At 43.7% G+C, this 70,719-nt stretch overlaps 5 protein-coding genes across 8 annotated transcripts; 3 read left to right on the plus strand and 2 right to left on the minus strand.

The window, feature by feature from the left end:
* Positions 1-3,090: 3,090 nt before the first annotated feature.
* Positions 3,091-9,541, minus strand: OSGEP (O-sialoglycoprotein endopeptidase; the record flags this gene model as incomplete). The annotated part of the gene is made up of 11 exons (XM_079699815.1): positions 3,091-3,291; positions 3,446-3,544; positions 3,645-3,720; positions 3,959-4,049; positions 4,162-4,227; positions 4,886-4,964; positions 5,111-5,160; positions 5,297-5,392; positions 7,825-8,000; positions 8,182-8,301; positions 9,427-9,541. The coding sequence occupies 11 exons, from the start codon at positions 9,539-9,541 to the stop codon at positions 3,252-3,254; spliced, it is 1,008 nt and encodes a 335-aa protein (XP_079555941.1). The 3' UTR covers positions 3,091-3,251.
* A 525-nt stretch (positions 9,542-10,066) lies between these two features.
* Positions 10,067-13,295, plus strand: APEX1 (apurinic/apyrimidinic endodeoxyribonuclease 1). The gene is made up of 5 exons (XM_079699961.1): positions 10,067-10,148; positions 10,456-10,581; positions 10,793-10,980; positions 12,056-12,248; positions 12,609-13,295. Exons 2-5 carry the CDS (start codon positions 10,524-10,526, stop codon positions 13,124-13,126), a joined length of 957 nt encoding a protein of 318 aa, XP_079556087.1. The 5' UTR covers positions 10,067-10,148; positions 10,456-10,523; the 3' UTR covers positions 13,127-13,295.
* Positions 13,296-13,488: 193 nt separating this feature from the next.
* PIP4P1 (phosphatidylinositol-4,5-bisphosphate 4-phosphatase 1) lies at positions 13,489-16,955 on the minus strand (the record flags this gene model as incomplete). Of its 4 annotated transcripts, none has more annotated exons than XM_079700273.1 (7): positions 13,489-14,327; positions 14,809-14,899; positions 14,997-15,049; positions 15,254-15,359; positions 15,810-15,916; positions 16,283-16,473; positions 16,814-16,955. In XM_079700273.1, 7 exons carry the CDS (start codon positions 16,953-16,955, stop codon positions 14,184-14,186), a joined length of 834 nt encoding a protein of 277 aa, XP_079556399.1. In that variant the 3' UTR covers positions 13,489-14,183. The 4 variants fall into 4 exon arrangements, with proteins under 4 accessions (XP_079556399.1, XP_079556398.1, XP_079556401.1 ...); XM_079700272.1 differs by having other exon boundaries at positions 16,793-16,955; XM_079700275.1 differs by lacking the exon at positions 15,254-15,359.
* Positions 16,956-25,021: 8,066 nt separating this feature from the next.
* Positions 25,022-31,877, plus strand: PNP (purine nucleoside phosphorylase). Its single transcript, XM_079701290.1, has 6 exons — positions 25,022-25,143; positions 26,957-27,126; positions 29,893-29,996; positions 30,197-30,372; positions 30,486-30,676; positions 31,236-31,877. Exons 1-6 carry the CDS (start codon positions 25,133-25,135, stop codon positions 31,451-31,453), a joined length of 870 nt encoding a protein of 289 aa, XP_079557416.1. The 5' UTR covers positions 25,022-25,132; the 3' UTR covers positions 31,454-31,877.
* Positions 31,878-62,843: 30,966 nt separating this feature from the next.
* On the plus strand, positions 62,844-63,479 carry RNASE10 (ribonuclease A family member 10 (inactive); the record flags this gene model as incomplete). Its single annotated transcript, XM_079700143.1, has 1 exon — positions 62,844-63,479. One exon carries the CDS (start codon positions 62,844-62,846, stop codon positions 63,477-63,479), a length of 636 nt encoding a protein of 211 aa, XP_079556269.1.
* Between the last annotated feature and the right edge of the window lie 7,240 nt (positions 63,480-70,719).

Genomic DNA, 70,719 nt, shown 5'->3' on the forward strand with positions numbered 1-70,719 from the left:
CTTTTTGGCACCAGGGACCAGTTTCGTGGAAGGTAATTTTTCCAGGCTGTAATGCAAACGATGGTTCTAAGCTTTGCTCCCTCGCTCGCCCGCCCGCCACTGCTCACCTCCTGCTGTGCAGCCCGGTTCCTAACAGGCCGCTGACCGACCAATACCAGTCCATGGTCCGGGGGTTGGGGACCCCTGATCTTGGAGGCAGATAATTCTGGCTTGGGCTAGGATGGCAGCAGAGAAGTGACAAATTGGATTCTGGATGTATTCTGAAGGTAAAGTCAATGTGATTTGATGAATTGGAGGAGATGAAAAATAGGTGCCAAAGATAATACCAAGACACTTTAACATGAACAACTAGAAGGATGGAGTTGCCATTAACTGAAATAGGAAAGACTGCAGCAGTAAGCTGGGGAGAAAGTAAGTTCAGTTTTGTATATGTTAAACTTGAGATGCCTATTAAGCATCCAAGTCGAGATGCCAAGGGCAGCTAGATATTCAGGATAGAGTCCTGATTGGAGCTAAAAAAAATGGGGAGTCATCCACATTGAAATGGCTCTAATGTGCAACACTGGATGAAATCACTCCAGGTATGTATGTAAACAGAAAAGCAGTCCAAGGACTGAACTCTAGAGCGCTATGGAGATGAGAAACCAGCAGACTAAGAAAGAGTACTTGGTAAACTAAGAGGCAAACCAGAGAATATGTCCTAAGGTCAAGTAAAGACAATGTTTCAGAGAGGGGGTGTCAAATGCTACTGATAGCCCATGCAAGATAAAGCAGAAGATGCCATTATTTAGGTTTGTGAAAGTCGTTGGTGACCATGATGAGAACAGTCGTGGTGCAGTGGACTTAATAGGGAATTGGTAGAAAGTGGAAAAGACTCTTTTAAGATGTTCTGCTATAAAATAGAGCAGAATAAAGAAACTACAAGGATATATTGCACAGTACAGAGAATACAGTGAATATTTTATAACTTTAAGTGGAGTATAACCTATAAGAATACTTACTAAATCACTATGCTGTACATCTGAAACTAATATTGTAAGTCAACTATAATTCAACTTAAAAACTTAGTAATAAACAAAATGTTTTAAAAAAATTGAGTAGGAAAATTGGAAGCAACTGGAAGGGGAAATGGGGTCAAGAGAGGTTTATGTCTTTGTAAGATAAGAAAAATGATAGCATATTTGTGTGCCAACAGGATGCTCCAGGAGAGAAAGGGGAATACTGACGCTACAGAAAAGGAGGGAGAACTGTTGAGAGATGTCCTTGAAAGCCAGATGATGGGACTGGCTGGACAGGAGCCTAGACAGTTTGTTTAGAGCAGCATTTCTCAACCTTGACGCCAATGACATTTAAGCCCAGATAGTTCTGTTGTGGAAGGCTGTTAGGTGCATTGTAGGCTATTTTGCAGCATCCCTGGCCTCTACCCAGCAGCACCACCTCCCGGTTGTGATCAACCAAATGTCCTCTGGGAGCAAACTCAGTCCCAGTTGAGAATCACTGTTATACAGTAACAAGAGAGAAAGCAGAGCTTACAGGTATAAATGCTGGAAAGTATGCAGGTATAGTGGTAGGAGCTTGTGAACCTTTTCGGATTGTTTCTATTTTCTACCAAAGTAAAAGTGAGAATGAGGGATGTTGGAGATTTAAGGGATCAGAAGCGAGGGCAAGTGGGGAATTCCCTGGAGGTCCAGTGGTTAGGACTCCAATCCCGCAAGCCATGCAGCATGGCCAAAAAAAAGGAAGGGCAAGTAAAAGGACCAGGGGATATTGCTAGTAGCATAAAGGACTCACTCAAGTTTTATGGTAATGAATTTAAAGACAAGTCAACCTGACTGTTTCTTCCTAGCCCTTTCAACTGCATGGATCTAGGAAAGTTGGTGAAGAGTTGAGTGTGACAAAAGCCAGAGAGAAGCAAGGGAGGTAAGGCGTTTGTAACAAAGGGCTCATGACTGGAATTTAGTGGGAGGAGGGAAATGAAGCCATGTGGAATAAACTGGAAAGACAGGAAGTAATGGTGGGAGGGTGGGACGTTTGAGATTGAGATATGGAGTAGTGGTAGGTCTAGAATATGACCAAGGGAATGAGTAGCTGAAGTGGGGGTGGAGGACAAGATCACTGGAGGAGCAAAGAACTGAGACCAGAGTGTTAGAAAGATTATCTACATGGATATTTAAATCACCAAGATTTATGACAGGTACTGACTTGTGTTTCAAAGCTGAGGTATGTTAGAGATGAAAGAGAATAGTCTTAAAAATAGTATATGGAAGGGACTCCCCTGGCGGTCCAGTGGTTAATACTCCATGCTCCCAATGCAGGGGACCGGGGTTCGATCCCTCGTCAGGAAACTAGATCCCACATGCCGCAACTAAGAGTTCGCATGCCACAACTAAAGATCCTGCATGCCACAACGAAGACCCAGCACAGCCGAATCAATAAATATTAAAAAAAAAAAAATAGTATGAGAAGAAATGAGGACACTTGCACTGCCTCCAGGCCCAGTGGTACAATGGGTGTGAGAGAAACCACCACCACTACTAAAAGAAGCAGAGTCCTCAGGAGAAACCAGGGCTCAGAGCAGGACTATAAAAAAGGGAACATACAGAGAAGAGGTTGAGCATATGTGAGATTTTTGCTAATGACTGGCTGTTAATTTCAGAGAATGTGTATACCTGGGGCCCGCCCCCTCAAGCCTGCCAATGGAAATGTCTGTAGGCCTAAGTGTATGGAAGAGGGATGGTTTTACTTTTGAGTTATCAATTAGCATGAAATTACACCTGGCTTCAGGCTATTTTCAGGGAAATCCTGAGTACCTATACTTCAAAGAATTTAAATGAGATGATAAATGTAAAGCAATTAGCATAAGATCTGATGCTAAAACAGTATCAATGATAATAGCATTACTAAGAAGAGGTTAGAGTATCTAAGAGATTCCCCTCAATTTTAGCTCCAGAGCAGCAGCTCCAAGGCAACCTGCATAGTCAGCCAGGGTGCCGCTCTGACCCCTTGCCTCCTTACCCATCACCCCATCAACAAGAATTTATCCAGTGCTAACTGTGTATCCTTCCTGAACACAAGTTGATTATCAACGTATAAAAACAAAAATATTTTAATGCTGAGTCATCTTGAGGTTCAAATGATAGGAGAGGGGCATCCACAGCCTTGCCAGGATTCTTATGTCAGGATAAAGATTAAGGCCCAGGGTCCCTTGGTCTCCACTTAGGGCGCTATCTACTCCGATTCTGTTAACCTTGTTAGTCCCTCCATGTCACTTCTACTTCATCTGTCCGATACCTGTAAAAAAAAAAATAGGAAAAACTTGGTGGACAGTTACCCCTTAGCACCTTCCATTCTTCTCTGCCCTCACGATTCTGGATCCTCTTCCCTGCTGCTCATTTTTGCCTACCTCCCATTTAATCCTGTCTACCTCCTCCAAGGGGCTACTCACCTCTGTGTGACCCCAGATTCACTGAGAGGAGTCCTGTGTCCAGCCCGAAACATCTCCCAGCCAGCCTGGGCTATCATGGCTCCATTGTCAATGCAGAATCTGGAAAGGAAAAGAGGTATGAAATTCATGATCTAAGCGTGGAAAATCACAGTAATTGGAGGGGAAAAAAAAGAAATAAAAAAAGGGAAAGGGCCTTTACCTCTCATCTGTGGCAAAAAGCTGGGCTCCGCGCTCCTGGCACATCGTCTCCATCATTTCCTGTAACCTCATATTACCTACAAAGAGGTAGGGGTACAGTTAGCTTACTTTTAGCCATTTCTTCACAGTATGGCTGCACACCTCATGTGCACTGACTTAGGAAAATGAAGTAGGGATTCCAGGGGCAAGGAGTGGGAAGCACAGGACAAGAAATAAAACGAGTAATTTCCCCAAACCCTTAGAGATTTAGAGTATCAGGAGGAGGATACGCATGCCCCAAAATAGGAAAGAGAAGCACAGTTCAGTGATACATACACCCCACACCTCCCACGATGAGGGCTTCCTGGGAGCCACAATGTGCCATGGCTCGCTCTGTGATCTCTACCAGCATTGCAAACACAGTTTCCTATGCAAGGAAAACAAGGTGAAAACATCAAAGACAATCCCAGCTTAGTACTGTCTACTATATAAAAGCTCCTCCAGCTTCAACTTTCTCTCCCAGCTTTTTACTCCATTACCTGCAGGGAGAAACATAGATCCTCAGGAGTACACTCGCCCGTGGCCAGCATCCGCTGGGTTACATCCTATAGTTAAAGGGGAAAACATATAAAACAATGAATTGCAGTTTGGGGATGACATATGAGCAAAAAATTAGTGCACTTGGAGTATCACCATGTTTCACCACAATTCAATTTGCCAGTACATCCCATATGACACCTTGCCCTTCACTGGCACTGAGCTATAAAACCAGCAGCAGTCTTTCATGATTCAATAATTACGGGGGGAAAAAAAAAAAGAAAGGAAAGAAAGAAAATACTGTGATTAGCTTAAAAAAAAAAGACTCAGTAATTATGAATGTCTACCCTGGCACCCTTCATTCCCTACCCCAGTTAATTTTTCTCTAGAGCACTTGTCCCCATCTGACCCTTTTTATTTTATTATTTCCCCCCTTCTTTTTTTTTTTTTTTTTTTGGTTTCTTTTTCTGTCTCCCACCCCCACTGCATGAAAAGCAAGCTCCAAGTAGGCAGGGATTTTTGTTTTGCTCCATCTTGTATCACTATTGCCTTGAACAGCACCTGGCACACAAAAGATGTTCAATAAATATTTGCTAAATGAATTTATTCAGCATCTAACATGGGCCAGTACTATGCTATATGTAGAAAATACACTGGTGAGCAAAACACATATGCTTCATTAAAAAGCATGAGAAGTGCCCATCTCCTCACCTCTCCCACACTCACCTCAATGAAAGACAAGATCCCTGAGAATGAGACGTCCATCCCCTTTACAGTGTATGGCAGCTCAACTAGCTTCTTGCCTCTATGTGGGAGTGAGTATATGAGGCACTTAAGCCTGTAGTCAGCTGGCTGCTCACCCTCCAAAGCCCTCCCAAACCTCATTAACACATATACAGGGAAATCCCTGGCGCCCCACCAGTCAGCCTCCCTCCACCTTATTCCCCTTACCGCTTTGCCATCTGTTCAATGTTGTAGCCTGGACTTGGGTCATTGGAAATCTAGCAGAAGGAAAAAGAGGATGAAGTCAGGTATCCAGGAAGCATAAGAAGCTAATTTACTACTTTCCTCCTCCTTTTCCATGGCTCCCCCCAAATACATTCACATCTTATGTTCTCTGTAGCCTCAATGGCTTACCTTCAGCACTCGAGCAAAACGATCCAGACAATTACCCACAGCAATATCGATGGTTTCCCCAAAGATGCGGTAACGATGTTCTGAATACGCAATCACCTAAGGGTGATGAGGATGTCCATGAAACCTCAAGTCTGTAAAGAGGAGCATTTAGCTTTGGGGAAGAACGCAGCAGAGGATCAACATGGTCACTAGAGCTTCCAAAAAGCAATAAGCAATGGGAAAAACGACTTTCCCAAACCCTCAATGGGTACTTTTTAATAGCACTTATCTGAGAAGTCTATATATATCCCAAGGATTCCCAGAGCAGATTCCTAGTCTACAGAAGGTAGTCTAGGTCAGGGGAGAAGCAAATTATCACTTTGGATGCATTTTTCTTGCTTGGAGGTTCCTAATATTCCTTTAAAAGCAGTCTAGACAGTGTGTACTAGGGAAGGCTTTCCTTCTTGGAAGCAGGAAACCAGAGTTCTTCTAGGTTATCCCAGCAGGGTGGTGGTATTTGGAAACCACCAAGGTAGAGTTAAAAGAAACCCAAAAATCCCAGGGAATTCCCTAGCGGTCCAGTGGTTAGGACTCCGCTCTTTCACTGCTGAAGGTGCTCGTTCAACCCCTGGTTGGGGAACTAAGATCCCACAAGTCACGCAGTGCAGCAAACACAACAAGAACAAAACAAAACTGAAAACCCCATTCTGGGTCAGACTAATGGCCCATCCAACTCAGCACTGGCAACCAACTTATGTCCATTCTTCATACGTGACCAGCTTCTAGCACAGAGAGTATTTATCACCCACTGACACATATGCTCCATGCTGCTGACAGTGAGTACTTCCTAAGGACCATAAGTCCCTTTCCCTTTCTGGTGCTGCTAGGGATTTTCTTCCATTCTGATGTAGCTCTTACTCTACTGTCAAAAGCTGGCAACAAAAGAGGAAAGAAAAAATTCTGCCTTTCTACTTCTGTCATCTACACTTCCCTACCCAATCATCTTCTGTTTTTCACACCTAAGCAGGCTTCAAAAGGGAGGAGGAAAAGAAGAGAAAATTCCATCGCTGCTCATATCCATTAACTCTTGTAAGCTTCCACTGATACTTTCCACACCCCAAGTCCCTAACCTTGTATGATATCCTTCAGGCCTCAACCAGTTACTTGCTTTCTACCCATTAAAGTTGCCACATCATATTCACAGGAATGTGTGCTTCATCTTTAATAACTATTTCACAAGATGAAGTTTTAGAACATAACCCTTTCATAAGCTGCAGACAATGAGCATTCCTGACAATAATCCCATCAGGTGTTATGTGGGAAAGGAAGGCTGGAGTTCTCTAATACCAACCTAAAAAGGTCTTATAAGGTATCCCAAACAACTCTGGCTTCACCTGTAAGTTTAAAATACCTTCTGCCATTCGTAAAATGTTTTCTAAATTATTTATATTTTCATACTCTTAAAAACTTCTATATATTTATCACCAGTAACTAAAACAAAACATGCAATTGTTGTAAAGATACAAATGGGATAGTGCCCCTTAGTTTTAATTGCTAAGATTCATAGGAAAAATAAGCTTCAAGATAATGAAAATGAAAATCCTTTCATTATTTTGAATACTTCAATCCTTACCATTCTTTCCTTCCCTAAATTGGAAATTCCTTATCTCTGCAGCCACATATATAAAGGTCATCTAACGTTCTAATCATACGCCCAAACATACAATATCACAAACTCTGTTGTGGGTTTTCTAGTATATCACATTTTAGTTTCAGATGAGCCCAGCTTTGCTCTTGCAGTTCCCACCACTCGGGTGGAACATGAAAGTTGTTGGTACAGTGCCTTAGAAATTAAGAAGGAATGGTGGAGCTTTTCTGCCGTAGTCCTGAGTGGTTTCTGTCAAAATGGGCAAGTTCATGAAACCTGGGAAGGTGGTGCTGCTCCTGGTGGGTCATCATGAAGAACACTGATGATGGCATCCCACTATCCCTGCAAAGTGATGGCTACCACTGGCAAGAAGAAAATCGCCAGGAGGTCAGAGATCAAGTCTTTTGTGAAAGTTTATAACTATAATCACCTCATGCCCACAAGGTAGTCTGTGGATAACCCCTTGCAAAAAACTGTTGTCAGCAAGCATGTCTTCAGAGACCCTGCTCTTAAACACATGGCCCAACAAGAGGCCAAGGTTAGTCTGAAGAGAGACCAGCAAAAACAAATGGTTCTTCCAGAAGCTGTGGTTTTAGACCTGTTTTGTTTCAGTCATTAAAAATAACCAGGGCTTCCCTGGTGGCACAGTGGTTAAGAGTCCGCCTGCCGATGCAGGGGACACGGGTTCGTGCCCCGGTCCGGGAAGATCCCACGTGCCGTGGAGCGGCTGGGCCCGTGAGCCATGGCCACTGAGCCTGCGTGTCCGGAGCCTGTGTTCCTCAACCGGAGAGGCCACAACAGTAGGAGGCCCAAGTACCGCAAAAAAAAAAAAAATTAAAAAAATAACCAAAAATCTCTGAGGGGAAATAAAAAGAAGGAACAGTGTAGTACTGTTAAATACCTGTGTATTTCCTCCACTGACATATAGCACAGTTGGGCTGGTGGCTCCAGTGATGAGGCGGCCCATTTCAATGTGGCCTATGCAGTGGTTAACACCCAGCAATGGCTTATTCCACAACTGAGCCATAGTACGGGCTACAACAGCCACAGAAACCAGTGGGGCACCCATGCCAGGACCTACGGGGACAGAAATGGGAGTGAGAATCCTATAGACACTGAGAAAAACAGAGCCGGGGGAAGCAGGGGATGTGAAGGTTGGGTGGTGGTAGTGGTGGTAGCAGAGGTGAGCTGCAGGCTATTTTGACCTAGCCAGGCTCCAGGTATATTCTTCCATTGTCGCCCACTCTCCCAGCCATACCTTTGGTGTATGCAATGCAATCAATATCCTTGGAGGTTAATCCAGCCTCTGTTAGTGCCTCCTGCAGCAGGTCCAGGATAACAGCTCGGTGGTGCCTGGCAGTAGCACCTGGAAGGAATCCTAAGAGATGGACACAAGTCAGTGATCACAGAGTTTTTCTATAGAAAGGTAGGTAGAAGTCAAAACAAACGTTTTAGTGGGGTAGGAAGAGTCCCTTTCCCTTTCCTCAAGCATCCTGTCTTCTATGTCTTCAGATATAGTCTTTCCAGCCTGTTCAGCTAGGCTAAACAGCTCTCAGAAATGCCCTTCTTCATACCCAACTCATACTCAGGACTCAATTCAAGTGATACCTATCTCATACTTTTTGGTGATCTTCTGTGACCCTACAAACCGTGTGCATGAATTTAACACATCATTGAATTTAACATACTATATGTAACATATAATAACTATAGCATTATAATTATCCGTACTTTTCCCAGTTTAACCATGAACATCTCAAAGCACTGGCTATTTTATTTATCTTCACATTCTTGGTGCCCAAATGCCAAGGGTGAGTGCTAAACATATATATATTCCTAATGAGTAACCTGTCACAACATCGCCTGCTCAGGGAGGCTTTTCAGGTATATGCAAGTCAGTTGCCTTCTCCTACATAAGCAGATGTTTGCGGGGAGGGTAGACAAGTTACAATATAACTTACAAATAACATTTACTATTACTAAAAGTGATAACGTGTCTGGTACTTTAATTCTCAAGACCCAATGATGCAGGTATTACCATTCCCATTTTAAGAATACAGAAGTCCAAAAACAACTACTGAATATTGCAAAGCCAGCCAGTTCTGTCTACACCTAAGCTGGGAGTCTACACTCTCTCATTCTAGTGTATTTTGACTGCATCTACGTTATACTATTTATCACACTGTGATGTGAAGTTCTGTCTACATGTCCAGCTCCATAACAAGCTTATACATCTATTTTTGTAGCCAGCAGCCAGCTGACGATTAGCACGTAAAAGATGCTCAATAAAGGCTGAACGAGCTCAGAAGATCCAGGTTCAAGTGCCTGTGACTCTTCTATCCATCAGCCTTGTGATAACACTGTCACATAATCTCAGAGACTCAGATCAAAAACTATGAGGGGACAATGCGCTCCACACCTTTCTTCACTAATGTTTAGGAAGATGGCAAGTGATGCTGTGCGGAGAAGTGCGCCGCAAACTATAAGTTCCCTACTCCCGTACCTGTGCCAGGAGGCGTGACGTAAGTCCGCCGCGGGTTCGCCAGCACCACGCCATCCCGTACTACTCCCACGCCAATCTTGTTGGCGCTGCCTTCAAAACCCAAAACCGCCGGCATGGCTCCGAGCTACCACTGGGGCCGTGGAGCCCGCACCAGTCCGCGCTGGGACGCAGACTCTGAGTCGCTGAAGAAAACGAGTCGGTGGCTGCTAAGGAGCAGCACTCACCGGAACAGATACCAAAGAATTCCCGCTGGTAGCGCGCCGGCGCCAGCCCCAACCCCTGTCGTCACGGCGACCCATCAAGGCCCCTTCGAGGACCTGTTCTCTTAACTGCCAGGAACACAGAGTCGGCATCTGCTCCTTAAATTCCTATCCGTTCCTCTGCCTCTCTCCCATGGTCCAGCCCAGCCTTCTCCACTGATTTTGTTCTCTCTTAGACAGCTCTGGGATCTCCGGTCAAGGTGGCAGAAGGAGTCGTGATTCTGGCATAGCGATGAACAGCCCAAGAATGGAGGATTGGGGCCTTCAGTGCCCCGGAGTCACGGAGAAGGTTGGGAAGGCTGAGCTTTCCGTCACGTGGTACAAACAGACCAATCACCCGCATTCCTCCGCCACTGGCGGCGTATCTCAGATCACGTGACCACACCAGTTACCCACGTGGGGGCACATCGTGCTCCATTCTTTGTGCTGGGTTAAGGAGGAGTCAGGCTGCGACCCAAGCAGGTCAGTTACAGGGTTGTTGTTGTTTTGCCTATCGTAGGGGCTTCTCTGGACTTCTGATCGGCAAGCCTAAGTCGGAATTCTTAATTAAGTCCGTCGATTGGCTGGAGGGCCGATCTCGTGAGGAGGGTAGGAGGCACTATGAAATGATTTAGTCTTGAGGATGAGGGGCTGAAAGGCCGATGGTGCACTGAAGCGGGAAAAGAATTCAGAGATAATACGGTTTGAAAGGCGGGACTCGGTGCGGGGGCGCCCGAGGGGGGAGTCTTCCCTAGCCTTAGCTGGTTTCACTACTTCTTTGCGTCTGTAGGCAACGCGATAAATATACTGCTTCGGTGGGCGACGTGGAACTGGTGCAGAAGGGTGTTTGTTACAGTGATGCCGAAACGTGGGAAAAAGGGAGCGGTGGCAGAAGACGGGGAAGAGCCCAAGATTGGTAAGAGAATGAAATAGGCCCATCTCCTTAGAGGCTGCGATGGGGATGTCTATAATTCCCTTGATGAACGGTAGGTACGGACCGACTGTATACTCATTTTTGCAGTTTGCGAAGAAGTCGCGGCAACTGCAGGCTCTCGGTGGATCTATAGTTAACAGGATCAAAGTTGGATACCGCCAACTTATATCATTGTGTATTACTTATTTTATAGAACCAGAGGCCAAGAAGAGCAAGGCGGGAGCAAAAAAAAATGAAAAAGAGGCAACAGGAGAGGGGGCAGTCATGTATGAGGACCCCCCAGATCAGAAAACCTCAGCCGGTGGCAAATCAGCCACACTGAAGATCTGCTCCTGGAATGTGGATGGGCTTCGAGCCTGGATTAAGAAGAAAGGTTTAGATGTGAGTGGAATTAAGGGGAGGGGGGTACCGATCTTGGGGTTTAATCACCTTTTCCCATTTTAGTTCCTAGCGCTGTCGTTTTCTTGTGGCAGAGATACAAGGTTTTCACCAAGTCATACCACTTGTATGTCTTTTCTTTTTATAAATTTATTTTTGGCTGCGTTGGGTCTTCGTTGCTAAGCAGGGGTTTTCTCTAGTGGCGAGCGGGGGCTACCCTTCGTTGTGGTGCGTAGGCTTCTCATTGCGGTGGCTTTTCTTGTTGCGGAGCGCGGGCTCTAGAGCGCAGGCTCAGTAGTTGTGGCGCACGGGCTTAGTTGCTCCGCGGCATGTGGGATTTTTCCGACCAGGGCTCGAACCCGTGTTCCCTGCATTGGCAGGCGGATTCTTAACCACTGTGCCACCAGGGAAGCCCCCCACTTGTATTTCTTAAATGCCATTCCACCAGTTCCACTGCCATTGTTTTATTTAATGTCCTCTTTTTCCTAGCATGTCAGAAAAACCTTGTTACTGGACTTGCTCCATTTTATTTACTGCATATCCAACATTTAAATAACTAATTAAAAAATCTTAGCTGGCTATCTATCCACTGCCTATAGGGAAAAAACCAATCTTCTCAGTGTTGCATGAACACTCTTTCTTGTCTCCCTGCCACTTATGTAGTTTATAACTTCAAATACTGTGTTGCTAGACTTATACTCCTTCTGCAGAGACTGTGTCTTATTTATTTATTTATTTATGGCTGCATTGGGTCTTCGTTGCTGCGCGGGCTTTCTCTAGTTGCGGTGAGCAGGGGCTACTCTTTGTTGTGGTGCACGGGGTTTTCATTGCGGTGGCTTCTCTTGTTGCAGAGCACGGGCTCAGTAGTTGTGGCACACGGGCTTAGTAGCTCCGCGGCATGTGGGATCTTCCCGGACCAGGGATGAACCCATGTCCCCTGCATTGGCAGGTGGATTCTTAACCACTGTGCCACCAGGGAAGTCCCTCACCTGTGTATCTCTAGTACTTAGCACATAGATTCTTCAATAAATGTCTGCTGAATTGATAATACTTTTTCTACCTTTCATTTCGCTCACAGTGGGTAAAGGAGGAAGCCCCAGATATCCTGTGCCTCCAAGAGACCAAATGTTCTGAGAACAAACTACCAGCTGAACTTCAAGCACTCTCTGGACTATCCCATCAGTACTGGTCAGCTCCTTCAGACAAGGAAGGGTACAGTGGTGTGGGCCTACTCTCCCGCCAGTGCCCACTCAAAGTCTCCTATGGCATTGGTGAGACCCTGTTGATTCCTAAAGCCCGGCTCTTCCAAACCAATTGCTGATATCCCACTCCAGTCCCAATTCTTGATCCCTTTATTCTTTGCTTTCCCTTTTTTTTTTTTTTTTTGCGGTACGCGGGCCTCTCACTGTTGTGGCCTCTCCCGTTGTGGAGCACAGGCTCCAGACGCGCAGGCTCAGCGGCCATGGCTCACGGGCCTAGCCGCTCCACGGCATGTGGGATCCTCCTGGACTGGGGCACGAACCCGTGTCCCCTGCATCGGCAGGCAGACTCTCTACCACTGCGCCACCAGGGAAGCCCCTGCTTTCCCTTTCTTAAACTTCTTTTTGCTAATTGTTTCATCGTTTCTGTAGGTGAAGAGGAACATGATCAGGAAGGCAGAGTGATTGTGGCTGAATATGATGCATTTGTGCTGGTGACAGCCTATGTACCTAATGCAGGCCGAGGTCTGGTGCGCCTGGAGTACCGGCAGCGCTGGGATGAAGCCTTTCGCAAATTCCTGAAGGGTTTGGCTTCCCACAAGCCCCTTGTGCTATGTGGGGACCTCAATGTGGCTCATGAAGAAATTGATCTTCGCAACCCAAAGGGAAACAAAAAGAATGCTGGCTTCACTCCAGAAGAGCGTCAAGGCTTTGGGGAATTGCTGCAGGCAGTGCCACTGACTGACAGTTTCCGGCACCTCTACCCCAACACGGCCTATGCCTATACCTTTTGGACATACATGATGAATGCGCGATCCAAAAACGTTGGTTGGCGCCTTGATTATTTCTTATTGTCTCACTCTCTGTTGCCTGCTTTGTGTGACAGCAAGATCCGTTCCAAGGCTCTGGGCAGTGACCACTGTCCCATCACCCTATATCTAGCACTGTGACACCTCCCCCAAATCACTTTGAGCCTGGGAAATAAGCCCGCTAAACTAGCTTTAAACTTCTTACCCCCAAGCTTTAAAAACTGCTCTCTAGAGAAATCTGCATTGTTACTTCCCTTCTAAACTATGAATCCTTTAACCAGGCTTCTAGAAACAGACTTAAGTTCTCCACGATTTGTGGGGGGGGGGGGGGTTCTTTTTTTTTTTTTACATTAAACAAAAGCTACTGATGACTTCCTTTGAACTGTCCATGTGAAAATAAAGAGTCATAGTTTCAGCCTTGCTGTCTTTGTATTCTACCCCTTTGTGGGGCTATAAATTCCCCTCATCCTTTCATACACACAGATTTAACAACTGGAATAGAGTAGAGTCATGACCTTATTTATTTACAAGCACAGGATGAGTCCCTAACCTCCCCCATGACAGAGCAACCCTACCCAGCCCAGTTAAATACTGCAACTGGGGGGTAAGGTTGAAAAGGAGGAATTATAGGAAATACAGGACTAGGGGACCACACCCCACATTAAATAGTTATATATACATCAGTTCCTGTGGTTCTGTACAGAGCAGCGGCTGACCCCACCCCCAGAGGACGTGGAATGGGGGAGAGGAGACTGAGGGTGCTGAGACCAGAGCCAGCCCCTGATGAAGTGCAATAGCAGCAGCAAGGTCCTAATGGTGCACAAGAGGGAGGGAGACCCCCAGGGCTACCCACCCCCACCCTGCCCTGGAATGTGTAAGGGACAGGAATGGCTCTCGGGGAGCATATAGGAAGGACAAGGCTAGAACCGTCTTTTAGGACCCAGGTTTAGGGGAAACTTTCCGCCTACTTCACCCTAAACACAGCAACCACTGGAGGAAAGCAGATGGCCAGCAGTGGTTTTACTTATTCCTCCAAACCTAGGTGAGGGCCTGGTTCCTTCCTACCTCTCCGCAGGGAAAAGGAAGGCAGTTGCTTGGCTCCCCTTATAAAAGCCCAGGGAGCCTTTTACCATCACTCCCTTTATAGTGTCACTGTCCCCACCTGGACGGGGCCAGGCAGTCTGAGTCATCGTGGGGCTCAGGAGAAGTTCTGGACAGGGTGGCTGACCTTCATACAGGCCCAGTAGAGGGCCCGGCCCAAACACAGCACAGCCAACAGGATGACAAATGCCCAGGCTGCATAGATGCCTCCGTATCGTTGTGCATGCTTCCATGTGCCAAACTGATGAAGAAGAAAAAGGAAGATGAGGTTACTGTTGATCTCTCACCACTTTCTAGGAGCCCTAGTAACAGTAACATGGAACTCAAGCTTCAGTCTGTGTCCCCTATCCACATGCAGCCGCCTTCAGGAACCTTTTAAAAGGCCCAGCTGTCTAGCTCCCTCCACTGGGCAGGAACATACTCAAACAATCCCAGACATCTGTCAGTTTTTCTTCATGTCTGACAATTGAGCCAGGTTTCCTCATAGCAACTCAATCTAAGCCACTGCTCCATTGTTGTATCCTCTGCATAAAGAAGATAGCTGTTTTCTACTCTGATAGTAACAATGAAGACCATTTATCAGTCTCCTTCAACTTCAGTTCATCTACACATTAAAACAAGACAAACAAAAACACTGTTTCTTTCACTTCTTTTTAGGATAGCCATTTCCCCAATCTTAGACGAGGCTGCAGAATGAAAGGGGTTGGATCAAAGTTACTCACAGCAAGGCCAGTGGCAGTGACTGCCAAGAGTAAGCCAAGCAAGAAGCAGCAGATACATCTCTTTCGTGGATATCTGCGCCCAATAGATGACCTGTGGGGTGGCAAACAAAAATGGATACTTGCAATGGCCCTGTAGCTTTTACTCTATTCACTACCCAGCTCAACAATGCCGCTCTCTAATCACTCACACTTTCCTGCAGTGAGGGCAACGGGCCAAGGTTCGGTCTGTGAACTCTGTCCACTATGGAGATAGGAAAAGAGAAACCAATTAATAGTAGAAGCAGGGTCATCTTCAATGAGAGCCCTGGGGCAGTGGAGGCTGGGAAATGGGTCCTCATAAAACAGACCTTTTCAGGATTCATTATCATAACTCAGAAATATATTCATGACTACTTCTCTGCTGCCCACCCCCCGCCCCCCAGGGCTTCCCAATACCTCTCCTCACCAGAAAAGTATTCTTGCAATGTCCACAGATGACCCTGACACCCACAGGTTGTGGTTCTGGACTCAAAGGTCCCGGATGCACAGGCCCCAGGTTGATGATTCTTTTGCTGTACAGGAGAAAAAGACTATGTTTTAAAAGTTTTCAATCCTAAGGATCCCTACATTATTCCTCCTTTACATCCCCCACTCCCTGGCTCTCTAAGTCCCTCTACTTCTCTGTACATTTAAGATACTCTGGCCCCCCAGCCCTACCCCAGAGAATCCTTGAGGAAGAGCATCGCTTAAACTTCAGGCCTCTAATTTCCCTTTTACCTCAGGATAATTCACCCAGTCTCTGAGACTCTCCATCTTCCTAAAGGACACCACTTTTCTCCCAATCTTTTTATTGAGAGATGAGAAAGATGGCTGTAACATTCTAGAGGCACAACAGTCCTTAGCTTTTTCTCTTTCTAAATAAACACCAAGCTCTCTCACCTTTACATTCTCGATAAACATTCACCCTTTTTCGGCCTTCCGATTTTCCCCACAAATGCCCTTCCCCAAATTATCCCTCTCACCAGTATGGCCGAGGGCAGGCAATCCGCTGGGAAGTCACTTTGCAGATAAGGAGACAGTTGCAGGGGCATCGAACATATTTTTTCCCTGGGGGTGCATTCTTGATTGGCTAGAGAATAATGGGGACATCGGTAAGCAAACCTCTAATCCCAATCCCTTCCAATTCCTCCAAAAACCTTCTGAGGAGAGATCAGAGATAAAATCTTAGCCAGGACAGAGAAATGAAAGGCATATAACATGAGATTTGCAAATGAAAACTAAGCTTAAGTATCCAAAGTAGGTATGAAGGTGAGGGATGGTAAATATTAGCTTTGGTGAGTGGCTTCTGGGGAAATGGCTGTGTGAGACTCCTGGAACTGAAACCTGGGTTTCATCAAAAGCACTTGGCTAATGCCTGAAGGTCCGGGTCTAGAATCAAGGGATCAGAAAGAGGACCTGGGAAACAGGGCCCATTTCACAGATTTGTATAACTCACAGTGGCTTCATTGCAGACGCCACATTTGACTACATGCTGATGCATCTTGCCTTCCACGTTGATGAGAGACTGGCAGACTCTGCAGGTGATCATGGGTGCACTCCCACTGTCCGGGCTGGTCAGGGGTGAATAGGGGGGTGGGTCCTCCCCAGGCAACACGGCTGGGTGTCCCTCGGGGAACGGGGGAAATGCTGGAGAGGAAGGTAAAAAGAAGGGCTGGCATCAGTTGCAGACACCCCCACTGAAGCTACACGGAGTAAGGCAACTCTTGCTGGTCCTCAAGCCTTCTGACAAGCTCAGCGGGATCTTATGATCAGTGCTTCGATCAGATTCCTCAGAACCCCCTTCCGCTCCGAAGCTCCGGTCGCGATTGCGGAGGGAAGGAAGCCTCCCCCGATCACAGGTGCAACAGCTCTGCACCTGGCGCTTGGGCCCCGCCCCCGCCCTCGGTCCCGCCCCCTGCTCCTCTCAGAGTACCCCCGGGAACACCTCGGACCCGCCCCGTCTTACCCTGGGGCGGGGCATGTTTACCGGCTCCGTACGGTGGTGCGGAGGGGGTCAGGCCTCCCCCGGGCCCAGCCCCACTCCCGCCCGGCCCCACTAATCCGTTGCCGCCGGCGCCACCGTCGATAGGCTCAGAGAGCAGCGGGGATCGCTCTCCATCTGCCGCCATGGCCTCCACCGCCGCCTCCCGCTTTGGCCAAGGATCCGGCTCTTCGCCGCTGCCGTCGCCGCAGCCACCGCCGCCGCTACCGGGTCCCCAGGGCGCCTGCGCGCCGCGCGGCCAGCTCGCCCGCAACCGGTAGCCTGCCCCGCCCCGTTTCGCCCACGGCACTTGATAGGCTATCCCCGCCCCCGTCGTGCTATTATTCGCGGAGACAAACCGATTTCTGGTCCTGTGAAGGCAGCTCCTATTTTCCATTGGGGAGCGTGGCGCCATCGTCAACTGTCACATGACTTTCAGGACGCCGCTGGGCCTGCAAAAACTGCACGTGACGAGAAGTTCTTCGAGCTATTGGAAGCGTGGCCCATCGCGCTACCTCCAGACCAGGAGGTGGGGCAGGGCTGCTTCAGCTCCCTGGTGTTTCAGGAAGCCGCCGGTCCTCTGTCAGTCGCCCAGAGCGGGCGCATAGTCATCGCTCCTCATTAGTCCAAAAACATCACTAAAAGATTTTTCTACTCTTTGAGGTTATAATTGGCCTCTCATTGGCTGGAGGCTTCCCTTCCCTGGTCCTGCGATCCTTGGGGCGCAACTTTATTGGCCCGAACTTAGAGCCAGAACCTGGGGGCGTGGCTCAATGAGCTGCAGTGAAAGCGTGAGGGAGTTTGGGCTGTTCTAAGCACCGGGAGTAGGAACGGTAGGCAATAGTTAGCCACTCTACTCAAAGGAATACCTGTAAAAAGTCAGAGTGAAGATGTGCCAGAAGGAAATGGATTAAAACGTTAAGATTTTCACCCCAGGCTTTCTCACTGAAGTCACTTCTGGAACAGGACACAAGACCGGCTTCTCCAGGAAGCTGCCTTGCAGACCCCACCCTCCCACCATCCCTGGTTAAATTATGAAAGCATCTTTGTATGAGTCTGTCTCTATCGCTACAAGGATGTCTCATCATTTTACTCAATTTTGTGACCCCCAATTATAAACATATATGTATGATAAGAGTTTTTTGACTGAGTTACCAATCAAGTTCAAAGAGATTTTAGTCGCCTTATATGGCATAAGAGAGAGTCTTTAGACTTGTCTCTGCTTTGCCCCCAGCCAGGAGACTGCTAATGGAGGTTATTCTGACAAGTATTAGAAAAGATCTTAAGCAGCTCAAACATTTAAACATACAACCAGGACTTCCCAGGTGGCGCAGTGGTTAAGAATCCGCCTGCCAATGCAGCGGACACGGGTTCAATCCCTGGTCCGGGAAGATTCCCACCTGCCGCGGAGCAACTAAGCCCGTGTGCCACAACTACCGAGCCCACGTGCCACAACTACTGAAGACTGTGCGCCTAGAGCCCGTGCTCCGTAACAAGAGAAGCCACTGCAGTGAGAAGCCTCCACACCACAACAAAGAGTAGCCTCTGCTCGCCGCGACTAGAGAAAGCCTGCGCGCAACAACGAAGACCCAAGGCAGCCAAAAACAAAATAATTTTTTTAATTTTAAAAAAACAATAAAAACAAAACATGAACATACTCCAAGCTACAAAAATCCCCAATATCCTCCTCCCTCGGCTAATATGAATATGACTGCTACTTCTTTACATATTAGAGCTTAGCCTCTATCTGGTCTTCTCTCCTTCTAAACAAAATGTATTAGATACCCAATCATAGAATTACTCTACTTCCTGACAGCATTCAATCCAGAGCAAAATCCCATTTCCTTAAACCCTTTCAAAATCTCTTAACACAAGCCCATTTCTATAATAAGTTCTTTCTAGCACCCTCTTACAGACAACACCTCAGTTTTTCATAGCTTGTGCTTTCCCCTCACTGCACCAAGTAATAACCAAAAAAAAAACAAAAAACAAAAAAGTCCAGAAAAGTCGAGGTCTTCTGACTTATGGTTCTTTTTTTTTTGGGGGGCCGCATTGTGCAGCATGTGGGATCTTAGCTCCCCAACCAGGGATTGAACCTGTGCTCCCTGCATTGGGAGTGTGGAGTCAACCACTGCACCCCCAGGGAAGTCTTTGACTTATGATTTAATGCTTTTCCACTCACATCATCTACTAGGCATATCGAAAAGGGCAGAAGTGCAGAGGTGGCAGAATGCATGGTATCTGGGATGGAGGCCTTTTGATGCTCAATACCTGGCACATAGAAGTTGCTTGATAAATGATTAATTAATTAATTAATTAATTACCTTAAACCCTATCTTGAGGGAAATTTGTGTACTGAGCAATACTGTCAGCTGTAGTCCCAGGCAGGGTGGATATTCAGCTGGGACACTCCAGTGTGGCTGGTATCACTTTATGGCTGGCATTTGTTCTGATTGGTTGGCTCCTGTACTATACAGGTAAATAATTTCAATGTTACCCCTGGTACCAGGTGTCTTACTTATGGGATGGGGGTTTCTCACATAGACTGAGAAAAATCAGGCTATAGAGGTGTATTTGTTTGCTAGGACTGCCATAATAAAATATCACAGACTGGGTGGCTTAAACAATAGAAATTTATTTTCTCACAGCTCTGGAGCCTTGAAGCCCAAGATCAAGGTGTCAGCAGGCCTCTGTCCTTGGTTTTCAGATAGCCACCTTCTCCACTGTGTCCTCACAGGTCCTCTTCCCTCTGAGCACACATCCCTGCTGTCTCTTCCTCTTCTTATAAGGAATTAGAGCCCCTTGTGACCTCATTTAACCTAATTGTCTCTTTAAAGGCCCTATCTCCAAACATAGTCACTTTGGGGTTAAGGGATTAGGGCTTCAACATATGAGTTTTGAGATAGTCCCTAAGAGTCCATAACAGGAGGATATAAAGAAAGACACTGCAAAGATTTGGAAGGTTTTTTTCTTCAGGCTTCCAACCAAGTGGTAACTATCACACTGTGTAGATGGCAGAGAATGGGGCTGGAGACATCTGCTGGGCTTCTGCCACCCAGGGTCCCAATTTGATTTCTCTTTCCACATACCCTATTTCTTCTTTACCCTTTCCTGAAGTGGTAGTTTGCCACCCCTGTGAAACCAACACAGTCCCTTACTCCATTTCCAGGGCAAAGAATGTTTTTGGTAATGTGCAGAGTGAATTAACCAAGATGAGGTGTAGTATGGGGGGTTGGATGGAGTGGGGTAGGGTGTGGTCTAGTTTTAAGGGATTATTTCTCTTTATCACTCTGCACCTTTGTTCCCTTCTGTTTTATGTCCTTTCTATGCCCCAGTGCTTTGCCCCTTCCTTTAGGGTGTAGTCAGCTTCTCTATCTGGGGATTGATCTGTTAGGTCAGTCTGTTTATCTTCACTCTGTTCCTGCACTGAATGAGGCACAAATAGGGATCTCACACAGAGATGAGAAATGAAAGTGATCCTTTTACGGGGGTGGGTGGTGGGTGGGCGGGAGGAACTAAACTAAAATAACATTTTAGTTTCAGGAATTGGAGAAAATGGAAGGTCAAAGATTCTTGGTGATGGTGGCGTAGGTATTTAAATAGGAGAACAACTATCTTGTGGTCTAGAGAGAGTGAGAAATTTCAGTTGAGAGGGCAGGAATAAAATAGATTTACTGCCTAAAAAATCCTGAGAGGCTGAGCCTCCTTCTATAAAAGTTGCAATTGGGAGTCACTATCTCGAGATATCTTCCCACTCCATAAGCCAATACTTAGTGACTTGGAAACTGCCACTTCCATTCTTCAGTTTCCTTGGTATTGAGCATGGAAGATGGGTGTGTTACTGCATGTGTGCCTGGACATGCGAGTACCTCAGAACTTCAAAGAGGGGTGAGAAGAAGATAGAAAAAGGGTAATAAGGCAGTAATGAGCTATAATCACCCTAAAGTTGATAATTGTTTGGTTCCTGACTACAGGAACCCTACAAGTACAGAATAAAACATAGTTCCAGCTTTGTAAAATGTGGAGACTGGGGAGCAGTGACTAGAAAAGGTAAGAATAGTATTGTGCACTATACTTTCTGTAATGATTGAAATGTTTCTACGCTTTGCAATGTAGTAGCCACTAGCCACATGTAGCTTTTGAGCAGTTTAAATGTGGTTAGTATAACTAAGAACTGAATTTTTTATTTTATTTTTTAATTTTATTAAATTGAAATAGCCATATTTGGCTAGTGGCTTCTGTTTTAAACAATGCAGGATTAAAGTTGCTGTTGATGGGCTGGGCATACCTCTAGTTTTTGTTCTGATCCAATTCATGGTTAGTTGGGTCTAGAGAAATCAAAAACAAAAAGAGACAAAGGGGAAAAATAATAATAGTCAATATTTACTGTGTACTTACTATAATTCCAGGAACTTATCTAAACATTTAACTGGCATTTTATATAATCCTTGCAACTTACTTGCAAGAGTAAGTACTATTATTATCACCATTTAACAGATGAGAAAACTGAGGCATTATGAGATTTTTTTTTTTTTTTTGCAGTACGCGGGCCTCTCACTGTTGTGGCCTCTCCCATTGCGGAGCCTGTGCTCTGGACGCGCAGGCTCAGCGGCCATGGCTCACGGGCCTAGCCGCTCCGCGGCATGTGGGATCTTCCTGGACCGGGGCACGAACCTGTGTCCCCTGCATCGGCAGGCGGACTCTCAACAACTGCACCACCAGGGAAGCCCGAGATTTTTTTTTTTTTTTTTTTTTTTTTTACTTGCTTTGGATCACACAGCTGGTAGGTAAGGGGTGGAGATGGAATTCATTCACAGGTAGTTTGATTATAGTCCACTCATTTACACTACACAGATTCAGGAATGAGGTGGCAAGGAGTACCTGGGGCCATAGTTCCCAAACTCTGTGCCAATGGGCAAATTCACAGGAGTACCGTGGGATATTTAAACTTTTTTAAGGGAAACACAGCAATATTTGACATCTCTTGTATACTATGCGAACTGCTAGCTCAAGGTAGTTCACAGTTTGAACATTAGGTTGTGCTACATTGGGACTTCCCTGGTGGCGCAGAGGACACGGGTTGGAGCCCTGCTCTGGGAAGACCCCACATGCTGCGGAGCAGCTAAGCCTGTGTGCCACAACTACTGAGCCTGCGCTCTAGAGCCCGCGAGCTACAACTACTGAGCCCACGTGCCACAACCACTGAAGCCCGAGCGCCTAGAGCCTGTGCTCCACAACGAGAGAAGCCACCGCAATGAGAAGCCCACGCACCTCAAGGAAGAGTAGCCCCAGCTCACTGCAACTAGAGAAAGCCCACGCGCAGCAACGAAGACCCAACGCTGCCAAAAATAAATAAATAAATTTATAAAAAATAAAAAAAGACTTGCTACATTCCTTTGATGAGAAAATATCTTTGCAAAGCTGGCTTTTAGGAGGTCGTCTGATTAAAAAGTAAGTACTGTGTGGAAATCAGCCCGGAACAGGAAATGAGGGTAGTAGTGCTGGACTCCAAGGTTTGAGAAGTTGGGCAGTGCCCAACAGGCACACACATTCCATTAGTAACTATGTTTATTTAAGAAAAAAAAATAATAACTTTTCTTTCAACTTGTCTGTATTATTTTTTTCAAATGGTTACTAAGTTGTTAGGTACCAGCTACCTAAAAAGCAAAACTCTTAGGTATTTCTTTTGCCCTAGGGGTGCTGTGAAAAAATTTCTGAGTTCCTAAGTGCCCTATAAACTAAGAAACTGGGAACCTCTGGACTGGGGTATTGCAAACAGATCAAGATGGACTATGGACACTTGGCTTGAGATGGCCTGAAGAGAAATAATAGACATTTAATAGACATTTCATATATATGACCATTAAGTATTTGCTGTATGCCAGTGTTCACAGTGCCCCAGATACACACACACACACCCCCATATACAGACACACACAGAACGCCTAAATCTGTATCCTTTAAAGGTAAAAATCCTGTAAGGAAAGCAATGAGAGATGCAAACAAACCAAGATTAGAGGTAGGATGGGACCCAAAGGCTTGACGCAATCTGGAACCTGGGCCCTTCTGTTGGATAGACCACTAAGATGTGTCCTGAGGAGGCCTGCTAGGCCTCATAGGGTAACTCACAGGGCCATTGGTGAATCCGAGATTATAAAGATTGGGGTTCCAAATGATTGTTCAGAAGCTTGGTTGCTGAACTTGAATTCAGAATAAAGTATATTGTGTGGTTCTGAAGGTTATGTGACCCTGGCCAAGGTGCAATCTGGTAAACTGTCCTTGCCTGTCATATAGCAGTACATTTCTTTGGTACCCAGAATGTTGATATATTCTGTAGGTTCCTCCCTACATGACATAGGAGAAACACTACAGAAGATTGAGTCTTGTCCCTCAGTTTTCCTTTTGTAGATATATTGAAGATCATTTACACTTACTTTAGACAGAGTCCATTAAAATTAATTAAGGGAATTCCCTGGTGGTCCAGTGGTTAGCACTTAGTGGTTTCACTGCCGAGGGTCAGGGAACTAGGATCCCACAAGCCTCCCCGCAAGGCCAAAAAAAAAAAAAAAAAAAAAATTAATTGATTAAGTTTGTGCTTTCTTAGATATAATTATGTACTACTCTAGTTTTTGTGTAAACTGGATTGGATTTGAGGTGTTTAAAAAGAAACTTTCAGTAATCAAATATTGATAGATATTACCCTTGGGCTGATTTTTACTTATGACTGAACTTACCCATCATGCTTTCAGTGTCTCAATTGTACAGAGTCACATTACTAAGGTGAAGCTTTACCTTTAGATCACCCTATTGTTACCTTTGCTAAAATTACTGGATGAATAAGGAGAATAATAATAATCCAATAATAACAGTAGAATAAACCGTTCATTTGGCACTGTGCTCGGTTCTTTATATATGTTATTTTTGTGTTTACATATATTGTCACTACTCTTGTGTCCCTAACACTAGAACAGTTCTGGTACATAGTTGATGCCCAGTAAGTATTTGTTACATGAATGAGATAGAAACGGAGCTGGGAAACAGTGGTTTGGGCCATGGTGTTGGCTAACACAGCAAGCAGGAAAGGTTAGAGCTCAGGAGGGTGGAAATAGGTGGAGGATTCCAATAGCTAAGCAAGGACAATTTGTGATTTGATGTGAATTTGGTTAAAATTGTAAAAGTGGAGGCAGAAAATAGCTAAATTCTTACAAAGACATTATGCTGCGTAGTTCTGTTACAGGAATTTTCATTTTGGGGAAGAATCCTTCTGTAATTATCTGAATTCCTTGGATCAAGTATCATGTAAATCAAGGGTCTGTCTGCATTTCCCCATCCCATCCCCACCCTATCCCCATCCTTTGTCTGTGTCAAGGATCCAGGAATTGTGTGTGTGTGTGTTTTCCAATAAAACTTTATTATAGGTTACAATTCTTTGTAAATACTACTGTTTCTTATTTATATAACAAATTTTTTTAGATATCCATAATAATGAGTAAAGAATGTATGGAAGTAAGTATTCTATGAATAACTTATAATTTGGGGAATACTGGGGAAATTCCTGGAAATTCCTATTTCTCATTCCCAAATCCCAAAGCTTAAAATCTATAGGGAATTTGGAAACACCTGGAGAAGGGGATTTGCTGCATCCTCCTGCGAGGATCCTGGGATTCTTACCTGCAGAAATTTGTCTTCTCCTCATCTGGGCCTGGATTCAGACCCCTTATATGTTCTCCCATATCCTGTAACCTCCAGAGCAGCATTATTGCTAGAGTCGACCCTTTTTCCTTTGCCCAGGAAGCAACTCAGACACAGGCTCACTTAATTTTATTCTGGGTTTGCACCACGTAAGGTTTAAATTTTTCTCTTTTCAAATCTCTCATGATTTGCTGTAGACACAACCAGGAATGGGGTTGCAGGTAGATGGTTCGGGGGCTCTCCTCCCGACTTCTACCCTCTTCCCTCATAGGATTCCGTGCCGGAAACTCCGGACCTGCAGTTAGAAATGGGTGCAGAGGCGAAATGCTGGATGCTCCTACCCCTCCCCCGCGGTGGGTAGGGTGAGTATAGAGAAAGGTACTGCAGCTGGGAAGACCTCAGATTAGGTTTACACCCTAGCCTTCGGCGATTGAGTCGGGCGTGTCACCATGGAGACGGGGCCAGCCGCGTACTCGCCTGCCATTGGCTGGGACTCCTGAGCTGGGGATATAAGCCAGCGCGGTGCAAACAATGCGCTGTGTGGATCGTACCCGGTGACGGGCGGTAGCTCCGCTCAGTGGAGTAGGTTTGAGCGGAGAAGGGCAAACTGATCGAGAGGGCGTCGGCGGGACCATGGACGACGGGTGAGGCGGGCACCAGGCCCAGGGAACCCCGTAGGCCCCTGGGGAGGGGAAATGGCTGTCATCGAGAACTGGAAACCCAGCACTTTGGGCCCCGAGGAGGCAAGGAGAAGGAACGAGTGCCCCGGGGATGCAGAGAGGCCTGGCTCCGAGCCCAGTATCAGGGGCAAGGCGGCAGAGCAGTGGGGCGGCCAGCGCTGGCAGGGGCGCGCGCGGGAATCGAGCAGGGGTGGCGCCACCAGAGCAGGAAGGGGACAGGTTAGTAGACTGTAGACTACTCGCAAAAGAAGCCGGTGTGTGTGTGTGTGCACGCACGCGTTGCGATGTGAGTGTAGAGGGAGCGTACTCCCCCACCCACATACAGAGAAGAGGTCTTTTCAACCCACGTGCTCGTCACAGATTCCCATTCTAGAGTCTAGGCAAAGCCGCGAGGTACTTTTGGAGCCCATATCTAGAGTTCCTCCTTCAGAGGAGAGATTGCTCACGTCCCTCGACAACGCCTCTCTTTCCTCCAAGGTGGAGGTTCAATTAAGTTGGGGATGTTGTTTCCAAGGAGAGAAGGAAATTCTTATTCACTGAACTGAGCAACAGATCCTGCCTACTCCCCCCACTTCACCTTTGAAAACCCTTATTTCGGCTTTGGTCCTTGAAATCCCAGCCCAAGTCTCCAGCAGTAGGGATCAAAGTGGCTTTTGGGTGCCCAGGGATTCAGCGCATTCTTGGGAGACTGCTGGCCAATGAGGAAGTCCTGTAAACTGTGGCTAGATGTGCTGGGTGGCCAGGGCTTCACACATATTTCATTTCCTTGGCACCTCTTGGGGATGCTATTTGATTAACTTTTACCATCTCACTGCTTCTCTCTTCATCATTCTATGACCCCGGTTCTATTGCCCCGACCCGCTCCCATACCCTGCTACTTCCCTGAGGGTAGCCCGGTGTATTGTAAAGGCAGCACTTTTGAAGAAAGAGGTTTCCTCTGGAGGCTTGGTTAGTTGTGTTCAGCTCTGTCACACCTCAGTCGTCGTTTCCTCCCCTGCCCCATCCCTTCTCCTTGTTTTTTCCAGATAGGTATGAGAGAATTGGACTGGAATTGTGAGAAAAATTCCCAGTTGATTCTTGGGGATGTCTGGGTTCTGCGTAAGTGTATGCCTTTAGGTCTCTGAAGGGCAAAGGACCTTGGACCTTGATGAAGAGAAGGAAAGATGGGAGAAGGCAGGGAGGAAAAACGGGCAGGGGGGAAAGTTGTAAAAGAGGTTCAAGTGCTGTGGACCTGAACCATGATTTATGGAGTCAAAGGTCTTTGGAGCTTGTTAGTAAATTTTTAATTCATTTTCAACCTGAGCTGATAAGATAGGTGAGGCCAATTACATTCCCTTGCTTTACATTAGAGGAAAGAATTTGAAACACAAGTTACTTGCCTAAAAAAGACAAAATTGGGACTAGAATCCCTGTTGAGTTCTGCTTCCTCAAGACCAGAATTCTGAAACCTGGTTTTTTAATCAGAATTACCTGAGGCACTTTTGTAAGAAATAGAGATTCTGGGGCCTCTCCCCATTCTGTAGGGGTGGGCTCCAGAGTCTATTTTTCACAAGCAGCTGCTGAGGAACTTATGCAGTCAGTTCTGCTCCAGCTGTTGACAACCAAAATTGTGGCCTGGGTTTGCTTTTTTGTGCAGTAGCTTGTCTAGCTCCTTGGCCAACTTCTCTGTCCCCTGTCACCTTGGTACCTCAGTCAGCCTTTCTACACTGAAGGTCATTAGTTTATGATACCCTTGGGATGGAAGTGAAACTCACCTTGGTTTTCCTTTTTTTCCTAGATTCAAGTATGAAGATTATCAGAACACTGCAAAATGGCTTTTGTCTCACACCAAACACCGACCTCAAGTGGCGGTGATCTGTGGTTCTGGGTTAGGAGGTCTGAGTGACAGATTAACTCAGGCCCAGATCTTTGACTACAGTGAAATACCGAACTTTCCCCAAAGTACAGGTGCTGGCAAGGGGGAGGGATAAGACTGAGGGATATTGATGGAATTCTGATGGGAGGGCAATGCTTCTACACCCTGGCTATCCTCTATAGCATTTGACTAGAGACAACTGTTGTAACAGGGAAAAACCCACCAAGAATCAGAATGACTTTAGAAGGAAATTCCCCCAGTAGAAATGTTTTAGTAGGGCATGTTTATGTCAATGGTACTGTATGATGACATATTTCCTGTGCGTTAATGACTCAGCTCCTTAAAGCTCTACAACGTTTCCCCTGCACACTCTTTCCCCACACACACCATGGTCACCACATCCTCACACACCTCTCTCATTTCTTTCAGTCTGTAGCCTAAGTGGAAAGAGCAGTGCCTGTAAGCTCCCAGACAAAGTCAGGCCTTCCCTGTCCCATGTGTTCCTGCCATTCCCAATCTCCCCAGCTCTAACTCCAGTCCTAGGGTAAGGCACACACTGGTGCACAGCAACAAATGAACACACAGACTGCCATGTTCTTGCAGACAAATACCCAGGTGAGGGCTTCCCTGGTGGCGCAGTGGTTGAGAGTCCGCCTGCCGATGCAGGAGACACGGGTTCGTGCCCCGGTCTGGGAGGATCCCACATGCCGCGGAGCGGCTGGGCCCGTGAGCCATGGCCGCTGAGCCTGTGCGTCCGGAGCCTGTGCTCCGCAATGGGAGAGGCCACAACAGTGAGAGGCCCGCGTACCGCTAAAAAAAAAAAAAAAAAAAAAAAAAATACCCAGGTGATACATGAATACACAAGACTTGATTCACACTGACCCTTTGGAGGGGGAAAGGGCCCCCTATGCACAGTGGAGTTCTGAGGACAGTGTATCCAGCATCCTAATAGCCAAAAGCTCTAAGGCTGGGCTTCTGTGGTGGTCCAGTGGCTAAGACTCCACACTTCCACTGCAAGGGCATGGGTTCAGTCCCTGGTCGGGGAAATTCCGCATGCTGAGGATGAGGCTTAGAGAAGGGCCAGGTGAAATAGGGCCAAGTAAAGGACAAGAGTAGTTTATTTGGTTTACTTATTAATTTCTCAGATAACTAACTTCTGTTGGTTTATTTATTAATTTTTCAGATTCTACTTTCCTTCCTCTTTTCCCTGGAGAGTTAAGAGTTTTAACAGATATTTTTCATGCCCTTTGGAGCAAGACTGGGAGACCAGAGCAGGGAGGTGGAGATGGGGTTGGAGAAGGAAATATTAAAAAGTGAGAGAAGGGAGTGCAAAGTTTTCTAAGAGAGATAGTAGTGACTGGCTCCACCTGCCACTCCTACCCGCAGTGAGAAGGGCACTGCACTAAGTAAGTGGATTAATTTTTTTAAACTTTATCAGTTTACTTTTTTTTTTTTTTTTTGCGGTACGCGGGCCTCTCACTGTTGTGGCCTCTCCCGTTGCGGAGCACAGGCTCCAGACGCGCAGGCTCAGCGGCCATGGCTCACAGGCCCAGCCGCTCCGCGGCATGTGGGAACTTCTCGGACCGGGGCACGAACCCGTGTCCCCTGTATCGGCAGGCGGACTCTCAACAACTGCACCACCAGGCAAACCCTATCAATTTACTTTTTATACTTTATTTGGGTTTCCCTAACTGTGTCACCTCTGCTCTACTACTGGTAACTTTTTTTAAAAAATAAATTTATTTTACTTATTTATTTATTGGCTGTGTCAGGTCTTTGTTGCTGCACGCGGGCTTCGTCGCGGTGTGCCGGCTTCTCATTGTGATGGCTTCTCTTGTTGCGGAGCACGGGCTCTAGGCGCGCGGGCTTCAGTAGTTGTGGCGCGTGGGCTTCAGTAGTTGTGGCACGCGGGCTCAGTAGTTGTGGCCCGTGGGCTCTAGAGCGCAGGCTCAGTAGCTGTGGTGCACGGGTTTAGCTGCTCCGTGGCATGTGGGATCTTCCCGGACCAGGGCTCGAACCCATGTCCCCTGCATTGGCAGGCGGATTCTTAACTACTGCGCCACCAGGGAGGCCCTGTAATTTTTTAATAAGCTCCTCAATCTCTGAGTATTCCTCAACTCTCCCTGTTTGTTTTGTTTTGGTCCCTCTCCCAGACCATCCATTCTCTAAGGGATAGGTTAGCCATGTCCATTAAAGGAGAAATGTTAGATGAGAGAAATGGTAATAATGGTTACTATGTCTGTGTGGAGAGTTATTTTTGCACTCCCATGCCCCTGCAGGCCCCATTCAGGGCACGTATTCCCAAAGGACTGTTTTGTGGCTCACAAAGGAGACTGGTATGGGTCCAACCTCAGCCCCTTTCCTTGTTCCTAGCCTCCTTAGGAAGCTAGAATATACCATGAGCTCCCTCTCAGGAGCGAGGAAGCATATAATTTAGTTAGGGTAATAAGGATACAGATTTTGAGAATTTTGGAAATTTTGGAAAAGAGGTCTATAATTACGACACTCACTGCATTCATTATTACTCACTTATTCTATTTTTTATTCTTTTATTCTCTTGCAGTATGACTTTCTCATTCTTTTGAAATTTCTTTAAAAAGAAACTGATGTGTGTTCACATTGAACATCCTCACCCCCATAGCTCTAATCTCAGGATGTACTTATATCTAAGTTTATGATTAATTTCTGTCACCCCCACCAGACTTAAACTTTCTGAGAGTGGAGATGATAATGTTTTCTTTTGATTAATTATACCCTCACCTGTTGAGCACAGTGAGTTGGCTCAGAGTAGGTACTCAGTGGATATGTGTTGTATGCAAGCATCTGTCCATGCATTTCCCTTTCTTTTTTGTATACAGTGCCAGGTCATGCTGGTCGACTGGTGTTTGGGATCTTGAATGGCAGAGGCTGTGTGATGATGCAGGGCAGGTTCCACATGTATGAAGGCTACCCGCTCTGGAAGGTAAATCAGGGACACAAACCCGATTGGGTCTGGACGAAGGGGGAGAGAGCTCTCCTATTTTATTACCTAACTACCCAGGCAAGGTAGATTTTTGGTCCCCTTCTTTCTTGTCTTTTACGCTGTATATCATGTTTCTCTGCATGGGTGGATTGGTGACATTTTAAAGAACACTCTCTGATCTTTTATCTTTTGCTTCTAAGGTGACATTCCCAGTGAGGGTTTTCCAGCTTCTGGGTGTGGACACCCTAGTGGTCACCAATGCAGCTGGAGGGCTGAACCCCAAGTTTGAGGTTGGAGATATCATGCTGATCCGCGATCACATCAATCTACCTGGTTTCTGCGGTGAGAACCCTCTCAGAGGGCCCAATGATGAAAGGTAGCTATCCTGCTCCTTTTTGTATAGATGGGTAGGCTCTAAGGACTTGTCTGGGAGTTGGGAGAGAGCTTACTCTATTCCATTAATCTGAGATAATCCAACCTGTGCCCTAGGTTTGGAGTTCGTTTCCCTGCCATGTCTGATGCCTACGACCGGGATATGAGACAGAAGGCTCACAGTACCTGGAAACAAATGGGAGAGCAGAGAGAGTTACAGGAAGGAACCTATGTGATGGTGGCAGGCCCCAGCTTTGAGACTGTGGCAGAGTGTCGTCTGCTGCAGAAGCTGGGGGCAGATGCTGTTGGTGAGGAGGGGAACTTGGCTGGAGGCTTGAAGAGGGAGGGTTCTGGTGAAATAAGATGGAAAAGAGAATAAGATTGTAGACCTAGATGATAAACTGAAAGAGGGCCTGACTTAAGGGAAGATTGAATTAAACTGACTTGAAAGGTGGTGGGAGGTTTGCATTGTAGCATCAGCTCACCACCCACCACCAAGGGCTCTAACCACCATAATGCTAATGACCGGTCCATAATTTGATGACTGTTTCTGATTATTTTAACAAATATTATAGCCACCTTGTGTACCCTTTGGCTGGAAGATAGAATTGCATCATTAGAACTGACTTTAGAATGACCACAAACAGATAGCAATTTCTATTTATAAGAGATGTACAAGGCCCTCTGAGGCCCAACTCTTTTAGGCAATACAGAGCAACCTAAGCTTGACACTAATTTAGCTGCTTCTTTGGATGTTTTCTTGATGCTAAATTGTCAACAAGGTGATTAATGGAGGTGAGGCTAAAGGGTGAGGAAAAGAGTCATTTGCGGATCCTGACAGTTGGTTTCCCTCTTTGTCCACATCAGGCATGAGCACAGTACCAGAAGTTATAGTTGCAAGGCACTGTGGACTTCGAGTCTTTGGCTTCTCCCTCATCACTAACAAGGTCATCTTGGATTATGAAAGCCAGGAGAAGGCCAATCACAAGGAAGTACTAGAGGCCGGGAAGCAAGCTGCGCAGAAATTGGAGCAATTTGTCTCCATTCTTATGGCTAGCATTCCACTGCCTGACAATGCCAGTTAACCAGCCCTGGAGTGGTCTGGCATCTCCCTTCTGGGATCCAAGGAGCTGCTACCTACTTTGGCCTCTTGCTGGAGTCACGTGCCTCTGCCCTTAGGTAGTGGCAGAAAGGAGTGTCACCTGCCCTGCTTCCCCCTCCAGACCTTTCTGATACAGAGTGCTCTTCTGCTCAGTTGTCATCACAAAATGATTTCCACCCCTATTCCTCTTCAAGAGCCCAAGCCCTACCACACATCCAAGGATTTGCCCAGGATTGGACTTGGGGCTGTCGAACTCAGCCTAGTAGCTACTGCTAGCTTTTGGAGATGATCCTCTTACATTCCTGGGGGCTCAGCCCTGCCCCTCAAAGCACTGGAGACCACACAAGGAACAGCCTCTTCCTTTTGGAGTTTTATACTATCATATTTTGAGAATAAAGAGAAAGATGAAATAATTTCTTTATTTTTGTGTAATTTGGGATAAGGGTGGGGCACAGGCCAAGGCTGGCCTGAAACCAATCATGAGACCACATGTCTTGTGGTTTGACTCTCTGCGCCTCAGACAGCTAAGAATTGAGGTAGATGGTATGTGAATGCAGGAAAGGATGGAGGAAAGGCAAAGAGGTGAAAGACAGTGTTAGAAGATAAGGAAGGACTGTACATGATGGCCACTTCCCTCAGATCAGACTTGCCTCTGTCCCTTTGCTTTCTGGTTGTTTCTCTCTCTGTCAGCTCTCATGAATATGTGAATTCGTTCACTGAGCTCAGCTTATGTTCCATAGTTGCCACATCCTTGGTAAGCCCTAATTGTATTTCTTGTTGGTTTCCTTCAGTTCCCCGCCCCCCACCGCCGCTGGTAACCTCTGCCATAGTTCGTGACAGCCATACATTCTGTCACTCCATTCCGACAGTGCAGTGGCAAATACCCCTTTCTCTGCTGCCAGCAGCTCCACTGCTGATTAGCGTCCTGCCAGCCCCTGTGAAGTTGACTCATACTCTGGCCTCTTCTCTTGGAGCACTTCCTTGCCTCCTACTGCTTTCTTCCTGGCTTTTCCTTTTCACCATTCTTGGTCAGAACCTCCCTGTGACAGGAGCCTAGGCATTACCTTTTGTTGGCCCATTGCACTGTTGGAGCTTATCAACTTGCATTCAGCTGGCTGGCACGTTTGAAAATCATACTATCCCCACCCCCTCAGGCCTGTTTGCCTTTTGACAGTGGGTAGAGCTGGATGACTCTACAATAGTGGTAACATTTCAGTTAGTAGTAGTATAACATGGAAGAGGTGGGCTTCCCTGGTGGCGCAGTGGTTGAGAGTCCGCCTGCCGATGTAGGGGACAGGGGTTCGTGTCCCGGTCTGGGAAGGTCCCACGTGCCGCGGAGCGGCTGGGCCCGTGAGCCATGGTCGCTGAGCCTGCACGTCCGGAGCGGGAGAGGCCACAACAGTGAGAGGCCTGCATTTTGGCAGGAAAGCTTTCGAAAACTTTCAAATCATCCTTTGTTTGCTACCTGACCTACCTAGCTGAGCCCAGCACAAAGAAAAAGTATCCTGAAGTGGCCCTGTAACTACTCTTCTTTTCATCCGTTCTGTGTACCTTCATCCACCTCTAAAACTCTACCTGGCAATCTGCTAACATCTGTCATTTGTCTCTGAGAGAGCTGGTGTAGAGGGAAGGACTGTGCATCCTTTAGATACATACACACAACAGTAACTTGTTCATCTGATGAGATGCTTATAGACTTTTTTTTTAATTTATTTTTTTAATTGAAATATAGTTGATGTACAATATTCTATGTTATAGATGTACAATATAGTGATTCACAGTTACATTTCTTTTTAATCAAGTTATTGAATATTTCTGTATAACACTCTTAGCCTAATACAATGTTAAATTGAGAACATAAAAATGGTCTTTTCCTCTCAAGGGCCCTACAGTCTTAACAGATACACATTTGTAAAGCTATTAACTGTTCATATAAGGCAGTATAAAATAGGTACAAGTCACATGTTATGCGAGCCCAAAGGATGAACTGATTATACTTTGAAATTGGTTATTGAGAGAAAGGTTGTTTAACTTTGAGCTTAGTCTTCAAGGATGAAAGGGAGGAAGGATTTCACATCAGGGTGAGCCGAAGCACTCACAATGTTTGTGGGTCATTTTCACAACAGGTTTGACTAGAACAGAAGACATGGAGACATAGCAGATGGGTACTTGGGGGTTAGAGGAGGTCCAAGCATTTGGTGCTTGGCTTTCTTACCCTGGATCTGCTTCTTGGTGAGATGGATCAGGAATCAGAATGGTGTCGTCTGAAAAATATGTCCTAGAGAGACTTGAGTGGAATATTTAAGGGCATTTCTAGCTTTTTAGATTTAGAAGGTGTCATGTATTTCATTATAGAATACTAGATTAATGAAGAAGATTATGCATTTGATGTCCTAATTCAAGAGTCTAATTCCTTAGATCTAAGCACAAAAATTAGGACTCACCTACTTTCTACAAGTATATATTACTATATTCATGTTAGGACATTAAATACACCCCCATGGTGACAGAAAACAAAATTATATATTCTTTATAGTACAAAGTAAGCTATGACAAGGAAAGTAGCTACAGGTAAGTAATAGTCATTTTTAAAAAATATTTATTTATTTGTCTGCTCCGAGTCTTAGTTGCGGCACATGGGATCTTTAGTTATGATGTGCGGGGTCTCTAGTTATGGCATGCAGGATCTAGTTCCCTGACCAGGTAGTGAACCGGGCCCCCTGCATTGGGAGCATGGAGTCTTAGCCACTGGACCACAAAGGAAGTCCCTAGTCATTTAATTATAGATAATAATTATTAATTCTAAATTCACTAGAATTCTAGGTTCAAGGTGGGTATGGGCTGGGGAGGAAAAACATGACCACACAGTGTCTTCAATATTTTTAGAAAACAGCTTTACTGAGATATAATTCACATAAAATAAAATTCACCCATTTAAAGTGTGTAATTCAAAGATTTTTAGTATGTTCACAGATAAGTACAATCAATCGTCATCAGAGTCAATTTTAGAACACTTCCATCACCTCCAAAGGAAACCTGTACCTTTTAGCTGTCACTCTACACTCCACCCCCACCCCACCCTCCCTGGCCCCAAACAACCACTAATCTACTTTCTGCTCTGTAGAGTGAACTATTTTGGACTTTCATATGAATAGAATCATATATGGAATGATGTGGACTTTGTGACTGGCTTCTTTCACTTAGCATAATGTTTTCAAGGTTCATCTAAGTTGTAACGTGTATCAGTACTTCCTTCCTTTTTATAACCAAATAATATTCCCTTGTATGGCTATCCCACATTTGGTTTATCAAGTATTTTCAGTTTCAAAATGCCATCCAACTCAGCCCAAAATGAATGTATCAATTGAGGTGAGCAAAAGAATAAAAACACAAAGTCAGGGAGATAGGTCTGGGTTGGGGGGGCACCTACAGAAGGGTAGTTCTCAAAAAAAAAACTCTCCAGAGGGGCCTACAGAATGCCTAAAAAATGGGTTCATTTTCTTGAGCCTCATCATATGTGTCAAAACACACTTACCTCATCAAGTCATGTTCTCTTCCCTGACCCTATCATGGTCATCTTTACCTACATCAGTAATGTTACTAGGACTTCCCTGGTGGCACAGTGGTTAAGAATCTGCCTGCTAATTCAGGGGACACAGGTTCGAGCTCTGGTCCAGGAAGATCCCACATGCTGCAGAGCAACTAAGCCCATGAGCCACAACTACTGAGTCTGTGCTCTAGAGCCCCCGAGCCACAACTACTGAGCTCACGTGCCACAGTTACTGAAGCCTATGCACCTAGAGCCTGTGCTCTGCAGCAAGAGAAGCCACCACAATGAGAAGCCTGCGCACTGCAACGAAAAGTAGCCTCCGCTCGTCACAACTAGAGAAAACCCGCACACAGCAACAAAGACCCAACACAGCCAAAAATAAATAAGTAAATTTATTTAAAAAATATAATGTTACTAATCATGTATTTTGTATAGAACATTGTCTTAAAAACCATAATATAAATTGGTAATAAGACAAAGTGCTTTCAGTCTAGACAAGGGACAGGATATATGCATAAAAAAGGAAAAACAAGGTTGAATTAGTGGTACCCTCTATGCCTACTTTTAGTCTTTTTGTGTGTTATATTGTCATTGTTTAGAAAAATTGTTTTTGAAAGAGGAATACAATAATGTGTGAAAAGTAGTATATGCTAAGTGCCAATGATAACGTGCTACAGAGGATGGGGAGTGGGTAAAGGATTGGTAGGACTCAAGTTAGGCTTTATAAGAAAGAGAGGTGAAGAGGATATAGCTGAAAGCACTACATGCAGGCCAATTCAGGAATGTCTAATTTAACAGACTGGAAAGGTTAAAATGAAGAAATCATGAATGCAAGCAGTTGGAGATAAGGTGGAGAGGGGCTAGATTGTTTAGAGCTCTGATCTCAGGCTAAGGAGTACGAACCTTATTCTCTAGGCAAATGGCCAGCCATTGAAGGCTTTTTAACTAAGGACTGATGGGAAAATCACACTGTAGTATTTTGATGGACTAAAGCCTAACCAGAAGCAGGGAGGCTTCCGACTTCTCCGGTGGCGCAATGGTTAAGAATCCACCTGCCAGGGCTTCCCTGGTGGCGTAGTGGTTAAGAATCCACCTGCCAATGCAGGGGACACGGGTTCGAGCCCTGGTCCGGGAAGACCCCACATGCCACAGAGCACCTAAGCCCGTGCGCCACAACTACTGAGCCTGCACTCTAGAGCTCGTGAGCCACAACTACTGAGCCCACATGCTACAACTACCAAAGCCCGTGCGCCTAGAGGCTGTGCTCTGCAACAAGAGAAGCCGCTGCAATGAGAAGCCTGCGCACGGCAACGAGAGAGTAGCCCCCGCTTGCCACAACTAGAGAAAGCCTGCACGCAGCAACAAAGACCCAATGCAGCCAAAAATAAATAAATAAAATAAATAAATTTTAAAAAAAGATTATTAAAAAATCCACCTGCCAATGCAGAGGACATGGGTTCAATCCCTGGTCCAGGAGGATCCCACTTGCTGCGGAGCAAATAAACCCGTGTGCCACAACTACTGAGCCTGTGTGCCTAGAGCCCGTGCTCCGCAACAAGAGAAGCCACCACAAGGAGAAGCCCGCACACCGCAATGAAGAGTAACCCCCATTCGCCACAACTAGAGAAAGAACGCACGCAGCAACTGAGACCCAACGCAGCCAAAAATATACAAATAAATTATTTTTTTTTAAAAAAGAAGGAAGCAGGGAGGCTTTTTTGACGGTAGTATTAATCTCATCTCAGATTAGCTGTGTAGAATACCGTAATGAGTGGTGTGAAATATTTAATTTTTAATCTGGTTGAGGTCTTTTGTAGTGTTTGAAAGAAAATTCTGTTATAAAATAAAACATAAAGACAAGAGCGTAAGCAATTTAGAAATGAAAATATACACTTAAGTCAAATTAGTTTTCTCTTTTTTTAGATTAAAATTTGAATAGGTGATATAATCACATAAAAAATTAAGCCACAAAAAATGTATACAGTGAAAATGTTCATCTCAGTTCTCCCCTCCATCTGCCTTTCCTTTCCCACCCCACTAGGAATCACTTTTATTAGCTTCTTGTGCATTCTTCCAGGATTTATAAAAATATAAACAAATAAAAATACATATTTCTATTTTTTCTCCTATTATTTTACACAAAAGTTAGCATGTTATACTTACTGTTCTACACCTTGCTATTTTATTTTATCTTAATGTATCTTGGAGATCTTTTCACATCTGTTAATTAGTGTGCTTATTTGATGAATTAGGTCCATGCTGTCAAGAATACACGTCTGTCACCTCAAATTTTTTAGAACCAAAGGAAGAGTATGCTTGGGGTTTTCTTGTTTTTTGTTTGTTTGTTTTTAGCTATTTCCCAGTCTGAGTTGATTACTATTACAAATAGATATAAAGAGTTGCTGCCCCTTTAAAACAAGAAGGTGAAGAAGAATGGAACTGTTCCTTCCGTGCTGTGCCTTGCATCTAAATTTGATCTGGCTTAGATTTGCATTGCTCTTTCTTGTAAATAGGCCTCTGTTTTTCATAATTACATTTTGTTTCTAAGGGACGCCTTTTGAATAAACACTGGCTATCTGCCTTGTTTTTCTGTTATTGTAAATTTGGATTTTAATAAAAATGGAAAATTTCCTGTCTTTAATCTTTTTACCAGAGTTTTAGCTTTGATCTAAATTAGATTTGAAATTGTTTGGTATTAATCTGCCTTTGTTCTCTTGTTTTGGGGTCAGAGAACTCCTCCACCTCTCCATCGGGTTTTCATTTTCACTTCCATTCTGAGTTTGTTCATTTAGGAGGCTTACTTTAGCTCATTTGCAAATCACTTTTTTTCTTGTCCTCTTTCCCTTCTCTCTTTTATTCATTTTTTAAAATACAATTTTGCTTGTCAGCCAGCTATTTGATATTGGCCTTTGTCTTTGCTTTTCCTATTTTATTTTGAGCTGTTTCTACTTGAGCTTTGGCTATAATTTTATAATAAAAGATTGGTAGGAATATAGTACGACTTTATATGTAGCCTGACGTGTTCTAGTTCTATCCAGTGTTCTTTTTACCCATTAAAGACTGTCCAGGTCAATTCCAGTTCACAGTATTAATTGCCACTGTTTCCTCCAAATAATACTGTAGAGCTACTACCATTGTTAATATCCTACCCACTCCATCAAATGAAGTATGAAAATAATTTAATTGCCATCAAGGAATATAGTTGATATTTGGCACAATGGTTGTTTTTTTAAAAAATAAATTTATTTATTTTTTATTTATTTATGTTTGGCTGTGTTGGGTCTTCATTGCTACGTGCAGGCTTTCTCTAGTTGCGGCAAGTGGGGGCTACTCTTCATTGCGGTGCGTGGGCTTCTCATTGCAGTGGCTTCTCTTGCTGTGGATCATGGGCTCTAGGCTCGCAGGTTTCAGTAGTTGCAGCACGTGGACTCAATAGTTGTGACTCACGGGGTTAGTTGTTCCACTGCATGTGGGATCTTCCTGGACCAGGGCTTGAACCCGTGTCCCCTGCATTGGCAGTTGGATTCTTAAACACTGCGCCACCAGGGAAGCCCACAGGGGTTGTTTCTGATATACTTGTTTTGGAGGTGGGAAAGTTCTCACTCTGGAGTTTCACTGATAGACCTGCAAGATCATGAATCTGGAGGGACAGAAGGAAGTCATTAGGTTTCCCTGGATGCTTGCTCCCCCAAATTACCCTCCTCCTTCACAAACAGATAGAAACCAACACCGTTTAAAAAAACAAATATGGAATTATGGTAAGGGTAGTTTTGGATATGTTCTGCCATTCTGCTGTTCTTTATGGTGTGCAGCTTCTAAAATATTTCCTACATACTGACTCGTTACTTCAGGATAGCTCTACAGTTGGTCTAAAGGCTTGTTAGCAAGACTCCCAAAGATCTAGAAAACCGATCCTTGGTAAGGTTACACAATACTGGATTCAGGAATGTTCTCAGACCAGAATATACTAGCCTGGAGAGTCTGAGGGAGATGCCTTAGAGAACCAAACTGTACCCTGCAATAGGATTGTATATTGTATAAACCAGAAACTTGAGGTGCTTCTACCCAAGGAGGGGCTCTGGGCATATTCACACTTGCTTAGGAATACAAGTAGACTAGACTGAGAAATACTGCTATATTTCCAGAGAGTCTAATATGACTCTCACTTACTTAGAGTTTTCAGTAATAATACACCTTCTGGTGAACGTGCTAGAGTCAAGATGTTTGCGCTTTTTTTTTAAATTTTTATTGGAGTATAGTTGATTTACAATGTTGTGTTAGTTTCAGGTGTCTAGCAAAGTGAATCAGTTATACATATACATATATCCACTGTTTTTTAGATTCTTTTCCCATACAGGCCATTACAGAGTACTGAGTAGAGTTCCCTGTGCTATATAGTAGGTACTTATTAGTTATCTATTTTATATATAGTAGTGTGTATATGTCAATCCCAGTCTCCTAATTTATCCCTCCCCAGCCTCTTTTCCCCCTGGTAAGCATAAGTTTGTTTTCTAAGATGTCTGTACTTCTGTCTGAATTGAAACATTTATTCATCTCTCTGACTGAGCTGACTTTATTTTGTGCCCTTTGGATAAATAACCCTGTTTGATTATTCAAATGACGTTTGTGTCAGGTCTTGTCATCAGCCTTTACCCAGTACTGACATTTTTCAACAAAGGCCACTCGGATAACCATAACATTTACTTGGCAACACTGTATTGCATTGATATTTGTTCATTTTTTCTGCAATTATTTTGAACTATGTCCTTGTGATAATCAGATGTATTAAGGCTTATATAGAAATGCCGAGGGGTATGCATGTGTGTGTGTGTACATACAAATGCATATACACATACATATATGTATGCTAACCCCCCAAATTATCAACTTATAAACTGTTGTCTGTCCATGAAAACTTGAGGAAGCTTGAAGCTTTTCAATGTCCGGAACAAGGCACTTTTTGAGTGCACCTCTCCAGGCTGCTGCGCAGAGAGAAAGATAAATGTGAAGAGGGTATGTTTACCCATTTACTAACAAATGTTCTAGGGACTGGGGAAACAGAGAAGAACAAGACAATATTCTTGCCTTCAAGGAGTTTATATTTAACTCGGGAGTCAGACGACAAATAAATACAAATGTAAAAAATAAATCTAAGGTAACAATAAGTGTTAAGAAAAAACAATCAAAGTAAGGGGATGGAAAGTAATAGAGGAAGGAAAGGCAAGTTAAAACTACAGTGAGATACCATTTCACACTCACTATTATGTCTATAATAGATAAGACAGACATTAACAAGTGTTGGCAGGATACAGAGAAACAAGAACCCTCATACGTTACTGCTGGGAATGTAAAATGGTGTAGCCACTTTGGATAAACAATTTGGCAGTTTCTCAAAAAGTTAAAACTACTATGTGACCCAGCAATTCCACTTCTAGGTATCTACTCAAGAGAAATAAGAACATATCCACACAAAGACTTAACACATAAATGTTTACAGCAATATTTACTAATAATGGAAACTGGAAACAACTGGTGAATGGATAGATAAAACGTATGGCCATACCATAGAATACTTTTCAACAATAAAAAGGAACAAACTGCAGACACATGCTGCATCATGGATGAGCTTCAAAAACATGCTGAGTAAGACAATTCAGATACAAAAGAACATATATCCTATGATTCTGTTTATATGAAATATCCAGAAAAGACAAACTTATAGAGACAGAAAGTAGATTAATGGTTTCCTGGGGCTCAGAGTAGAAAAGGAGATTAATGTAAATGGGCATAAGGGATCTTATACAGGGGGTAAAAATGTTCCAAACCTGATTTATGGTTGTGGTCACACGACTGAGTAAAGTTACTAAAAATCATCGAATTGTACGCTTGAAATGGGTGAATTTTATGACATGTAAAATATACCTCATTAAGGCTATTAAACAAAAGAGGGAATTCCCTGGTGGTCCAGTGCTTAGGATTCCATGCTTTCACTGCCAAGGGCCCAGGTACAATCCCTGGTCGGGAACTAAGATCCTGCAAGCCGCACAGCGTGGCCAAGGGGAAATAAAAAAGGGAGAGAGAAAGAAAGTAATAAAGAAGCAAGAGATTTCGAATAGGTTAGTGCTGGAAAGGCCTCCCTGAGGAGCTGGCGTTTGAATAGACACCTGAGTAGAGGAGGGAGTGAGCAATGGATTGACTAGGGAAGAGTGTTCAAGCAGCTAGCATGAAGATTCTGAGGGAACTTAGCAGTTTAGCAACAGTAAGAAGGCCAATATTATTAGAGTAGAGTGAACAATGGAAACAATGGTGGGAGACAAAGTTGGAGATGTGGGCAGGTGTTGTAGGTCATGGTAAGAAGTTTGGATTTTATTTTGAGCATGAAAGGAGGCTAATGAAAGGATTTTTAAAACTGATTTACCCTAAACAACACAACAACAACAAACAACTCAACTGCCTATTTTGTAGAAGATCCATGGTATGGGGCAAAAATTGAAGTAGGGTGATCAAATAAGAGACCACTGTGGTAGACCAGCTTAAAAGTTAGTTTGCATCAGTGATGGTGAAGGAGGTGGTAAGATGAGGTCAGAATTTGTAGATATTTTGAAGATAGAGCAGACAAGAATTTCTGATATATTGGGAAAAAGTATGAGAAGAAAGGAAGAATCAAGAATTGTTCCTAAATTTTTGCCCCAATAGGTGAGGTGAATGGAGCTGCCATTTACTGAGATGAGATGCTTAGGGAAGAGCAGTTTGCTTTTATAGCTGATAAGTTTTAAAAGTCTAGACCTCCAGGTGGACATGTTGGGTATGCAGTTGGATAAATGAGTCTGGAATCAAAGAGAGGAGATTTAAGCTAGGTACATAAATTTGGAAGTCATTAGCATATAGATGGCATTAAAGCAAATGATCTAAATGATATTATCTAGGCGACAGAAATCAGGATGTGGGGAATGATTCAGCAAAGGAATTTGAGAATGACCCATTAGTGAGGTAGGATGAAAATCAGAAAATAGGATGTCTTGGAGGACAAGTGAAGAGAGCAGTCAAGGTCACTCACTGCTTACCTTGACATGTAGTCTTGAAACCGTGTACCTCAGATTGGGACTTGAACCCACGCAGCCGGGACTCGAACCCAGCCAAAACCCACAGTCTTCCAACTGAGATCACATACCTGGTTTTAGGACTTAATGAAGCTCAGGTTCTTGATGTCTCATGGCAGAAAGAATTCAGTGAGAGACAAAGTGATAGGTAAGTTTAGAGAGAAACACACTCCACAGACAGCGTGTGGGCCATCCCAGAAGGCAAGAAAGGCACCAGGGTATTTGATTGTCAGTTTTTATAGGGGTGGGTAATTTCATAGGCTGAGTGGGAGGAGTATTCCAGCTATTTTGGGAAGGGTCAGGGATTTCCAGGAATTGGGCCACTGCCCACTTTTTGATCCTTATGGTGGCCTTAGAACTGTCATGGCGCCTGTGGGTGTGTCCTTTAGCTTGCTGATGTGTTACAGTGAGCGTATACTGAGGCTCAAGGTCTAGTGGAAGTCGACTTGTCCACCGTCTTGGACTCATTTGGTTCTAATCCATTTATATCCTGTCCTCGGGCTATGTCATTCTTTCAAATGTAGTGTCCTGCTCCCTTCCCTCCTGTTTCAGTCTTCGTGGAGCAACAAGAACGACACTGTTACCAAGCAGGACCCTGTGGGACTCCTGGGCACAAAAGCCTTTCTGTGACCCCCCACTTCTTTTTTTTTGTTTGTTGGCCACACCTCGTGGCATGAGGGATCTTAGTTCCCGGACCAGGAATCAAACCTGTGTCCCCTGAAGTGGAAGCACGGAGTCCTAACCACTGGACCGCCAGGGAATTCCCCTCCGCCCCCAACTTCTTGGTTACAGGAAATAGGCTTCTTTTAGACTCCACGACCTTCTCTGAGTTCCAATGGGCAGGTTCAAACAGATGCTAATTAGGGAAGGGAAGGGATGCAGAGACAAGGGAGGAAGAGGCAAGAAACAATAGCGCAACCTTGGGGCAGAGTCCTGGTTCCAGTCCTTAAGGGATATGCATAACAATATCTTTGAGCTGTTTTGCAGATACTGAAACCCCCACCTGGTAGGAGAAGTTAACTGTATGCTGTCCACCAGCACGTAGACTGGTTGGAACCCAAAGGTTGATGATGCTGACTCCCACTTACCTTACCACCAACCAATCAGAAAAATGTCCACTAGCTGATCACGCCCTCTTTGAACCATAACTATAAAACTCCTCACTACTCCCTCCAGGTTGCCTCAAAACACAATTGTGAGGGCATTAACCCTCTGTGGTCCCCTTTGCCTTGCAAAGCAATAAAGCTATTCTTTTCTGCTGCATCCAAAACTTTGTCTCCGAGATTTAATTCGGTGTCGGGGTACAGAGGCTGGATTCAGCTTCAACACCTTGATTAGACTGGACACCAGAAAGAATGAGAGATGAGGAAGTAGAGACAATATGTACAAATAACTCATTTGAGAAATTTTGCTACATAGGGAAGTAGTGGTTGGAGGAAAGATGTGAGGTCTAAGAAAGAGGCTTAAAAAATTTTTTTTAATAATTTTTTAACGATGGGAGATATCTTGAAACAGAGAGGCCCCAAATGGTACTTGCATACGATATGAGGGAGGAGACAAGATGGTTTGTACTATTGACTGGGAATTAAATGGGACCTTTAATTGATTATCCATGCAGTACCTGATGACTTGTTTATCGTATAGTTACAACTGCGCCGTGCGATAGAGACTCTTGATAGTGAAAAGAAATGAGTCCACACTGATAGCTTGGACTTTGACTTGATAGCTGTCCATAAGAGGGCAGCAGAGAAAGAGCCCTGCAAGGTTGTCCCTGCAGGGTAATATTACATACTTTTCAAAGATATTAGAGGGAACTGAGCCCTTCCTTCCCAGAACCTCAATGCTAAAATTCAGCTTGGAGACCCCAAAGCCTCCAGACTTTGGGACATTCTCAGATAGTGTGGCCAGGCTTTGAGATCTGGAGGTAAGGAAGCAGGTAAGGAAGGAATTGTAAAGTTGATTGAATGTGGAGGAATGGACAGTACGGAGGGAAGTTGCAGCTATTTTGTGGAAGCATTTTTAAAAAGAATGAGGCTAGACCATTTTTAGTATAAATAAACTGATTCCGGGGGAGTATTCACTGCCACAATCATTCCAAAGGACCCATTGATGCTGAATCTCAAAGTGTGTGGCCAAAGTTTACAAAAAAAAAAAAGCCAAAAAAAGTCAAGTAGAGAAGGATTTAATCTGTAAGGGGAAGGGGGTGAGGAGAGAGGAAGACACTTCTGCTGTGATTGGATCTTTAATGTGAATAACCATAGCATGTAACATGTACAAAGTGCTTTACAATCTACAAAAGATTTTACATGCTTTGTCCTTTTTAGTTTTGATATTTATGGAGACTATTGAATATCATTAATATTATTCTCATTTTCTTTCTTTCTTTTTTTTTTTTTTTTTGCGGTACGCGGCCCTCTCACTGTTGTGGCCTCTCCCGTTGCGGAGCACAGGCTCCGGAAGCGCAGGCTCAACGGCCATGGCTCACGGGCCCAGCCGCTCCGTGGCATGTGGGATCTTCCCGGACCGGGGCACGAACCCGTGTCCCCTGCATCAGCAGGCGGACTCTCAACTACTGCGCCACCAGGGAAGCCCCTCATTTTCATTTTTCAGATGAAAAAAGAGAGGCTTAGAGAAAGGTCACCTGACTTTTCCACCATCACACAGCAAAAGAATGACTAAGCTAAGACTCATATTCACAACTTTTGTCTCCAAATCTTTGAATCTACACAGAGTGATGTGGGTGGGTACTGTGTGGAAACACATCACATGTTTGGGCTGAAAATGAAGGTCCAATGGAGTTATGCTTGGTGGCAAATTGGAGATGAAATGGAGTAGTGAGGAACTGTCTTCTATCGTTTTAAAGGATTGTTGATGTAAAAGAAGAATCACATTTATTTTGTGCAATTTTGGTGAGTTAAGATTAGACCAGAAGAGAGGTTCCACTCAATTTGTGAAGAGCTCCACAGAAAAGAAATTGTTAAGTTCTTCAAGTGTGGAAACAGGGGCTAGATGAATATTTGGCAAAGCCATAGAGAGAAATCTTTGACCTTACAACCTCTAAAATTCTATGCAAATCAAGTAGCTTGAAACATTAGGACTTGTTTGGAAAAGACTGAATAACAATGATACACTTCCCCAACACTAAAAATCAAGTAACTTGAAACATCGAGACTTGTTTGCAAAAGGCTGAATAGCAAAGGTACACTTCCCCAACACTTAAGTTATATGGAAGGAAGATTAGATGTTACACTGTACATTCATGTTGCAATAATTGTATGTTTATGCATGTTCACTTCTTCTTGAAGAAGGTAAGAGGTGAGGAGTTGGGAGTCTAGATTAGGAAGAGTTGGGAGCTGTGACTGATTCCAGACCAAAGTGGAAGCAATTCACCGCTTCATCAGACAGGAAACTCAGCAACTGAGAAATCTTTAGCAGCACACCTGGAGGAATTCACCAGGGGACTGAGGCAGTAACTCCGAAAGGATAGGTGGTGGAAGGGTTACACAGGAAATTTGAGGAAGGAGCGATTTATGGGCAGAAGCCTTGCCAGAAGTGCAGTGAGTGGTGAAGAAAGCCATTTGTTCTGGGAGAGCAGTTTAGAAGGAGTATGTTTTGTGTGGGCAGTAGTTCATGAGGAAAGTGTTTGTGGGGAAGGGAGAAATGGGGCTAGTGATATGCATGAAAGCACTTGTTGAGAAATGTGGTTTGTAGGGCGCTTGCATTGCTGGGGCTGTGAGACGGGCGGGTGTTTTGTGCAGAAAGAGGCCACAGAGGCAAAAAAAAGAGTCCCCACTGTGGCCTTTAAAAAATATATGCATATACATATTTAAAAGTTGAAATAAAAATATTATATGATTACAAAAACAATACAGTTCAGTAGAACAACTGGACTATATAAAGAAAAAAAAAAGAACCCCTATATCACCTCAGCCAAATAAACACTCTTAGCAGTTTGGTGCACTTACTATGGATTTTTAAATTTTTGGAAAAAATTTTTAAAGTATAGTTGATTTACAATATTGTGTTACTTTCAGGTATACAGTAAAGTGATTTGGTTATACATATACATATGTATATATCTATATCTTTTTTTTTTTTTTTTAGTTCTTTAATTAATTTATTTATTTATTTATTTTTGGCTGTGTCGGGTCTTAGTTGCAGCACGTGGGCTCTCTAGTTGAGGTGCACAAGCTCAGCAGCCGTGGCTCGTGGGCCTAGTTGTCCCACGGCATGTGGGATCCTAGTTCCCCGACCAGGGATCGAACCTGCGTCCCCTGCATTGTAGGGCAGATTCTTTACCACTGGACCACCAGGGAAGTCCCTATCTATATCTTTTTTTAAAAAATTCTTTTCCATTATAGTTTATTACAAGATATTGAATATAGTTCCCCGTGCTATATAGTAAATCCATGTTGTTAATTTTGGAAATTTTTTTTTAAATAAATTTATTTATTTATTTTTGGCTGTGCTGGGTCTTCGTTTCTGTGCGAGGGCTTTCTCTAGTTGCGGCGAGCGGGGGCCACTCTTCATCGCGGTGCGCAGGCCTCTCACTATCTCGGCCTCTCTTGTTGCGGAGCACAGGCTCCAGACGCGCAGGCTCAGTAGTTCTGGCTCACGGGCCCAGTCGCTCCGTGGCATGTGGGATCCTCCCAGACCAGGGCTCGAGCCCGTGTCCCCTGCATTGGCAGGCGGACTCCCAACCACTGCACCACCAGGGAAGCCCCTAATTTTGGAAATTTTTAATGTCCATTTTCTCCCCAGCTGTTTACTTTGAAAATCTTCAAGCCTATAGAGAAGTGGAAAGAATAGTACAATGAACACTAGTATACCTTCCACCTGTCGACTAAAAAAAAATATTCACAACCTAAAAGTTGAGAGTTATGTTTTATTTGGTGGGAATTTTTAGGACTTCAAGCCCAGAAGGCAGCATCTCAAGTAACCCTGAGAGAACTGCTCCAAGGAGGCGAGGGTGGGGAACCAGGATATATAGGAGTTTTGTAACAAAGGGCAAGTAGTCTGAACGTCAAAAGATTATTGTTAATAAAAAAAAAAACAGATATGTCAAGTTAAGGAATTTAGTACTTTTCTGTGTATGGGAAGATGCAAGAGTCTGGGCTCACTAAAGTCATTCCTTTGATATGCACCTCAGCTATCAGGGGCCAGTATCCTGTGTTTTCATGTCCTGAGTTTCCTCAGGGCTTACAGGGGCTGGTGGTGGCTGCTAGATGGCAGGTATTCTTTCTCTTCCTGAGTTCCCTCAGGGCTCACCAGCTCACCATCTGCTGTGACTGCAATCGCTGGTGACAGTGACATCCTTTGTTTACTGATATGGCAGGCAATATTCCATTTATCATACTTAATTCATCAATTGTTAACTTTTAGCCACATATACACTTCCTTTTTCTTCTGCGCCATTTGAAAGTAAATTGTTCCAGACATCATGTCAGTTCACTTTTTAAAAAAAAATTATTTATTCATTTATTTAGGCTGCGCTGGGTCTTAGTTGCAGTGCGTGGGATCTTTAGTTGTGGCATGCATGTGGGATCTAGCTCCCCAACCAGGGATCGAATCCAGGCCCCCTTGGTCTGTAACCTGTCATTTAGGAGCATCATGCCCATAGGACTGGCTTACCCATCTGCTGATCTTACTAGAGTATATGAGGAGCTTCCTGGGGAAAACAGGCTGTGTTTCTTGAACTGATAGTTGCCCTGATGATCATTACCTGACCAGAGCACAAGACACAGTTTCATGATGAGAAAGCAAGCCCTTTTACCCTGAAATTTTAGCTGAGTTGCTCTCCCATGGGATAATTCTTTGTGCAGGGAAAATATCTGATTTGCAAATTGAAGTGCACCTGTGATTACTTTGTTGGCTTAGGCTTTTTTGTTTATTTTTGTTTTTGGATATAGTTGTTGGTTGTCCTTTCAAGAATGTTCCTAGGTATAAGAAGGTAAACATGGAGGTCTGTGAGATAATTTTAACATTTCAGAAAGTTTTTTATTTTTACTTTTTTGACTGTGTTGGGTCTTTGTTGCTGTGCGCAGGCTTTCTCTAGCTGCGGCGAGCTGGGGCTACTCTTCGTTGTGGTGCATGGGCTTCTCATTGAGGTGGCTTCTCTTGTTGTGGAGCACAGGCTCTAGGCGTTCGGGCTTCAGTAGTTGAGGAACGTGGGCTCAGTGGTTGTGGCTCGTGGGCTCTAGAGTGCAGGCTCAGTAGTTGTGGTGCACGGGCTTAGTTGCTCCACGGCATGTGGGATCTTCCTGGACCAGAACTCGAACCCATGTCCCCTTCATTGGCAGGCGGATTCTTAACCACTGCACCATCAGGGAAGCCCCATTTCAGAAATCTTAATGAAGATCACAAATTTACTCTAAATAAGACTGCAACATGCTAACTAAAACTAAGTTTATCTGAATGATAGCAATCCATTATGGCAACCCTGGTTATCTCATTCTTATCAAAGTTTTTGGCAAGTTTTTTTTATTTTTTATTAATACAAATGGAAAAATTACATTGTGGTGATTCATAAGTATAACAGCAGACTTTCCTTAAAACTTGAAATTTTTAGTGCCGCCTGAGAATTAAATCTGGTTAGATCAGCAATTGGTAAATAGTAGCCACCATGGACAAAGAACATCACCTGCCATTCCGGTAAACAAGAAACGTTGCCCACCACCAAGCCGTTAGTCAGTGCTGCTGCCCTGACAGTACGCCCTGACTGTACACCCTGCGGGAATTCAAGACGGAAAAAAACAGGATACTGGCCCTAGACAGTTAAGATGCATATCTAAGGAAATATTTCAGTGAGCCCCAGACTCTTGTATTTTTCCATACATAGAAAATAACTAAAATCATTAACTTGAGATGTCTGTTTTTTGTGATTAGCAGTAATCTTTTGATGTCCAACTACATTTTTTTTTTCAGCAAACACTCCTATATATCCTGGCTCCTCCCTTATTTCTTTTTTTAAAAAAATTATTTATTTAATTTATTTATCTTTGGCTGCGTTGGGTCTTCGTTACTGCACGCAGGCTTTCTCTAGTTGCGGTGAGCGGGGGCTACTCTTCGTTGCAGTGTGCAGGCTTCTCACTGCAGTGGCTTCTCTTGTTGTGGAGCACGGGCTCTAGGCATGTAGGCTTCAGTAGTTGTGGCACACGGGCTCAGTAGTTGTGGCTCGCAGGCTCAGTAGGTGTGGCACACGGGATTAGTTGCTCCGCGACATGTGGGATCTTCCCGGACCAGGGCTTGAACCCGTGTCTCCTGCATTGGCAGGTGGATTCCCAACCACTGCACCACCAGGGAAGCCCCCTCCCTTACTTCTTGGGAACAGTTCCTCAGAGCTATCTGAGAGGCTGAATCCTGGGCTATAGTCCTCAGTAGGGTCACTGAATAAAACATAACACGCAACTTTTAGGTTGTGTGTTTTTCTTCAGTTGACACCATTTGTAAAATCAAACCACTGAAATTCCAAATTTATTAGTGGAGTGGGGGATGGCCACTAAGAACTCACAGATTCCAGTTTGGGGACCAAAATGTAGGCTTAGGGAATTACAGCGATGTTAGCATCCTCACGGCTAAAATACAATCGATCAAAGTGTATCTTGTCTTTTTTCTCTTACCTAAATTTGATTTGTGTTGTCATTTATTGTAGACAGTTTTGCAAGCTGCCTTTAATCCTACCTTGGAACAGGTGGAGTATAAAAGAATACAAACCAACAAGCATGCTAATGTATGTTAAGGAGGAGCTTGGGAAGCTTGGAGATTAGAAAGGGAAATTCTATATTTCGGGAATTGCCTCCTTGTAAGCCACCACTGCTCAGGGGCAAGACGCTGGCTCAGTCCTTAATTCTGAGTCAGAAATGTTTCCCCACCCTCGTCCTGGCCTGAACGCTACTCACCTCTCCTGCTCACCAAGCAAATATCTCTTCACGGTTTTCTCTCCCACTTAAGTCAGGGAGAAAATATTGGGGCAGGTTTATTTTTCACTGTCCAAATTTTTCAATGTAGCTCTTGCTTATGGTTTTATTTTGGGATAGGTTGGTGTGAGTCAATCCAGACAAAATCAAACGTGGACCTGTGAGTTGAGGACGGACCCAGTATAGCTTGGGTCATTGTGCTGACTCCCCCACTTGAAGCCGTGGCTGTGTGGCCATCTGGTTTTGCTGGATGCTTTTGTTATCTCACCTCAGTCTAAGCAAGAGAATCATTGTAGCTTAACAAATGTAGGTTGTCAGGAACCAAGAGGTCTGGGAATAATAAAATTGTCTTTGGTAATTAAAAGATTAGAAGATTAGTCACCAGGTTTTTTTCTTTGTTTGTTTTTGGTTTTGGCTGTACCACACAGCTTGCAGGATCTTAGTTCCCCAACCAAGGATTGAACCCCTGCCCCCGGCAGTGGAAGCACGGAGTCTTAACCACTGGACTGCCAGGGAAGACCTAGAAGCCACCAGTTTAACTGGTATATCTTCTTTTGACTTCAGAGGCTTTTTGCCACTTGAATTAAATGTGGTTCCACTAAAACTTGTTTGACGACTGCCTCAAGTTGAAATACCACACAGTGACAATTATTTGAAGTGTGGTCCTTTCCCTGTGAATTTTACTGTTTCAGTGTTTTGTTCTAAAAGAGTTGTGTTACATTGACCTTTCAGCCATTTTACAAATGGTCATCTTCCACTCCAAGAGACACACACACTCACACACTCACACATTTCTTTACTAGTGTTCTTTCTTTCTCACTTTTAGTGTCTAGTACCATTATGCACCTCAGGAATTGCCAAGAATCCCTCGCTGACCTGACGATCTATCTCCATACTTCTTCCTGTTCATACTAGAACTTCCAAGAACATAGACTTTTAGTCAGACCGATCTGAGTTCAAATGCTGCCCTTGTCATTTACTAGCTCTATGATCCTGGGTATTTTACTAAGGTTCCTAATGCTTTGTTTTCACATTTGTAAAATGGGGATATAGTATAAGTTACCTCACAGTATTAGATGAGATACTGTAAATAAAGTGCTTAAGACAATTCCCTGGCACTTAATCAGCACTTTATAAATGCTAGCTATTATTTCTTTTCATCTCCTAGTGGCAAGGCGTCCCATTATAGGAAATCACACTAAGTTGATATTGACTTTATTATTTTTTAATTTTTTAATTAATTTTGATTGGAGTATAGTTGATTTACAATGTTGTGTTAGCTAAGTTGATATTGACTTTAAACCCAATTAAATGTGTCAACCTTTGGGGGGGATCATTTCATTTAAAAAAAAAAGGCAGGGAAAGATGAATGTCATTCGGTGATTTTTATCCTGTGTTCACAAATAAGGCTGGCTCTATGTGCAGCCATGGAGATCTTGAGATGATCTGAAGGAAAGTTTGTAGTTTAATGCAAGTGAGCAACATCTGTTCTTTCTCTTGCTTTCTTTCTTCCAGGACTCCACTTGCTCCAGATTCCCTGCAGTGTCAATGCTGTGGTAGAAAATGACAAATAGAGGGCACAGTGCTTCCCACCTTCGTCCTGTCTCTCCTGTGGTCTCTAGCAGTGATTCCACTGGTTCAGCCCACCTACATCTACCCCTCCCCTGCCCTACCCTCAGACCTTAGAGCATTCCATTCCTATTCTACTCACGGCGATATCTGGTCACTGCCCAGTCTCAGATCTGACTTGGCTCAGCCAAAGGCTCATGTGTGGGGTGAGGCTTGTCAGCACTCAGGGCTGACACAATGCCTTTTGAGCAATTCCTCCTAAAGCTCACTTTTCCCTGAAACTTCTGATGTTTTGCATATCTTCTTCCTGAACAGTCAGCTAGGGAAAGCAGAAGTAAGTCAGGGAGTAGTTTGAATTACTAGTGCAAAAATCCCCAAACAAAACAGAAAAACTGCCTGAGCTCATTCATCCCTCACCTCCTTCCACACAGAGCTCTCAGACTTCCTTTTTGTACTTTCCATTCCCCTTCAAGGTGATTTTTTAAAAACTTTTTATTATGAATAATATTCAAACATGCCCTGAAGTAGAAAGAAGAGTATGATTAGTTTCCAGGTGCCTACCACATGCAACTTCAACAATAATCAAAGTTTTGCCTATCTTGTTTCATTTCTCCTTCTTATTTTATTATTATGATCTGTGCTCATTTATTCCTAGAGTATTTTAAAACTAATTATGAGTTTATTTTATTTTATTTTTTTGCTGCCCCACGCAGCATGTGGGATCTTTGTTCCCTCGCCACGGATCGAATCTGCGCTCCGTGCATTGGATGCGCAGCGTCTTAACCACTGGACAGCCAGGAAGTCCTGATGAGTTTATTTCTAATGACTCTCCTTCTCCCTGAGTTAAAGCTGGGGTTTGGGTGGAGGGAACCAAGTGTGGTGAGTTCTTCTCCTCACCCTGCCTCCCTAGCTCTCCTTACTGCCTCACAGTCGGAATCAGGTGCGAATACAGTTTCATAAACTGATACTGATTTTTCTAATAAATAATGTTAGTTACCTTCTTTATGCTAGACACTGGGCTAGGCACTGAGAATAGAAGAGCGATAGGATAAGAAACTCTCAGTTCAGTGGGAAAGAAAAAAAGCAAAAGGGCAAGACTGTTGGTTTGGCCTGATTATTCATGCAGGTGCAGCAAGAATGTTAATTTACCATATAGGCTCCTTAAATCTTCTTTGTAAATCTAGAGCCATATTTATTGATGAGGCCACAAAAGTAACTTCTTTCTGGAAGTTTCCTTAAGGAATCTCAGACTGGACTGTTAAAAGCCTCTATCATTTGCTATCTTGAGTTTGGAGAAACCAAGCCCAAGAAACTCTTTCCACCAGATTTCACCTATACTACATATAAATTTGGGTGAATCCCTTTCTTCTTAAGGTTCTTACAATTTCTTAAAGTTCCTGGCCTGCCAGGAAGTGATCTTCCTTACCTCCTGCAAACCTGCAATCCAGTAAGCCAGGTCCTGAGATGTTTTCCTGAGACGACTTTGTAAGTATTGATTCATCATACTAGATTAAAAAAGCATCATTCTCAAAAATGGTATCTGGGCAAGGCCTTGGTTTCATAACTAATTTTTCCATTATATCTTAGTAAAAGGAGGGCAGGTTCTTACTGAACCTATGCAAATAGCTATATTGCCATAAAAAGTATGGAGATTTGGTAAATTTATGGGTCAAATGTGTGGGTCAGTGAGAATCAAATATCATCTTTAAATGTTTATTTCGGTTAAAAAAGCAGAGTCTAGGGACTTCCCTGGTGGTCCAGTGGTTAAGACTCCATGCTTCCATTGCAGCGGGGCATGGGTTCCATCCCTGGTCCGGGAAGTGAGATCCCACGTGCTGTGCGGTGCAGCTAAAAAAAAAAAAAAAAAAAAAAAGAACAAAGCAGAGTCTAGTTATGGATTACAGAGAGTTTAAGAAGAAAGAAAAAAGTCATATTTATATATTCACAATAGAACATTAAAACAGCATTAGCATTAAGGCAGAACATTAAAACAATATTCCTAACAAATAACCACAAATGTTCCTTATTAGTTCATTCAGTCTTATGCAACTAATTCTTGTTCTGCTGGATTTTGAGTCAGCAGTCTTAGAAGCTGTCTACTTTTGACTAAAAAGAGTTCTAGAAATCCTGACTCAGTCCACTGGTTTGGTATGAAAGATGTCTAAGTTATGTCAATTCAAAAGCCAGTGCAGCTGTCCTTTGGTATCTGCAGGGGATTTGTTCCAGAACCCCTGGGAATATCAAAATCCAGGGATGCTCAAGTCCCTTGTATTCATAGAATGGCACAGTACAATTGGCCTTCTGTATTCTCGGGTTCCATGCTCGAGGATATGGAGGGTACACTGGTACACTGTACTTAAGAGAGTTTATGCTTTAAAGTGTCAATGGCTTGAAGTATCCGGTACAGTCCTTTTTCATGAGATTGTCTTTTTTTTTTTTTTTGGCTGTGCTTTATGGCTTGTGGGATCTTCGTCCCCCGACCAGGGATTGAACCCCAGCCCTCAGCAGCAGAAGTGTGGAGTCCCACCAGACTGCCAGGGAATTCCCGAGATGGTCTCTTTTTTTAATTGAAGATACAAATTCTGGCCTGTAGTTTATAGGGGAGGCTTCAGGCAAGCATTAGAGTAAAACAAAAACTATCTGAAGGTAACAGGGCCTTAAAGCCTGTGATTACTTTGTAGCTGATAATTTTCATAATAAGAATAGTGTAACTTACAGGGAAATTTGTTTGCTTCTTTGGTATGCAAAACCAGTTAATAAAGTCTTATCAAAAATTTTTCTAGACAAAATGTCTCTAAAGATAGTTGTTAAGCCTATTTCAAAGAAGTCAGTGAATGTTATGTTGATTGATAAAAATGGATGAACATAATTTTTATAGAGAACCCAGAATGTCAGTGAGCTGCATATTTCCTAGCAAAGGTGTAGGCTGTGAGAAGACAGAGAACTTGGATAGAGGAGTCGAAGGTTGGACGTGATTTGGGGGAGCTCCTTCTTTAGACTTTGTTGGTTCTGAAAGTTCCTGTTGCATCAGAGTAAGGTGGCTGTGGTCACTTTCATGGATCATATGTTGTTAACAAAACTCCTCCAATGTCACAAAGCTTCCCAAATCACTCATTTAGAAAGAACAAGACATAACACCCCCATAGGGTCATCTACCAGTTAGACCCAGGGCTACGCAGGACCTGAAAAGGTAAAAACCTGAATCAGGAGAACTGCAGATTAGAGAGGGGATAAAAGGATTATGAGAGTGAAAGATCTAGCAGAGGTTAGTAGGGCTGGGTTCTACAGATTGTGAGCCAGTCTGTGTATTACATTTTACAAATGTGATGTGTTATGATTCTCAATAATAACTGAAAATACCCATCTTATATATATGCAAGATTGTTTTGGGCATCAATGGTAACCGATTGTTCTCTAGATCCATAAGGAAATGACTTTAACTGGAACAAACTATCAGGGGCAAGATGGATAGTGTAAGAGAAGGAACAATCCGTGGGAGTAGGTAGATCAGGATTCCATTCTTGTTCTGCCATCCATTAGCTCTGTGGCCTCAGTTTGATTGTAAAAAAGGAGAAATAATTCTAGTGCTTCTTACTTTGTGTAGAAGTCGTAAGGGTCATATGAGGTCATTTCTGAGAAAATGCACCAAAATGCAAAGCCATCTATTTAGGTCCCTAGAAAACCTCAACACCACCTTTGCATGGATTGGAAGAAAAGCCCCTTCCTCTGGGGGAAATCAGCTCTGTGCCAGTTTGCACAGTTTGCTGAGCAGAGCATGAATTAGGTTTTACTCTCTACTTGTCCCCTTGGCTGGGGGAGCAGAGTGTAACCTTTAGAATGGTTTCTGTAAGAACTACACTACATAATGTCATAAGGAAGCATCCACTAGCAGGATATTTGCCGAATACCCTTAATAGACTAGACCTTATTGTGTTCGGTGGGTCACGGTAAACTGATGCTAAGTTCTGTACACAATTGAGCACTCTGGAATCTAACAATGGTCAGTGTTTAGATATCAGGTCATCTCAAATAATGTGTCCAGCTCTGAAAAAATGACTGCCCTCATCCCTGGACTTTTGTGTATCTGGAGGGCATGTGAGTGACAAAAACCCTGGGAAAAAAGCTTATTTGGGACCCAAGCAGAGTTGGATTCCTTATTAGTAAGACATTGTTCAGCATTCTTACCCTTCTTTTGTTTCTATGTCTCCTATCCTAAGAAACTCCTCTCAGCTGGAGAGCTTCCAGCCCAAGGCTGACCTGGATTCTTATATCCAGTCAACTGTAACAAGCAGTAACACTTTCTACTGCAGAATGAGGGAAAAGTTCTCCCAGTCCACAGTGTAACAAGACCACTGACCATTACTAATTCTTTTAAACCAGTGGTTCTCAACCATGTCACTAGATCCAATCTTTTATAGCAAACATGTTGTATCTCCCTTTTACTATCCTGTAGGGTAAGTCATAGATAAAATAACACATTTATACTCATAAACCCAGGCAATGCATCTTCAGAGTCTAAGCAATCAGAATCATTGTTTTAACAATTCTTTCCTTGCTCTCCTGCCTTATCAGGTTTTCCTCTCTATTTGGTCTTTATTATCAATAAACAAGCTGTTATTTTTCCCATCTTAAAAAAAAAAAAAGTAAAACACCAACCTTTTCTTGACACTCAGTGTTCTCCAGTCTTGTGACTTTATATACCTCGTCCTATGCTGATGTCTCCTAGATTTATATCTGCAGCTCAAACTCCTTTGGACTTGACTCCTGTATTCACTATGTTCAACTGCCATTTGACACCTTGAAGTGTAATTTTAATAGACATGTTGAACTTAGCATCAACACAGGGTTGGGTGGTATGGGAGGAGACTGCAAGGATGTACACCAAAATGTAAATGACAGTCTTGATGAGGATCTTGTGTGTGTGTTTCTCTTTATTATTATGTAAAACTTTGATAATGAGCATGAACCCTTAAACTTTTTTTTCTTTTTAAACATCTTTATTGAAGTATAATTGCTTCACAATGGTGTGTTTAAATAAACTTTAAATTTTGCAATAGTTATGGATTCAAAGACAGTACACAGAGATTCCATGTACCCTTCAGCCGGTTTCGCCTAGTGATTACTTTTTTTTTTTTTGCAGTACACGGGCCTCTCACTGTTGTGGCCTCTCCCATTGCGGAGCACAGGCTCCGGACATCCAGGCTCAGTGGCCATGGCTCACGGGCCCAGCCGCTCCGCGGCATGTGAAACCTTCCCAGACCGGGGCACGAACCCATGTCCCCTGCATCGGCAGGTGGACTCTCAACCACTGCGCCACCAGGGAAGCCCTACAACTTACCTATATATAGTGTAATATCAAAACCAAGAAATTGACATTAGCATAATGTGTGTGTGTGTGTGTGTGTGTGTGTGTGTGTGTGTGTGTAGTTCTGTGTCATTTTATTTCATGTATAGATTCATGTAACCACCACTGCAATCAAGATCCAGAACTATTTCAACACTATAAAGGTCTGCCTTGTAGTACAACTTTATAGCACATCTGTATTCCTATCCTGCCATCCTAACCCCTGGCAAACATTACTATGTTCTCCATGTATATTACTGGAATTATACAATAATGACCATTTAATATTATTAGTTTTCCACTCAGAATAATGCCCTTGAGCTCTACGCAGGTTGTCAGGTGTATAGATATTCCATGGGATATAAGCACCACAGTTTGTTCAGCCCTTCACCTCTTGAAAGATAATTGAGCTATTTCTAGTTTTTGGCTAATCTGAACAAAACTGCTGTGAACATTCATGTACAGGTTTTGTGTGGACATATGTTTTTGTTTCTCTGGGGTAAGTGCCCAGGAGTGCAATTGCTGGGTTGTATAATTATATGTTTAATATTTTAAGAATCTGCCAAATTATTTTCCAGTGTCACTGTACCATTTTAAATTCCCACCAGCAGTGTATGAGAGATCCAGTTCCTCTGCATTCTTATTGGTGTTTGGTATTATCACTACTTCTGTGTGTGTGTCTGTGTGTGCGCGCGTTTATTGAAGCATAGTTGATTTACAATGTGCCAATCTCTGCTGTACAGCAGAGTGACTCAGTTATACACATATAGACATTCTTTTTCTTTTTAATTCTCTTCCATTATGGTTTATCACAGGATATGAGTATAGTTCCCTGTGCTGTATAGTAGGACCGCGTTGTTACTACTTTTTAATTTTTTTTTTGTTTTTTTTTTGTTTTGTTTTTGTTTTTGAGGTACGTGGGCCTCTCACTGTTGTGGCCTCTCCCGTTGCGGAGCACAGGCTCCGGATGCGCAGGCTCAGCGGCCATGGCTCACGGGCCCAGCTGCTCCGTGGCATGTGGGATCCTTCCGGACCGGGGTACAAACCCGTGTCCCCTGCATCGGCAGGCGGATTCTCAACCACTGCGCCACCAGGGAAGCCCACTACTTTTTAATTTTAGCCATTCTGATGTGGCTCCCTGGAGTTCTTTCTCTGCAGTCCTGTACCCTCTGGTACTCTGCAGTGAACTCTAGTTGCCTTGGTTTACTCGCACTTCCATCTCCTCAACTCAGAGAGACTGATAGACCCTGCCTAGGTTCCCCTCTCTGTGCCAAGTGGCCTAGAAACTCCCTGCAGGGAGAAAGCTCATCCCGTTTGTTTCCCGTCTCTCAGTGATCACTGCCCTTCATTGCTTGCTGTCCAATGTCTTAAAAATCTATTGTTTCATATCATTTGCTCATTTTTTCTAAGAGTTTCAGGCAAAATCCAATCATTGCTATTCCACAGTGGAAGTCCATAATTTAGATTAATTTACAATGAGAAATAGCTCTTATACTTAGAATCTAGGTCTTAGATGGATTCATGGTCAATTTTCTAATCAGAGTATCTGTTCTATCTCTCTCTATCTCTCTATATGTATCTACTCACTATCTATCTATCTAGTATAAATTTTGCTTAACTAGATGTCAAGAGTTCTAACATTAGAACTGCCATTACTTATTAGTAGCATCTGAGACATTAACCATTTGAAGTCACTTTCTTTATTTGTAAAATGAAGTATACATGAGCCTTAATTCCTTGAGATTCTAGGATATTGCTTTACTTCTTCTAGGAGAAACAGTGAGTAAAGTTGGTAGCGGTAGTCCTTAGTATGCTATCTCTTTTTTTTTTTTCTTTTTTTTTTGCGGTACGCGGGCCTCTCACTGTTGTGGCCTCTCCCGTTGCAGAGCACAGGCTCCGGACGTGCAGGCTCAGTGGCCATGGCTCACGGGCCCAGACACTCTGTGGCATGTGGGATCTTCCCGGACCAGGGCACGAACCCGTGTCCCCTGCATCGGCAGGCGGACTGTCAACCACTGCGCCACCTGGGAAGCCCCTACCTCTTTTTTTTAAATTGAAGTATAATCTTATATAAGTTACAGGTGTACAATATAGTAATTCACAATTTTGTAAGGTTACACCCATTTATAGTTATCATAAAACATTGGCCATATTTCCTGTGTTGTATTTACAATATACCCTTGTAGCTTATTTTATACATAATAGTTTGTATCTCTTAATCTTGCCCCTCCCCCATTCCCTCTCCCCTCTGGTAACCACTAGTTTGTTCTCTACATTTGTGAGTCTGTTTCTTTTCGTTATATTCACTAGTTTGTTGTATTTTGAGATTCCACATATAAGTGATATCATTTAGTATGCTATTTCTAAACAGGAAAACGGCATTGATCAGGTAATGAGCGTGTGTTGGTAATTGTTACATAATATTAATAGCAGTAACAACAATAGCTAATGCATTTATCCTTTCGCATGCAGTGCGTTATATAATATGCACAACATCCCTATGAAGTAAGAGGTAATATTATTCAAATTCAGAAGATGAGAAAACTGTAGCCTAGAAAATGAAAAAAACAAGAATAAAATCCTGTCCAGTTTAAAGGTTATACTTAGACCACAGACGTAGGTCCTTCCTTCATTTTTAATCAAGGGTTAATTTCAAACAATCCCTAATAGTAACCAGTTATAAAGAAGCAGTTGGTGTGTATAGTTGGATATATTATCCCTGCTGACTCCAGACAGCTACTGGGTTCAGCAGAGGCCCCTTTACTCTGCCTTCTTATTGCTCACAGACCTCGTCAAAATGAATGTGCAGAATGGACACCGAAGAGGGATAGCACGAGTAAATTGTGAGGGTGAAATGCAGTAAATGCCCAGCATGAAATAAGTGCTCAATAACAGTTAGTTGCTATTATTATTATTGTAAATCATCAACATCAGCACTGTTGAATTTAGCCCGATTGACTTTGCAGATCACAGAAGCTGTTCGCAGACCACCATTTGAAAACTTCTGCCTGAATGACAAAGCAAATCATCCTCCTAAAGTTCCCTGTTTATGTCTAGAGAGGGTTTTCATACTGCTTTAATAATCTCCAGGGTGCTTTAAAAATATTATCTCATGATGTCACTTTCAGCTAAAGAAGTGAGTAGAATCAGCATTATAACCTCCTGATTTTACTCACCTGGGCTATAGGGACTGAGCACTGTTTTGCATATTCTCTCTCTTTTTAAAAATTTTTTATTTATTTTATTTATTGATTTTTGGCTGTGTTGGGTCTTCATTGCTGTGCGCCGGCTTTCTTTATTTGTGGTGAGCAGGGGCTACTCCTTGTTTCAGTGCTCTGGCTTTTCATTGCGGTGGCTTCTCTTGTTGCGGAGCATGGGCTCTAGGCGCTCGGGCTTCAGTAGTTGTAGCTCGCAGGCTCTACAGCAGGCTCAGTAGTGTGGTGCACTGGCTTAGTTGCTCTGCGGCACGTGGGATCCTCCCAGACCAGGGATTGAACCCGTGTCCCCTTCATTGACAAGCGGATTCTTAACCACTGCACCACCAGGGAAGTCCCTGATACTCTCTTATCTAGGACTAAATTATCAGGTTTCCAAAACCTGATATGCAGTTATTGGCTGAGGGTTGGAAAGAAGGAGTGGAGAATGGAAGGTTGGGTAAAGATAGGTAAAGATATGTAAAAATTCATCATTGACTCAAATACGCCAAATCTTCTGATGAAGTCATGACACAGTTCTAAAATGTGAAAAGCAAAATAACCATGTTGGAGGGATGACACAAATACAGGCCAAAGAAATGACAGGGCATTTCAGAAATGACAGGGAAAGTTTAAAGGAAACACATGTGGAGAATATAAGGAAATGACCTTGAAATTTATGGGCAGGTCAGGCTGCTATAAACCACAGGATAGTGGGTGTAACTCAGGAGTGGAACAATTGACTGGGGAAAAAAAAACTGTTTGCACTTTCCCAGACTGGAAACGTTTCCTGTCTTGGATGTCTGGATCTGTTTCAATGTCCAAGTAGCCTTACTTCAAAGTGTTCATGGGAGCAGAAAAGACAATTGGCTGAGTGTGTTTATTCAGAGCTGGGGAGAGAGAGTGGGAGTGGGAATGGGCTTAGGAAGTAAGTCTGGGTTTAAGAGCACATAGAGCACAAGGTGATAACCATTTTTCTGCAGACCAGCATCCAGGGCACTTCTCAGAGAGAAGGAAAACCTGGGAGGGAAGAACCTGGAAAACAGGACACAAGCATCTTTGAAGTTATTTAGGTATGTAGGTAAGTCACAGTGGTGTTTGGTGCTCCAGGGAATGACATGGGAAATTCTCTCTCTTTTTTAAAAATTAAAAAAAGTTGAGGGAATCCCCTGGTAGTCCAGTGGATAGGACTCTGTGCTTTCACTGCAGAGGGCCTGGGTTCAATCCCTGGTGGGGGAACTAAGATCCTGCAAGCTGTGCAGAGCGGCCAAAAAAAAAATTTTTTTTTTCTGAAATATTTTCAACTTTAAAGAAAAGTTACCACATTAATACAAAGAACTCCTAAATATCCTCTATCCAGTCACAATATTTAAAAATTTTTTCCCTTATTAAAATTTTTTTTCTTTCTCTGTAAACACACATGTATATACATACATATGATCTATATCTATATATCTATATATAGATATTTTTTTGGCTGTGCTGCCTAGCTTGTGAGATTTTAGTTCTCCCCACCAGGGATTGAACCCAGGCCCTTGACAGTAAGAGCGTGGAGTCCTAACCACTGGACCGCCAGGGAATTCCCCATATGATCTTTATTTTGAACCTTGGAGAGTAAGTTGTCTAATCATGCCCCTTTGCACCTTAATATTTCAAGGTTCTTTTTCTAAGAACAAAGATATTCTCTTAAACAATTGTAGCATGAATTTCAAATTCCGTATATCAAACACTGACATAACATTCCTATCTACTCCATTGACAATATTCTCATATTATCAATTGTCTCAAAAATGTTCTTTATAGCAATATTTTTTTCTGGTAAGGAAGGTCTCTCTTTGATAGGGGCATGAGGCTGACATTGCAGGACAAAGATGCATGCCCTTTCCCTCAGTTTCCTTAGGATCTTTATTAGTAGGGGAACCCTCGCAGGTCAGTTGTTTGGTTTTCTTTGGTTTCATTCTTATTCCATGTCCTCCCTAAGAGTACAAAAACTAATCAGCAGGAAATACCCAAGTGCTAAGAGATCTATAGTAGTAGAAGGGATCTGGCATGACAAGATGTAGTTTTAGCAAGGTGAAATTGGGCAACCTCCCATGTCTCCCTCCCCCCGCCAGCCTTAGCTTAGGAGTGACAATGGACTATAGTACTTTTCCTATTCCTTTTGATCTTTTTTGGGGAGGGTGGGTAACAGGGAGAATAATAAATACTTGAATGAGCAAAAATTAATTTGGGAAAAAAATAGGGAGATGATCTCCTATGGTAATTCTAATCCTTTACTGAGAATAAGACTTTCTATAAGAATTTCTCTCAAGGGAAGTGTGACACTGTGCTTGTTTGTCTTCTTACCCATTCTTTTTGGTGATTTAGAACTAATTTCTATTTAAGAATCAATTGATGTCAACTTTCCCCACTGATACCCCATATGTGAACCAGTTGCAGAACTGCTTCCCTGGTCATCTTCCAGTTCTGTAGGATCCACACATTATGCCACAGCAACAGGGAATGTGGTGGGAGGGACAGGAGAAATGGGAAAAGAGTGAGAAAGGATCTCTGCCTTGGGTGGGGAATGGGGTAATGTGGAGAAGGGAGAGGAGACCCCAAAGACTATGCTGTCGGGGTTTAGGAGAATCTACGATCTCTACGGGAGCCAAGTTTCATTTCAAAGTCAGTCCTCTTTTTCCCTCCTCCCCTCCAGGCAAAATGAAGCTGACTCTGGTGCAGATCTTTTTCATAATGTTGCTGCTCCTGCTGGGCCTGGGGATAGGCCTGGGGTTGGGACTTCAGATGGCCGCAGCAGTCCTGGAGGAAAGTGATCAGCTACTGAATGAGTTTCAGTCCAGTGACTCACAGGACAAGGCTGAAGCCACTAGGGAGGGAGTGGGCACCCGAAGCATAGAAACCCTTAGCAACAAAGAAGTGGTGCAACTGGAAGAGACCATCGTCAGTGAAGATGAAGTTGGAGGAAACAAGATGCTCAGAGCTGAGGCTCTCTTTCAGAGCAACAAAGACTATCTCAGGTCTGACCTGATGGACAGGGAATGCAATGCCCTGATGGCACAGAAGGTGAAGCTGCACAACCACACATGCATACCCTGGTACATATTCATCCATGAGGAACTAGAGGCAGTCAAAGCTGTCTGTAAGAGTCCTGTTGTTGCCTGTGACCTCAAGGGAGGCAAGTGTCACAAAAGCTCCCGTCCTTTTGATTTGACATTCTGCAAGTTATCCAAACCAGGCCAAGTCACTCCTCACTGTAATTACGTAACTTTCATTCTTGAAAAGTACATTTTTATATCCTGTAGTGACATGAAAGTCCAGCTAACATCTGGACCATGAAGTAAGTTCTCTTCTGCACCTTCTCATCTTTGTCTTCCTTTCCATTTCCTCTTCTTCATGCTGTTTTCGTCCTTAGGTATTCTGCAAAAAAGGTTCTAGGAAGAGAGGCTGGCCTATTCTTTTTTTTTTTTTTTTTTTTTCGGTACGCGGGCCTCTCACTGTTGTGGCCTCTTCCTCTTGCGGAGCACAGGCTCCGGATGCGCAGGCTCAGCAGCCATGGCTCACGGGCCCAGCCGCTCTGCAGCATGTGGGATCTTCCTGGACTGAGGCACGAACCCGTGTCCCCTGCATCGGCAGGCGGACTCTCAACCACTGCGCCACCAGGGAAGCCCTGGTCTATTCTTTATCATATTTGAAAATATAAATCTTCTTTGCCCTAGGGTTCACCCAACTTGCATTTTTTTCCTGGGATTAGAGGTGGTAGAATAGGGTGATGCTGTCCAATCTCTGTAGGTTCTCTGTCTCTTAGAGTCTATCTCTTGCCGTGGAAAGAGATAAGTGAAGAACTGCTCTAGTCTCTCCTATGATCCTGGTCATCAGTCTGTTCCCTGGTCTGGAGGCCTTTAGGTGTGGATTACAAGAGTTTAATGCATCCTTTACCCACGTCCTTCCCTGCTACCCACGATGAGCCTCTGTGGCAATCACATAAGCCTCCTGGGCTTTCCATGTAGCACTTCTCTGCTACAGATGTAAATTAAAGTGATTCTAACTGTGACTGCGTCTGGAGAACCATGTGGATCAGGTTTTTTTCCCCCAACCCCTGGCTGTAGGGGTCTGCAGGTACGGTGCTATGGTGGTGCAGACTGAGATAAAACATGTCCTGGGGCAAAGACAGCACTCATTTTCTTGACCCTTCTCAACCCTTTTCTTTTTCCTCTCATTTTTTTACTACCTGCCATTTGGATCTTCTTTTCCCTCCCTTTGTTTCCCCCCCACCCCGCCTCTTTCTCCTGGTCTCCTTTTCCTCTTCTCTTCGGGATCTCCCTGTTCTTTCTCTGAATCCTTTTAGATATTCATTCAACAAACACTGATCTCTTATGCCATGCCAGGTAAGAAGATGTTGGTCCTATAAAGAGTTTGGCATAGGGGGTTAGAGCGAGGGTGGGTCAAGAGAGTGATGAGGAGAGAGAGAAACAGAGAACTATTTTTAAAAATTATGTCCAATAAGTAGAATAATGGTCACATTAGGTGCTCAGTAGATGTAGAATGAATGGGATTGGAGAGAATTTTATTCTCACTCAGCACCTCTTTTCTTCTTTTGCTCTGAAAAACAAGAAAGTTAGTGAAAGAATATTTTCAGCAGAAAAGGGATTGGATCTACTCAAAGAGGAGAAAAGCTATGGGGTTGAATAAATAGAAGATGTTAAGTGGTTTTGCTCAGGCTATTTTCTCTGAATTCAAATCTATCAAGAAATAGTTTAGTTACACATGCATGGGCACAGGAAGGGATCTTAGAAAATGGCAATAAGGATTCACTATGCGACTTGATTTTGAGATTTCCTCTTCCTAGGGTTTTTGCCTGTTTCAATCTCCTTGACGGTAATACACTCAAGAGTCAGGGGCATCCATAAATGGGACACTGGAGGAAGGAAAGGTTTGGCTTACTCTGACCTGGCTTTTACCTTCCTGTTCTTTCTTCATTTAGTTCCTAATTTCCCTTACCCTTCCTGTTCTTGCAGGCAGGCAACCACTTAAATGCTTTGCCTCTAGTCTCCCCTCAGACTCCCCTGTTTCAACATTTCCCTCCATACCTTTGACTCACTTCTCCTGGCAATGACCTCTTAGGAACAGTGTTGCTGGGCAGGAAGTGTGTCTGCATCTGTGGGCTGCCCTGACATTTCAGAGGTGGGTGGGGGAGTGGCAGGAGACGAGGCCCTGGACAAGGCAGATTCCTACTCTTCTTGATGGGAGAATCCCTTTCAGAAGAAATAGACAAAAGACGATCTAAGACAAGGGAGAAAAAAAAGAAGTGAGGTGTGAGAGAGGAAAGAAGAGTGGGTGTCAGAGAAAATCAGTGTGTTAAGAATTTGTCCAGTAGGTAAACCAAAGGCACTGAAGATTGGGAATGTGATGGGAAAGGTTCCAAGTTTGACTTCTTAACCAAAAGACAAAGGATCCATTGCGTGGGGCAAACAATTAGGAGACTGGAATTAGCAAGGAACGGAAGCCCATGTGCTTTCATTCACAGATAAGAACCTCTTATAGGTTCCCACCAGCTTCTCTCCTTTAGGGTTCCCACACTCCAAAAAGTTCTGCTATCGCCCTCATCTGGTCTCCACTTGGGACAAATCTCAGTGGTCAGGCTTTTATCTGACTGTGAAAACTCTCAGGAAAGCAATTTACAAAGCACTCTACGGGCTCCTAGTGGCTCAAGCAGGAAAACACAACTTGGTAGGTGTAATGGGTTGACAAGATGTTGTGGGAACTTCACTCAAAAGGGATAGAAAATTAACTCATTATAGCTCAAATGATGCCTGATTCATAAAACTTTCACCAACTCGTTTTAGTTCCAATGTAGCTCCCCCTCTTTGCACTTCCAGTGTATATGCTTAGTCCATACAGCAGGTCCTCAGTCCTTTACCCAGTGTTCCTAAATCCCCAAAGCTCCGAAAACTGAAAGATTTTCTTTCAAAGTGGCTCCCAAGCTCAGTGAGATGCAAAATCTGGCTGAATTGACTATGCAAGTCTATTTATTATCTTTATTTATGCTATATGACTATTATATATTTCACTGAAGAAATATCAATATGTCTGATTATGAATACTGCCTCAGATAAACTCTTCTAGGGATGCATAAATATCACATACACTTATACAATGTTGTTTTTGAAAATCCTAAAAATTCTGCTTCAAAATGCATTGGCCCTAAAGGTTTCAGGTAAGGGATTGAGACCTACATATACTATTTAATTAACCCTTAATTAATTTGAATATATAATATGACCTCAGTGAGACCATAAGCATTTTTTTTTTTTTGGCTGCATTGGGTCTTAGAAAGTCCCCCTCTGGTGTCTGGGACTGACTGAGGCCAGCAGTGCCATCTAGGTTGGGTACCCTGAGCTTGAACTGGGACTTCTCTGGGTCTGAGTCCCATTTCTCCCCTAAGGTCACTGTTCCCCTACCCCATGCGTAGGGCCAACAAGCTGCCCCCCAAAAGTTCTGAGACTTGCATCTATGGGGTTGTCCTAGGACCCTGAAGCCAGGCCCTGTTTCCAGGAGGGTGACCTGGCAGGCGGTGGTCCCCTCTAGCTGGTGTGGTATGTCTTTTGTGGGATCACACAGCAGTGGGTCACCAGAATGGTGCTGATAAACTGATTTTGCGTGACTCAAACATATCCTGGCCACAGAATAAATTTAGGACTCTGGATCACCAATGGTCACTACTCACCCTTGGACTTGAGTGCATATGTAGGAGACTTTTACCCACCCATGTTCCTATTGCTCTGCTACTTCTGGTCTATAACACTTGAGGGTGGCAGGGACAACAACACGTGTCCCTCACCCTGGGAGCTTCCCACTACTGGGGCCCAGGGTGGATCCCACTCCTTTGCAGGCTCCACACCATGTGGAGGTGTAGTGGGCTGCTCCTGTCTCCTGTAAAGACTTTTGAGACCATTGCTCTGCAGTGCCAATGGGGCACTTCAGATCAATGCCCTCTCTTGCCTCTGATTGACGGGTGATGACACGCTTTCTTAATCTCTGCAAGATGAAGGATAGTCATTCCTTGTGTGAATGGGATTGCTCTTTTGCTCTGCCCATGTACCCCCTGCCTATCCTCCTGGATGGTGGCAATGTGTGTAAGACAGGAGTGTGGTGTGGTCAGTTATGAAAGAGGTGGCATTCTAGGAAGGTGGTGATTATGGCTTAAAGAATTCAAGAGCATTGTACACCTGAAACTAATATAATATTGTAAGTCAATTATGCTTCAATTAGAAAAAAGAACAGAAAGGAAAAAAGAAAACCTTAGAAATTCTCAAATCAGTTCTCATAAAAAAAAAGAGTTCAGGAGGAGATATAGTTGGAAGATGTGTTGTTTTATGTTTATACTACGAAACTCTAAATGGCAAATTTCACACTGTCAGAAATTATCATTCTCATTTTCCTGTGTACTCTGGGTGCTATGATCTGAATATGTATCCCCTCCAAAATCATATGTTGGAATCCTAACACCCAACGTGATGGTATGAGACGGTGGGACCTCTGGGAGGGAATTAGGTCATGGAGCCCTTATGAATGGGGTTAATGCTTCTACAGAAGAGATCCCCCAGAGCTCCCTTGCCATTTCTGCCCTGTGAGGACCCTACCTGACCATGCTGGCACCCTGATCTGGACTTCCAGCCTCTAGAACTGTGAGAAATGAATTTTTATTGCTTATAAGATACCCAGTCTGTGGTATTTTGTTCTAAAAATATGGGCTGGGCTAAGTAAGACACTGCTTGTGTTTGTGGTCATTATCAACAATGTACAGTAACAAAGTACCCTTTGAGAGAGTCATTGGAAGCTGGTATTCACAGGCAGCACAATGGATGATTCAGGGCCATGAGTCCTGATACAGCTGGCATGAAATAAATGGCACTAGGAAACTGCAGAAACAAGAAGATCTATATTGGTCCTATCAGACCGGTTTACCTTTTTCATGTGGTGGGTGATAGTGAAATTATCCAGGAATAATACATCTGACAATAAAGAACACGAAGAAATGGATCCTAGATCTAACAGGAAGAGATGGTGCCCAGACAACACAGAAAGTCTACATGTGCACTGATTCGACAATAACCAAATATGTGAGTATCTGTCCTCTGCCCATAATTCTAAATCTTCAGCAATAAGTCCCTATACTTCACTTGGGCCTATGACTTTTATAATACATTTTAAAATCAAATTATTCATATAGATAAGGGCTGCATTCCCCATCCCTCCCTGGAGAAAAAAAAAAAAAATGGCCAGGGACACACACTCCTTAGAGGCAGCTCAGCTTGTGGTCAAATCCAGGGTAATGTCTCTGTATCAGACCCTTGCCAGGCTCTTGATTCGAACTCTCCCCCTCAGATCTCTTTAGTGCTCACTCTTGCAGGCAAAGTGGACTGAGCTGGCCTTCTCTTTCCCAAGGTGGCAAAGTTATATCATCTGGCAGAGACTCATTCCTGGTGGGATGAAAAGGGACTCCAAGGGACAGAGTTGTTGCTATTTTTGCAGTACTTGGACTTAGCGTGTAATCTGTTGATGTTCCTTCCTCTGAACCTTGGATTCTACCACAGGCCTGCCCTCTCCTCTTTGCATTTATAGACTGGGCTTCAGTGAGTTTCTAGAAAGTGATTCTAGGGACAGAGATGCCACCTCTAGGAGCAGCTGGGCTGGCTCTTTAGTAGAATTAATGATTCAGAAGCCAGGTAAAGTCAGAATGGCCATCATCAAGAAATCTAGAAACAATAAATGCTGGAGAGGGTGTGGAGAAAAGGGAACACTCTTGCACTGCTGGTGGGAATGTGAATTGGTACAGCCACTATGGAGAACAGTATGGAGGTTCCTTAAAAAACTAAAAATAGAACTACCATATGACCCAGCAATCCCACTACTAGGCATATACCCTGAGAAAACCATAATTCAAAAAGAGACATGTACCAAAATGTTCATTGCAGCTCTATTCACAATAGCCCGGAGCTGGAAACAACCTAAGTGTCCATCATCGGATGAATGGATAAAGAAGATGTGGCACATATATACAATGGAATATTACTCAGCCATAAAAAGAAACGAAACTGAGCTATTTGTAATGAGGTGGATAGACCTAGAGTCTGTCATACAGAGTGAAGTAAGTCAGAAAGAGAAAGACAAATACCGTATGCTAACACATATATATGGAATTAAAAAAAAAATGTCATGAAGAACCTAGGGGTAAAACGGGAATAAAGACACAGACCTACTTGAGAATGGACTTGAGGATATGGGAAAGGGGAAGGGTAAGCTGTGACAAAGGGAAAGAGAGGCATGGACATATATACACTACCAAACGTAAGGTAGATAGATAGTGGGAAGCAGCCGCAGAGCACAGGGAGATCAGCTCGGTGCTTTGTGACCGCCTGGAGGGGTGGGATGGGGAGGGTGGGAGGGAGGGAGATGCATGAGGGAGGGGATGTGGGAACAGATGTATATGTATGACTGATTCACTTTGTTATAAAGCAGAAACTAATAAAAAAAAAAAATAAATAAATAAAAAAAAAGAAGCCAGGTAATAGTTGGATTTAAAGGAAGAATTTGGGAAAAGAGGCAGATGGCTAAGCAGAAGGAATAGTTAGGGAAATGTGAGTGCACACGTCAAGGCATCATGGCCCTTTATCCATTTATATATGATTTCAGGAGGCACTGGGATATCCCACTGTCTGAAAATGTCAGCTCTCCAGTATTAGCATGAAGCTAATGTTTGGAATTATATCTGTATAAACTTACTGCATATCCCTATACACAGTATGTAAAATTTTTAACTTCAAAGAATGGGTGAGATTTTCAGCACCTTTATAAGGTGACAAGAAAAGCAAAAGGCAAAACAGTACTTGTTCTATGAATGCTTTTGCATGAGTTTGGCAGTGTGCTAGTTACCGTTTGTTAAAAACGGTAACAAAAAAACAAAAAAAACTAAAATCAGGCATTGTATCTGCCATGGTAACACATCCACAGATGAGGCCTATAGGGGATAGGATAGGAAGAGAGAAAGTGATATGATTAAATCGAGCACTAGGCATTGCCCTGGAAAGCTGGTCTGGCTAAGGACCAATGTAGAGCAAGCAACTGCATTAGGAGACTATTTCCAAGGTGAGGAAAAGGCTGTCCAAAGGGTCAATGGATAAAGATAGATATTTTTACCAGGAAGGTGCAGCCATCTCCCAGCTTCTGTGAGTGTTACCTGCCAAGAATTCACAGGTGTACTTCTCTGGAAGAGAAGGAAATGTATTGAAGAAACTATGGTAGAAGGGGGTTATAAATATGGAAAAAGAGTTACATAATCTGACCCAGAATTAGTCAGTAGAAGCCCTTCTAATCTGGCTTCTGTGTGCTTTTGACATGTCCCCATCATTCTTTAGGCATTTCCTTGCTTTGAGAAACAGCAAGATGGTCTAAGTTCATCTTGTATTTTCCTTGCCCTGGGACCAGTCATTTCTCTAAAGAGACATGGTTGTTTTAGTGGAAAACAGTATCTTAAAACCAAGATCAGATGCTAGGTGTGTGTGTTCATTTTTGTGGT

This window comes from Hyperoodon ampullatus (genome assembly GCF_949752795.1).
Source record: "Hyperoodon ampullatus genome assembly, chromosome: 3".
NCBI lineage: Eukaryota > Metazoa > Chordata > Mammalia > Artiodactyla > Ziphiidae > Hyperoodon > Hyperoodon ampullatus.

Bases quoted from the DNA above. Each gene is read 5' to 3' on its own strand.
- APEX1 (XM_079699961.1), top strand. From the start codon at position 10,524: ATGCCGAAACGTGGGAAAAAGGGAGCGGTGGCAGAAGACGGGGAAGAG. The intron at 10,582-10,792 runs GTAAGAGAATGA...CTTATTTTATAG, and splicing joins CGGGGAAGAGCCCAAGATTG to AACCAGAGGCCAAGAAGAGC. The intron at 12,249-12,608 runs GTGAGACCCTGT...TCGTTTCTGTAG, and splicing joins CAAAGTCTCCTATGGCATTG to GTGAAGAGGAACATGATCAG.
- PNP (XM_079701290.1), top strand. The intron at 30,373-30,485 runs GTAGCTATCCTG...CCTGTGCCCTAG, and splicing joins AGAGGGCCCAATGATGAAAG to GTTTGGAGTTCGTTTCCCTG. The intron at 30,677-31,235 runs GTGAGGAGGGGA...TGTCCACATCAG, and splicing joins GCTGGGGGCAGATGCTGTTG to GCATGAGCACAGTACCAGAA.